The 57,610-nt window shown below is 43.0% G+C and overlaps 2 protein-coding genes across 2 annotated transcripts; one reads left to right on the top strand and one right to left on the bottom strand.

Moving 5' to 3' along the window:
• Positions 1–21,735: 21,735 nt before the first annotated feature.
• wbp1 (WW domain binding protein 1) lies at positions 21,736–38,077 on the top strand. Its single transcript, XM_079734752.1, has 4 exons — positions 21,736–21,990; positions 22,632–22,734; positions 23,969–24,136; positions 33,476–38,077. Exons 1-4 carry the CDS (start codon positions 21,928–21,930, stop codon positions 33,967–33,969), a joined length of 828 nt encoding a protein of 275 aa, XP_079590878.1. The 5' UTR covers positions 21,736–21,927; the 3' UTR covers positions 33,970–38,077.
• A 1,303-nt stretch (positions 38,078–39,380) lies between these two features.
• Positions 39,381–44,797, bottom strand: lman2la (lectin, mannose-binding 2-like a; the record flags this gene model as incomplete). The annotated part of the gene is made up of 9 exons (XM_079734607.1): positions 39,381–40,484; positions 40,922–41,044; positions 42,092–42,206; positions 42,799–42,960; positions 43,103–43,135; positions 43,473–43,555; positions 43,643–43,760; positions 43,853–43,971; positions 44,596–44,797. 9 exons carry the CDS (start codon positions 44,795–44,797, stop codon positions 40,342–40,344), a joined length of 1,098 nt encoding a protein of 365 aa, XP_079590733.1. The 3' UTR covers positions 39,381–40,341.
• Positions 44,798–57,610: the final 12,813 nt, after the last annotated feature.

Below are 57,610 nucleotides of genomic sequence, written 5' to 3'. Positions count from 1 at the left end.
CCGCTTTAAATAATACATTGTAATACATTCATCACCATGATATTTATAACAAAATCTGTGAGAATATATATTTTTGTACATTTGTATTGATGTCATATATATGCAGCCTTTTTTCAATCGTATATACATAATATGTTTAATATTTATAATTTGATCTAAAAAATAACAATGATGAAAAGCCTACAAAGTTCATGAATACTCAAAATTATAATACCTGCATACTTTCTAATTTCTACTCTTGTTCAGGTCCACTACTGATTAACACTGGTTAACCTTTTAGAAAACAGGTAATGAAGTGGCCCAAAGATAACAAGAAATGGAGCGTAACTTCCCCTGCCTTTAATACATCACTTCCTGTATGCAAGCACACTTCCTCCCACTGATCCCACTGAGAACACACGCCTCTATGAATGCAACGCTCTTCAGAAATGCCATTCATTATCAGAATACCCATTTGGATTTTAAGTCACCCAATCATCCATCTGCCAGCACCACTAATCCAGCACACCAGCAAGCCCTCTCATATAGGCAATAACCATAACACCATACAATTACCATAAGCACTACAGTGGCCATCACCATTACTGTAGTCATCACCATTACCATCACTCCCACCACCACCACTTTCATCTCTATCTCCACCCTAATTGCGACCACAGTTTGGGAACCAAATATAGTATGGGTGCGCTCGTATATTCAGACAATATTTGTGCAACAAGAGACAACACCGCAGCTAGTGTGAGTGATTAACATTAGGCCCGAGCGGAGCATTAATTACCACATGTTTGAGTCATCTGTTTGCTTACTATTTGTCCTGTTTGTTGTTTCTGTCGCTACAAAAACCCTTTTGGCTTTGAATGATTTCCACTCATTCTATCCCTCTACCTCCTCCTCTCACCCCCTCTACCCTGCATCCCCACCCCCCATCTAGTGAATGATGGAGTGAAGGCAAACGGAGACACACTGTTTGGCCCACAGTGCACGGCAGTATCAGAGAGAGAGACAGAGTGAGAGAGAAAGAGAGAGAGAGAGAGAGGGAGAGAGAGAGAGAGAGAGAGAGAGACAGAGAGAGAGACAGAGAGACAGAGACAGAGAGTGAGAAACTCAGAGAGAAGAGAGACAGAGAGAGAGAGAAGGTGATATATATATATATATATATATATATATATATATATATATAAAGCGAGAGAGAGGAGGGGGTCTGGGGTAGCAGCAGGGGTGGTGGCTTGGTTGTCTGGGCTGAGTGTGAGAGAGAGAGAGAGAGAGAGAGAGAGAGAGAGAGAGAGAGAGAGAGAGCGGGGGGGGGGGGTTAGGGGTGGAGAGGGGGGAGAAGGGGAGCCAAGGGGGAGAGAGGGAGAGTGTGTGTGTTTGCATGTGTGTGTTGGATTAACAGGAGTAGGCTAAAGGAGGGAAAAGCACAGATAAAAAATGAGGCAGGGAGCAAAAAAAGAGAAGAAATGAGAGAGACATGTGGAGATGGGATGATAGCCATAGAAGAGGTGTGAGTGTGTGTGTGTGAGTGTGTGTGTGTGTGTCTGTGTGTATATGTGTGTGTATGTGTGTGTGTGTGTGTGTTTGTCTGTGTGTTTGTGTATGTGTGTGTGTGTGTGTGTGTGTGTGTGTGTGTGTGTGTGTGTGTGTGTGGCAGAGAGAGAAAGATAGAGGGGGAGAGAGGGAGGGAAAGAGAGACATGGGAGGGAGAGAGGAGAGAGACAAGGGAGGGAGAGAGAGGAGAGCTCAGCTGAAAGCCACAGACTTAATTCTATGCATCATTAAGCAGTCTCACTCAACGCAACATCCCCTATACATCATCCACGCTCTGTAAACACAACGATGACATTACATTAGCAACCGCAAATGAATTTTCTTTTTAGAAGGAAATTGAGAATGCTCTCTTCCTCTCTCCCTCTCCTTTTTTCCCACCCCTTCTCTCTTTCTCCCTCCCACGCACACACACACACACACACACACACACACACACACACACACACACACACACACACATTCAGACGCATTCACCGTGGCTTCCAACCAAACAGGCCATAAAAGACACAAGATACAAAAATACTAAAACAAACAAACAAACAAACAAACAAACAAAGCACTTCCCATACTGTGCTAACCACTGGTGCAATCGCCCACGCACGCACACACACACACACACACACACACACACACACTCACACAAATGCACAGACACAGACACATACACCTACACTCACACACAAACACACACACACACACACACACACACACACGCACACACACCTACACACACACACACACACAAACACACACACACACACACACAAACACACACCTACACTCACACACACACACACACACACACAAACACACACACGCACACACACACACACACCTACACCCACCCACACACACACACACACAAACACACACACACACACACACACACAAACACACACACACACACACACACATACACACGCACACACACGCCTCCCCCCCCACACAGACACCCAAGCCCACAGTTTTTGTAACACTGTTTCCCCTTGCAGTATTTCAGAACCTGAAAGTAAGACTTGCATTGTATTTGTATCTTAGCGTTAAACATTATTGATTATTTTGATTTTTTTTGATTATTTCTATTAATTACATTTAAGAATATATAATGAAACTCACAAGAGAACGATAGTTAATAATATTTGATGTAAACTATAAATGGGTTAGATGTGCCCTCTTTATCAACGGAACACTGCAGCTTTACATTTCTTTAGTAAGACTGTAAATAATTAAATTCTGTCCAAAACGTCATTAGAACAGTGTCGAAAGTCTGTACAAGCATGTTTGTCTGTGTTTGTGTCTATTCGTGTGTGTGTCTAGATGTGTGTGTGTGTGTGTGTATGTGTGTGTGTGTGTGTGTGTGTGAGTGTAGGTGTGTGTGTGTGTGTCTTTATATGTGAGTGTCTGTTAGCGAGTCAGTTTTTGAACGAGTGGGTTAATTGGTGTGTCTACATATGTGTGTGTCTGGGAGTGTGAATATCTTTGTGATTAGTCTCCCCCACACACACACAGACACACACAGAGACGCACACACACACACACACACACACACAACACACGCATGCGAGCACCCACAAGAAAATGAACGAGTACCCTAAATTATCCAGCTAATCAAATGAATAATTATGTTTTTATTACAGACATTAACTCCCCCCCCCCCCCCCCCGCCAGTTGCCCACAAAGTATAGCGGTGCTGCGATGCCTGCTAAATCTATCACGAGGCCCCCTATAGATCACTCCATCTGCAGCCCGTCGCCGGCTCGTTTATGGAATATTGAATCGGTTACAGTGAAGTGAGCTCCTGGATAGCGCCAAATGTAAAAATCCATGCATGTGTGAGCGGAGCAGTCAGCGTGTGCCCGCGATGACGGATGAGGCGAGCCGTTCTGTTTCAGGGAAAAAAAGGTGATGGAAAGTCAAACCATTCCTGATTTTTCTAACGTGCGTGTGTGTGTGTGTGTGTGTGTGTGTGTGTGTGTGTGTGTGTGTGTGTGTGTATGGGGGGGGGGGGGGAGATAGACAAAAGATACCTTCCTCTTCAATTTAGCCTTCAACTAGCACTTTGTAGACTGTTTCAACTTCAAGGCATCTTATTTACATTAGATTCTTTCTTCTTTTTGTTGTGCTGTTATGTGTCTAATTGCTTCAATGAAGGCTATGTCATTAGTTTTGTTGTTGTTGCTCTTTTCAATGCATTTGGTTCAGTGTTTGGCTTTGTATCTTCACGATATTTTAATGTTAGAATGCTGCTATATAAATACACTTTTCTATTATTCTCGTACATATTATCAGATATATTTAGCTTTGTTATGTGTGTGTGTGGGATTCATTATTAAGACCAGACCAATCAATCGGTCCAGGAGCTGATTGATGGAATGTGTTTCTCCGCTCAGGGCCGTATGGTGCATAGGTCCGGTGTCCGGGTGACTGCAGGTTCAAGGGTATATCCGCCATGACCTGCAATCTTTGAGGAGGCAGAGACATCCGTTAGCTGTAGAGACACCATCTCCAGACTTTACCACGATGGATTCATAAAGAGAGGGAAATGTGTTCACAGATGAAAGATTAATTATTGGTATGATTTCTGAATTCCTCTAATGCAGTGAATCGACTTACACCAGATAACATAATCTCCTGGTGAATGTACACACATAAATATTCACTATACAATATACAGTCTATGGTTACAAGGGATCAGCGGATCACACACAGCTTCAGTTATGTGTAACTGTGTAGCCATTGCACACACACACACACGCACGCACGCACGCACGCACGCACGCACGCACGCACGCACGCACGCACGCACGCACCTACGCACACACACACACACACACACACACACACACAGACCACAGTAAGACCTTACAGTCCCAACAGTAGACCAGTAAGACCTTTCAGTCCCAACAGTAGACCAGTAAGACCTTACAGTCCCAACAGTAGACCAGTAAGACCTGACAGTCCTAACAGTAGACCACAGTAGACCTTAGAGCCCAAGCACTAGACCAGTAAAACCTTACAATCCTAACATTAGACCACAGTAAGACCTTACAGTCCCAGTAGTAGACCACAGTAGAACTTAGAGCCCAAGCAGTAGACCAGTAAGACCTTACAATCCTAACAGTAGACCACAGTAGACCTTACAGTCCCAACAGTAAGCAGTCCGTCAACCCCAGTGAGCCAGACGTGAAGCGGATTGTTCACTTAGGACAAAGTGAAGGGCTCCCACTGTCAAACCCAAACAGACAGAGGAGACCGTTTAGTGGCTCCTTGTTGAAACGTCTCCATGTTGCGTGAGAGAGCTGAAGCCCTTTCCCCCAGGTGTGAACATCTGTCCCCGTACTCCATATCGATGGTCCCCCCCCTCCCCCTTCCCTCTCTCTGTCTCTCCTTCTGAGGATTTTATTGACCTGATCTCCAGGGTGTTTATGGCTATGGAGTTTGATTACAGTCACAAGAGCCCCCCCCCCCCGCCACATACAAACACACACACACACACACACACACACACACACACACACACACACACACACACACACACACACACACACACACATCAAAGGGAACTAAGCGAAGTAAGGGGACATTTGTTGTGCGTTTAGCATTCAGTCTCGGACACTTATTTGTTAAACCAAGAAGGTGGGGAAGTGGTAATTAGACCGAGGGCCACACTGTGGTTGACAGGCTGGCTATCAATCAGCACATTAATGGTGTTGGAACAACTTGGAAAAGCAGATATATGGATATTTATTTAAAGAGTCATAGGGGAGGAATAGTCTTTGAGGAAGTAGATTTGCATCCTCTGTAAATAAATGAAGACAACTGTTATGGTATGAAGACTAAAAGAGATACAGACACCCAAGCAGAAAGCTGAAACATCAGAAATATTATATAAATGCTAAGCAAATAAATGAAATAATTATATTGTAAAGTATGGCTTACTAACATGTGTATGTTGATCAATTAGTATCCATGGGCTTCATTGTAAGGCTTCTATTACAATTACAATTGGTACAAAAGTTTCAAGTAGTTAAACTGCGTGTTTTCTAAAGGCTGACAAGGTCAAATACTTTTCCAATAATAACAATAATTATATTGTTATTATTATATTATTATGTAACATCTGATATAATCATACATTTTCTTGTATTATTTTTTATATTCGTTATATTATTTTACGTTTTTTTCCTCTTTATTTTCTTCTCGCTATCCAAACCAATCACAAGCTTTGCTGTTACTCAGCTGAGTAACTCATTGTTCAAAACTCGAATACACACAACACATAATGAAGTAACGGAATCCCTCTCTCTCTCTCTCTGTCTCTTTGGCCCCTGTGAGGCAATCAGTCTCTTTGCTGTCCAGTGTCCCTGTATGGGAGTAGCGTTTCCTGGGGTGAGGAGCTGGGAAAGTCCCATGATTTATGGGTCTTTATTGCAGGCCTGACTACTTCTCACCTCAGCGATCGTGGTGGCGGTAAAGCCGGGCTCACGCACTCCACTCTACTATCTAGGGGGAAAATCCTATTTTATCCTGAATTTATGGGTTCTCACAGTGTATCCAATATCCTCATGATTAACATCCTGTATATTGAGGACAGTGTAGTTGGTTGTATATATATATATATATATATATATATATATATATATATATATATATATATATATATATATATATAATTATTTTTTGATATTTATTCATACATATAAAAATATATGTCGGCCTATATATAAAAAAATATAACTATCTTTACTGACCAACCCCAATTCTTTTTTTTTTAATGATTAAGCTGGCAAAGTGAGCACAAGATTGCATTTTATTTGAACTTGCCTTACATGAGAAAGATTTATTTCCCTAATGCTTCTAAAACTTTATTGTATTTACACGTATCAAACGTTTTTAATGTATCCAATGTCCTTCTCTGTGTATATTTTCACACACTGATACAAAGCCCCCCCCACACACACGATCTGTTTCGACAGATCGTTTTTTTGATTGTTTCGACAGATCAAACAACACTGAAACGTGAACATCAGGGATTATACGTGTGAATGTGCACGCCCACAAACAAACATACACATACACACACCCAGGCACACACATGTTACATTAATGTATGATATGAATGAGGGTCACATGCCCCCACATTCACATACGCACACACACACACACACACACACACACACACACAGTAACTCAAGGCCAGGTGAGAGGGCTACAAAACCAGGGTGTTTGAAAAGGGCTATATAAATGCAAATTGTATTGGAAACAATTAGAATCCGGTTAATATGAAGAGGATGTTTCCATCATTTATTTTTCATACTAAAAAGACCATTTTTCTTTTTCTCTTTTTCTAACATATACTCGCATATAATAACATAACATAACATAACATATAATCGCTCATAAACATCCCATTTGGACCGTCTTTCATCAAAGTATGAATGTTTCTCAATTTTTGAGAAATCAGTAAATGCTTGCATGAATTTTTGTATGCATGCTATGTATTATCGTGGTTGACTTGAGCCTTTTGCTGAATGAGCTCGTGATTAGAAAAAGTAATTTGGCTGCATGCAAAAGACGTGATTTTGACTCGATTTTAAATATAACAAGGCCTAATAGATGAGCAATGCTGCCCTCTAGCGATCACAGTAGGAAAGTACAAACAATTAAAGGCCTACGTGCAGGTTAACCGGAAGTGTTGATTAATGGGTACATAAAGCACTCAAAGTATGAATATAATTTATAAAATGTCTCCAAAATAGTGTTAAAGTCCAGTTTTTGGGCGTTTTGCCAGTAACGGGTGTTTTCTAACGCCATTCGGCGATGACGTCACGTTGGGAGACGTGGTGGATGGTAGCCTCAGCCTAGTACTAGAACTATGGCGTCTAAGAGGTGGCAAGAACCACAAATAACATGTATGATGGCCCACAGCTGTATAATTTCGATCCTGACCATGAGAGGGCGAATGAGGAATTGCCATGAACTGATGGCAGTCTAAGCCAATTAAATGCATGGTCAGAGGAGAATAAGTGGAGATTTGCTATCATTTGGCCACGCAGCAACGAGCGCTGGAGCTAGTCAATGAACAGCAGTGCATACAATAACGACACTTTGATTTATTTTTACTGTCAGTGAATAGCACCAAGTGAAAGTCAACATTTTCTTTATATAGTGACAGCGATTATGTCGTTCAGATAAGTACCGGTAAACTTAGTCAGAAGATCTAGTAATAGAAGGCATAATGCTAGCTATGGGCTACCTTGCCAGTCCCACCTGTGAAATCCCCCCAAGATAATCCCTAATTAAATCTTACCCCCAACGTTGTAATAACATCTTTGCCTAGTGTTTATTTCTAAGCTTTATTTTACCCAGTGTGCGAAATACCCGTCAATATTCGGAGGTCCCCATCTCCCGATTGTTGCGCAATACCAATATACATTTTGCAGTAGGCCTATAACATTACAATATTTCATGGATGCAAGACAATTAGTTTTTAGCCTACATGACAACACACACAACACACTTAAGTTGTTCGGATGCACGTTGATTTATAACAAGGAGAGGCAAAGTTGTGCATTATGTAACCAATTTTAGGAGTGTAAAAGTGAATTACAGTATAATATAAGTTGGACTAACAATAAGACCAGGACCAGAATCAGAAGAGACCAAATTCGAGAGGAGCCACTATACTGAGCAACAACAATGAGGCAGACACAAGGGTAACAATTGAGTAGCCACTCTTATATTTTACAGTGAACAAAGTAATTTGTCTGGTTCGTACAAAATGCAAAATATTATACCAAACAGTAAGAAAAATAAAAAAATAGTGTGCACACTTAAAACAAAAATGTCTGTTGGGGCCCTTAAAATAAAAGGAGTTGTTGAAAGTTCACCTGATTCCAAGGTTCCTTGTAGTGTAATGTGAGTGTATTATTTGTGTGAATGAGTGTGTACGTGAATATCTCCTCGGTGCTAATCTTCAATCAGGGTAGTTGGCTCGCCATCTTTCACAGCAGGAAGTTGTCCTGAACCTCAGACTCTCAGTCCTCTAAAAAACCTGACCGTTGCTCTGTGTATCAAGGTGGAGCATGCCGATGCCGAACCTCGTAGCAGCTCTCCGGAGGACAGGCAAGCAGTTAGCCGACGTAACTCTCCTTCGTTCAGCCACTTGGCTCCAGACCTCCACTGGGTAAGTGCTCCGACTCTTTTTTCCTTTTTCACAGGTTTCACTCTGGGTTTTTTTCTCTAGTTTTCCTCTTCTCCTTAACACACAGCTGCCCTCGCTTCCCGGGCCGAGATCCGAAAAGACCGGAAGAGCAACGCGACTGCACTTCCTCTCCGAGCCGACAGGCTGAGCGTGGCCTGCGTAGCTTCTGATTGGCTGCTGAGAACTAGGTACCCCACGTGGGACCATGCGAGTTGAAATTAACAGTGTTTCTTACACCTGGTTACAATTACAATGCAAACACGACAATAATTGGCACCAATCTGGCGCACTTAGAAGAGCAATCAACTGAATAAATGGCAGGTATAGCCTATCGGACACGCCATCAGTGCACTTGCAAATGAGTGCCTGCAAGTATGACCGATCGTGGTGTGACATTATTTAACCATCTATCTACCGCAAACACGACCAGACAGATGTACATTGAACACATACACAAAGCACATCGTCCAACCCGGCGGATGCTGACAGACAGCCCACAACAAGCCAAACATCACCACGGCGGGTGTGCACTCTCTCACTCTCGCACGCCCGTACACAATCACTCCAACTTATCCAACTCCAAGGCTAGGCTGCTTCACTAAGGCCACAACTAACCACAAGGCCTTCATAACCATGCAGTATGCCGAAGCCGGAAAGGACACACGCACAGTCGCACACACTCATCTTATTCAAAACAATCCGTTTTATCATCAACATTCAGAAAAAAAAAACTTGACTAGGCTATCTATCTATCTCTAGGCTATTAATTAACAATTATTCGCCGAAGGTGAATAATTCACGGAGCCTGAGGGGAATAATTGTTAATTAAATGTTTTAGTATATACTACACGGGAACACTCCAAAAATAAACAAGATAACACTTTTTGCCGGGAAATATTTGTTTTTATTAGCAATTTATTTGTTGTTATTAGCGGACATTTTGCGATGAAAACAATATCGAGTTTGAGATGTCAATCATGGGATATTGCCCAATATCCCGATATAGCGAACCAATCAAATTGCGCCATCTTAGGAGGTTCACGTGTAGCATATACTAACTATATATAATATCTATGTATTTATCTATGTATCTGTATAATCTGCTGAACACTCTCTTACTAGTCTCTACTCTCAAGGGTCTCAATGCGGCTTTGGTCCGTGTCTCCCGAACGTGACGTCATGCAATGCATCCTGGGGGAAATGAGAATCAATAGCAAACCGCTAAAATAGTACATATTTTTTCGTATTACATTCCGTTTTGTGATACCTAACAACATTAAATACAACAGATAACATTTTAAATCTTTATTATATGCAAGCAAATTGCACAAATTCGTTGGAAAATAAACCCTGCAACACAGCCTTTAAGGGTAGATTTGGAAATGGCTTGTAATGGCTCATCAACAGCTGGTACAATGCGTTATGTTACACAGCATGAAAGATTATTATTTTAATTCTAAACACATAAAATAGTGTTATTTTTCTCTTTCTGTAAAGAAAGAGGTCCAGCCGCAGGACATCCCGAGGACGGCGATGATCACTCCGTTTGGCCTGTTTGAGTTCTTACGCATGCCGTTCGTCCTGAAGAACGCGGCCTAGGCCTTTCAGCGACTGATTGACAACGTGCTGTGGGACCTGCCAATCCTGTTTGTTTATTTGGATGACATTCTGATCGCGACCACCTCCACGGCGGAGCACTTGACGCTTCTGCAAACCCTCTTTGAACGGCTCAGCCAGCTTTGCCTAATCGTCAATCCGGCCAAGTGCCAGTTCAGCCGGATCTCCATTGACTTCCTTGGCCACCGCATCACCAAGGATGGGGCTGTTCCTTTGCCGTCAAAGGTGGTCGCATTGGCGGATTTCCAGCGTCCTCTCACGGTTCGATCCCTGCAGGAGTTTTGAGGGAGGGTTTATTTTTACCACCGTTTTGTTCCCCTTGCTGCCTGGCTCATGCAGCAGCAAGGGCACTCAAGGGCAAGGCTGCTAAACACATCGTTGACCGGACCGCAGTTGGTGGACGGCGACTGGCAGCCGCTCACGTTCTTCAGCCGGCAGCTCCGCCCCTGCGAACGGGCATGAAGCACTTTTGATCGAGAGCTCCTCGGCCTCTATCTTGCCATTAGACATTTCCCTTTTCTGTTGGAGGACTGGCCGTTATAAGTATTCGTGGACCTCCATCATTTCGTCGACATCCATCACGGGCAGGTAAGGACAACCACGTGGCTTACCCGCATCTCCCGGGCCATCGCAGAAGCTGTCCACCTGGATATCGACTACGCCCGCATGGCAGGCGATCAGGCCTCCAACCCGGAGGTCCAGGCTCTGAGGACAGCTGTCACGGGACTCTGGTTGGAAGACGTCAAGTTCAACAGTGTCGGTGCCACACTCCTGTGTGACTTTTCCATGGGGCATCCAAGGCCTGTCGTGCCCGGTAGCTGGCAGCGTCAGGTTTTTGATGCATGCATGGCCTTTCCCACCCTGGGCAGAGGCTGTCGCAGCAGCTGGTGGCCGGGAAGTTAATCTGGCATGGCCTCAACTAGGACATTTGGGATTTGGCTCAGAACTGTGTGGTTTGCCAGCGGTCCAAGGTGCATCGGCATGCGACTGCTCCACTGGCGCTTTTTTCGGTGCCAGAGCGGCGGTTTGACCACGTTTATGTGGACATGGTGGGGCCCCTGCCGCCATCTCAAAGCTTCACCTACCTCCTGACGATGGTTGACAGGATCCCCCATGGGCCGGAGGCTGTCCCGCTGGGGTCCACTACGGCCTCCGACGTGGCCCGGGCATTCATAGGCACCTGGGTCACCTGGGTTGGCCCCCCTTTTGACATCTCCTCTGACAGGGGACCTTAGTTCACCTTCGAGCTTTGGAATGCGGTCGCTGGGGGCCTGGGGGTGTGACTCCATCATACTACCGCTTATCACCCACAGGCTAATGGGTTGTGTGAGCGGTTTCATCACTCCTTGAAAGCTGCACTTCGGGCCAGCCTTACAGATGACGGTTGGGTCGATGTCCCCTGGGTCATGTTGGTTCTCCGGACTGCCCCTAAGGAGGACCTGCAGGCTTCATCCAACGAGCTGGTTCACGGGCAGAGGCTCCGGGTTCCTGGGGATTTTGTCCCCACCGCCACAGCTCCCTTGTCGGCAAGGCCCAGGAGCGGGCCTCACTCCATGACAGGGCACAGGGTTTCTTGCCTGTGCCCATCTCGCAGCACGGTCTTTCGAAGTCTTGTGTGCCGCCCAGCCTGTGGACGGCGAAGTATGGCTTCATCCGCCATGATGTCAACCGGGGCCCTTTCCGGCCTCCCTACGACAGTCCGTTTCACGTCCTGGAGGCTGGGGACAAGGCTTTCCTATTGGATATTGGGGGCAGGCCTGACTACATTTTGGTCAATCCACCAGGATCTGGACCAGCCCGTGGGGTTGGCTCAGCCTCCGACAAGGGGTCGTCCTCCGGCTTTCAAGCCACACCACCTCATGGCCTCTGCGGTGCCTCCTGCGGCCCCCACTGCCCACGCTCCAGTTCTATAGAGTCGTTTTGGGTGGGTGCTCAAGGCTCCTCCCCGTCCGCCTTGACTCTCCGGGGGTGTGAATTCGGGGGGGGGGGGGGGAGTCTGTAGCGTGCGTCTAGTTGCAACAAAGTCTCCGTCTTTCTTACACATTTCCCTACAACATATTCAATAAACTAAATCATTCCCAGGAGGGGTTGGAGTTTCTGAGACGTCGGCTAATCTTTGACAACTTCTAGAAGAACCAAGATAAACTCCAGTCAGGGGTCTAGATGTCCACCTTCCCGTCTCTTACAAACGTTTCTGTCTGAGCTGTTAATCACATAAGTCTGTAAACACAAATAAGCATGAAGTGAAACTTACAGATTGAGAAAATAAAATCATATTTAAGAATATCCAGAATATCCAGATCAACAATCTGGATATTCTAATGAGCACCCTAAATAAAGAAAAAAGCTTTTGGTGAAACATGGCAGCACACAGCTTGAGTAAGCTAAGCCAAATGCCAAGAGTTTAGGAACCAGGAAGTATCATAGTTAGTAGCAGACCCATGAGAGGACCTCCCACCGCTCCACATCCTTCTCCAGTAGGGCCCAATATTCCGCTGCCACTGATGTCCCAAACGTTGAGCTTTAAACCAGAGGACAACATGCACTAAAGGGCTTTTTATGGTTCCACGTTCCCCGCAACGCAAGGGGTTTAAGGACCCCTTACGTCCTTGCGTACCCTCCTTGCGTCCACCGCAAGTTCTGGATGTGCGTCTCCCAAAAATCGTAGCCTTCCGTTGAGGCGAAGCAGCAGCAAGGGCTGTGATTGGTCCGCTTACTAAAACCCGATGCAGAACCATAAACGTTCACGACTGCATTGAAGCGTCTGCATGGTCATTGCGTTGTGGGAACGCGGAACCATAAAAAGCCCTTTAGTGTTGAACACTAACCCCAAGGGGACACTAGCCTGGGGAGACCCTCCCCATCTCAGAGTCATATTCTGTTACTCTCTGCAGATCAGTCTAGCCTCAATCCCATAGAAAGCCTTTTCAAAAGAAATGTGCCTAATCAATGCTGAGTGGAGGAGGCACTTTCCGTTCATCACGAATAAGGTCTGCAGAATTTGTCAAAACAATATCATCCGAAATAGTTCTGAGATGCAGTCTTATTCTGAAGGCTTTTCTCAGACTAGAACATGTTTTTGCTCTACTTCAACAGTTCAAAGAGCGAGGAGAGCATGAAAATCCCTCTCATTGGTCAGATTAAAAAAACAAAAACATAAGGCTGTGCCCATATTTGGAATCTGTTTCAGCTCACTGATATTCCTTGCTAAACGCTACGGGAATATCAGGATGGTCTCAAGAGGCAAATATAAGACACAATTCTGGATAAGTAACACATGATCTCAGAGGAGGATGAATTACAGTTTTGAGGAGATGTCAGTGAAATGCTAATCTCTTGTGGTTTGTATGATGGTTAAACCGTAGCGTCTGTGCTCGGGGTATAACATAAGCAGTAGCCCACCTACCACCACATCCAGTTGTATGTGTGTGGGGTAGTGTGTGCAGGGGAGTATATTAGGTTGTGTGTGTGTTTGTGTGTGTGGTTGTGTGTTCACTTGTGTAGGGGTGATAAGGCTTTATGCCCTCAGCATTCAGTGGTCTTCCTTGTACTGTCCAGCCCGAGCAACAGTAATAACGACACCTCCTGTTCAGGAGTATTCTTCTGCCTGCGGAGAATACCTACCAGTCCCTTGCCTATTTCGGGGGGACTGTACCCACAAAAAAAACGCACAAACACATGCGCGCACACACACACACACACACATACACGTACACACATACACACACACACTTACACACATACACACACACACACACACATATATGTACTTGCAACAAACACGTCCACACACACACACACACAGACACACACACATGCACACATTTAGGCACACACATGCATGCTTGCAGACATATACACAGACAAAGGTTTTTTGGACACACACACACACACACACACACACACACACCCATACACACACACACACATATACAAACACACACACAAACACACTTATTCACACACACAGAGTTAGAAAGAAACGCCCTGAAGGCAGCCAGTTGTGGTTAAAAAGCAGAACCGCACACAAACACACACACACACACATACACACACACACACACACACACACACACACACAGAGTTAGAAAGAAACGCAGTAGAAGGAAAAGCAGGTTGATACGTGACACAACAAGCATACTTAATGTCGCCCACCAAATGTGGGCCAGACTAGCGTCCAGAATGGATCTCTGAGGTCAGCACACCGACACATGTCGTTACAGCAACGTACCAGAGCTCCAGACACAAGCCCTATCATTTTAGCCTTAAACTAACCCATCAATCTGCTGGGCCTTGATGTCAGCAGATTGATCTGGAGAAGGAGTGTTCATTGGAGTAGTTAGGACATAACTGCACACCCATCAGAGCACAGATTTAGCAGCCAGGCATGCTGCCATGGCCTACATATATAGAGCCAATGGTGGACTTGGGTCATCCCAGCTTAGCCTCGTGCTGGGCTAATGCTACAGTGGTGTGAGAGGGAAGCTTTGGTTAATGCCACGCAGCATTACACAAGGACCAGAGAACCATTGTTGCTAGGCCTTAATGCAGAGCAATTCCATAACATTACATTGTGTTTCATGCATTTAGAGAATGGTCAACAATATACTTGGATTATTACATTTGTCACAACTTCAGCAAGGTTTTAGTTTTTCATTTGTCTGTTTCCTGTTATGCCAGACTAACTCATGTCATTTAAGACTCTGCCACTCCCTCCTGCTCTGCATTACCTGCTGTTTTCATTCACCTGACCTGCCCCACCCCCATACTCGCCTGCTCCTCATCAGCTAATCAGCCCCTCAGTATATGTACCGGTCCATTTCCCTCAGTTCTTTGCCAGATTGTCTAGTGTGTTTACCTAGCTCTCCTGCGTCTTCTCATTCTGATCCTGAATCTGCCTGCTCGTGTATTGACCTGCCTTTTTGGACTTTGGAACTTCCTTTTTGCCTGTTCCTACTGGATTGACCTGCCTGTTTGGACTTTGGACCTTCCCTGTTGCCTGCTCCTACTGGATTTGTTTGCTACACGGATTGACTACCTGGTTTGACCTCTGCTTGGAATAAACACTGTTTCTTCACCTGAACTGTTTCTCATGTCGTGCTATTGGGTTATCGTCTGCCATTTGGTGAAACCTGAAAGTACAATCTGGCCAAAAATGAACCCAGCCGACATGGAGAAAATGAATCAAGAAATGGCATGACCATTATGAGAAGCAATTCACTGCTATGCAGGTGGCTTTCCGGGAGGCTTCTGCACGCCACAACCAACATTTGGAGACTCTGAGCGGTCAGCTCCAGCAGCTCATGCAGGCCAGTCGACCGCCAGCGGTTTCACCTCTCACTGCCCTGGGTCCAGAACCCCCGCTTAAATGCTCTGGAGCACTTTTCCGGAGCTCCAGATACCTGCCGCTCTTTTCTGACTTTGTGCAAGTTGACTTTTGAACTTCAGCCTCTCACATATCCCACTGAGAGGTCAAGAGTGGCTTTCATGATCACCCAGCTTACAGGGCAGGCTCGGGACTGGGGCACCGCTGAGTGGGAGAAGCAGTCGGCTTTCTGTTCTTCTGTGACGGCCTTCTCTGAGGGTATTCGGAAGGTGTTTGACCATGCTACCCCTGGTCGTGAGGCTACTCGTGGACTGTTAAACCTGGTTCAGGTGAGCTGGAGAGTGACTGATAATTCCATTGAGTTCCGGACACTTGCTGCGGAGAGTGACTGGAACGCTTCCTCCCTGACTGACGCTATCTACAACGGCCTTTCTGATGATATCAAGGATGAACTGGCGGCTCGGGACCCTCCGACAGATTTAGAAGCGCTTGTTGCCACGGCCATCCGCATCGATGGACGTCTCCAGGAAAGGAGACGAGAGAGAGTTCTTTCCACGTCCTCCAGCATCAACTCCGACTTCATTGTTTTCTCCTCCCGTCGGTGCCCCTAGAGACCCGGTTGAGCCCATGCAACTTGGCCGGATCAGGCTGTCAGCTGCTGAACGACAGCGGCGCCAAAGGGAGAACTGCTGCATGTACTGCGGGCAGGGAGGTCATTACGTGTCTTCCTGTCCAGTAAAAGACAGGGCTCACCTGGAATCCAGAGGGCGCTAGTGAGCCGTATCATGAACTCTGAAATGCTCTCGTGCACTACTTCACGCCTAGCTCAACTGTAATGGACAATCACACTGTCTCTGTCCTCATTGACTCCGGGTCAATGAGGACAGACTCCGGCTGGCACCAACCTTTTGGATCGTGGTCTTGCCATGCAGCTGGGTATTAACCAGGAACCCTTGGTCAAGCCTATCGAGGCTACTGCTCTGGATTTGCGCCTCCTCTGCACAGTTACCCACCGCACTGTTCCTCTTCATCTGGGCATATCAGGTAACCACACTGAATCACTTACCTTTCACCTGATAAATGCTCCTCAGCAGCCAGTCATCCTGGGGTTTCCTTGGTTAGTAAAACATAATCCACATATTGACTGGAGGACTGGTTCCATTCTACAATGGAGTGAACATTGCCATGCGGTCTGTCTGAAATCTGTTTGTTACCTGCCTTCAACACCTCTTCATCTAATGAGCTCTCAGATCTCTCAGGTGTTCCAGCTGAGTACTTTGACTTAAAGGAGGTGTTTAACAAGTACAGGCCACCTCGCTTCCCCCACACCGCCCATATGATTGTGCCATTGACCTCCTCCCTGGCTCATCACCACCAAGGGGGAGACTCGTCTCTGTCAGCCCCTGAAACCAAGGCCATGGAGGAATACACTAACAACTCACTGGCAGCAGGCATCATCCATCCCTCTTCATCTCCTGCTGGAGCTGGATTTTTTTTTTTTTTGTGGATAAGGACAAATCCCTCCGACCCTGCATCGATTACCGCGGTCTGAATGATGTCACCATTAAAAACAGGTACCCCCTCCCACTCATCTCTTCTGCATTTGAACTGTGGCAAGGGGCTTCTGTGTTTACCAAGCTTGATCTCAGGAATGCCTATCACCTTGTTCGCATTAGGGAGGGGGATGAGTAGAAACGGCGTTCAACACCCCTAGAGGCCACTATGAGTACCTGGTTATGCCTTTCGGACTTACTAATGCTCCAGCAATATTCCAAGCCTTAGTGAATGATGTGCTCCGGGATTTTCTCAATGTGTTTGTGTTTGTATATCTTAATGATATCCTAATCTTCTCAAAGTCTGAACAGGAACATGTGCAGCATGTCCGCAGTGTTCTCCAGAGACTCCTTGAGAACCAACTGTTTGTGAAGGCGGAGAAGTCTGAGTTCCATGCCACTGAGGTGTCGTTCCTGGGATACATCATTTCAGTTCACATGTATCCCACCAAAGTTAAAGCAGTGGTGGATTGGCCGGTTCCCACCACTCTGAAGAAGCTTCAACAGTTCCTGGGGTTTGCCAATTTCTATCGTAGGTTTATCCGCAACTATAGTTCTGTGGCAGCTCCCCTGACAGCCCTCACCTCCCAGAAGGTAGCCTTCCAATGGTCCCCTGCTGCAGAAGAAAGGTTCAGTGAGTTAAAATCACGGTTCTCTTCTGCTCCCATTCTCATCCTTCCAGATCTAGACTGCCAGTTTGTTGTGGAAGTGGATGTGTCAGACTCCGGGGTGGGGGCAGTCCTGTCTCAGCGGTCAGCAGAGGACCAAAAGTTACATCCGTGTGCTTTTTTTCTCCCGCAAATTGTCCCCAGCGGAAAGAAATTATGACGTCGGAAACCAGGAGTTATTGTGGCTGTCAAGCTGGCTCTCGAGGAGTGGAGGCACTGGTTGGAGGGGGCAAAACATCCATTTGTTGTATGGACAGACCACAAAAACCTTGTGTACATCCGGTCAGCCAAACGGTTGAGCTCCTGTCAGGCCAGATGGGCATTGTTCTTTAATTGCTTTGACTTTACCCTGTCTTATCGCTCAGGTACAAGGATCGCCGTCAGTTCCAGTCCGACAACTGTCCCACACAACATGAAAGTATCCTCCCCACTAAGGTGGTCATCGGCGCAGTTACCTGGGATATTGTGGACAAGGTAGAATGGTCTCAGGCCGACCAACCGAGTCCCAGTGCTTGCCCTGATAATCGTCTGTATGTGCCTGTGAATCTCAGGTTCTCCAGTGGGGACATTCTTCTCGCCTTGCCTGTCACCCGGGGGTAAGGCGCTAGCCTAACCCTAGCTCTGCTGAAGCAACGTTTCTGGTGGGCTTCCATTGAAGAGTACGCCAAGGAGTTTATCGCTGCTTGCCAGATTTGCTCTCAGCACAAGACTGCTCGCCATGCCCCTTCTGGTCTTCTTCAGCCACTGCCTATTCCTCATCGCCCATGGTCCCACATCTCACTCGACTTTGTCATCGGACTGCCTCCCTCAGGGTAACGCCACCATTCTAACCATTGTGGACAGATTTTCTAAATCTGCTCAGTTTGTTCCATTGCCCAAATTACCATCTGCCAAAGAAACCGCTGAACTTATGTTGCATCATGTTTTCCATCTGCACGGCCTCCTCTGTGACATTGTCTTAGATCGGGGGCCACAGTTCACTTCTCGTTTTTAGACAGACTTTTGCCATCTGTTGGGGGCCACGGTCAGCCTTTTCTCTGGTTTCCATCCTCAATCCAACAGACAGACTGAACGGATGAACCAGGAAATGGAGACTGCATTGCGTTGCATCGCGTCCCAGACACCATCCTCCTGGTCCAAACAGCTTTTGTGGGTGGAATATGCTCACAATACGCTTCCAAGCACAGCAACAGGGCTTTCTCCTTTCCAGTGCTCTCGGGGATATCAACCTCCACTGTTCCCTGAGCAGGAGCAAGAGGCCAGTGTCCCGTCTGTCCAGGCGTCCATCCAGCGCTGTCGGCGCACCTGGTTGCGGGCCTGTTCTGCTCTCCTGCGTTCGTCCAACCGGTACCAGAGAAATGCCAACCGCCGTCGGATCCCTGCGCCAAGCTACACTCCTGGTCAGAATGTTTGGCTGTCCACACATGACCTCCCACTCCGGGTAGAGTCTAGGAAGTTGGCCCCAAGGTTTGTGGGCCCGTCCTCCAACACTAAGGTCATCAACCCTGCTGCAGTCCGTCTCCGCCTTCCTCGCTCTATGAGGATTCATCCCACCTTCCATGTCTCCAAGGTCAAACCCGTTAAGGAAAGCCAGCTCCAGACCCCCGCCACCCCCTCCCCCCCGGCTCATTGATGGGGGTCCTGCTTACTCTGTCCATTGCCTCATCAAGTCGCAACGGCGGGGAAGGGGTTTTCAATACCTTGTCGATTGGGAGGGTTATGGCCCTGAGGAGCGCTCATGGGTTCCGGCTCGTAACATCTTGGACCCTGACCTCATCTCAGCTTTCCATAGGGACCATCCTGACCAGCCTTTTGGGACGTCAGGAGCTGTCCCTAGAGGGGGGGGTCTGTCACAACTTCAGCAAGGCTTTAGTTTTTCATTTGTCTGTTTCCTGTTTTGCCACACTATCTCATGTCATTTCAGACTCTGCCACTCCCTCCTGCTCTGCATTACCTGCTGTTTTCATTCACCTGGCCTGCCCCACCCCCATACTTGCCTGCTCATCAGCTAATCAGCCCCTCAGTATATGTACCGGTCCATTTCCCTCAGTTCTTTGCCAGATTGTCTAGTGTGTTTACCTAGCTCTCCCGCGTCTTCTCATTCTGAACCTGCCTGCTCATGTATTGACCTGCCTTTTTGGACTTTGGACCTTCCTTTTTGCCTGTTCCTACTGGATTGACCTGCCTGTTTGGACTTTGGACCTTCCCTGTTGCCTGCTCCTACTGGATATGTTTGCTACACGGATTGACCTCTGCTTGGAATAAACACTGTTTCTTCACCTGAACTGTTTCTCTTGTCGTGCTATTGGGTTCTCGTCTGCCATTTGGTGATACCTGACAACATGGCTCTTCTTAATACCGTGGAACGCCCCATTCACTTGCATGGGCCCTTTACAACTTCTGGCGGTGAATTATATTTGATAATTAATTCACCGTTGCTAAGCATATAATGACTGCTGTCAAGGAAAGTCACTTATTCAAGGTACTTAATTGTGTAGCATCTACAGTAGCTGCTATCGTTGCTTTACACGGGGAATGGGTTAGCCTAGCGATTGTAATACTTGGTTCTATGAACATCTTTACTGTACCGACAGCGATATATTGTTTCACTTATGACAAATGTACTTATTGTAACAAATGCACTTATTTTAAGTCGCTTTGGATAAAAGCGTCTGCTAAATGCCCTAAATGTAAATGTAAGGAAAGTCAAGTTTATTTGCTGTCTTTCGTATCACTCCGCAAGTAGTCCGGTAATTTATCAATCCCAGCGTAGGCTACTCGGTTGCTAAGCGATGTCAACGTCTTTGGCATACTATTTCTCTGCTGACACTACGATTGCTGGTAACAAATAAATTGCAAAAAGACATACCGTGTGAAGTTCTTTTTTTGTTTTGGCAAGTGGCCGTGTATTAAGCGGGATAATGAACGTCGCCGGTCATTATCGAAAATAAGGCCAAAACTTATTTTCCCGATAATGACCACCGTTCATACTTTATCCCTTACATAACTAGTTATTCAAATTACCTTAATCACTGGAGGTAATCAAAGAAAAATAATAAGAAGTTGGCTCCCAATGTTAAAGGCACCAAAGTCAAAATTCACAGTAGGCCCATAAAGGATAGGTTACATCATCAAAACAATTGATTACCAACCATTGAATTCCCCATGTCGCTGATAACAATCATAATCACAGTGTCGGAGCCCCGATCCCTTCCGTCGTTCTCCAAGGAACGGCTGTGAGCGTTACCATGGCAACCTTGACGTCACCGTCAACACCTCAACCCAGATTCGACTCCGAAGTACACTTTTCATGTCGACGGAATTATGGGACTTTTTTTTGTCGTTGTACACACAATCACAAAATCAATGACAGCGAATGTAACCAAGGCATATAAATATATCCGGGCACACAATATATTTTTTATTTTTGTCGATAAAAAATTCGATACCAGAGTGATTACATGACAAAGTCGTCATTCATTCATGAACTGAGGTAACCCAGTTGATCGTAGGTTGTGGAGGTTGTTCTGTCACCTACACTGGGACCATTCAAATATGTTGGGTATTTATGTATGGTATTAAATAAATAAATGAAAATAGGCCAAGCCATAGCCTATTTCTTGTTGATAATTAATTTGATCACTAATATTTTATACACGCCTCTAGGCCTGTATCGTTTGGTTAGCAACACTCACTTGTGCGAATGCATTCTTTATTGTGATTGTGAATGACTAACTTTAATCTGCATTAAGCTCATTGTTTCAGAGGCCAGTTGAGTACTCCAAAGCGCCCTCTAGTGGGCTCGGCTACCGTTACCGACTATGCTCATCTCAGGCAGCACAAAACAATCTCTCAAAGACTTTGAGCAAAACATGTCTTGTACGTAACGGTTCGGGATCTAAAGGCAGCTTCTCGCTTCCAGCGCGGCAAGAAGCGTTGTCTTTGTTTTTCTTCACAAGTTGCCTTCCACTGCTGTATGATTCCCGTCGTGTCAGCGGCAGAAGAGCCAGAGAGATGCCTCAGAAAGCACTGGGATCCCTTGTAGCTCTTCTGTTTGCCGGGGCCTGTCTGGTTCAGGTAAGCCGGAGCTCGCGCTCAATGGGCGGTAGGAGCTTTCACTGTGGGCCGTGGTTCGCAGCTGGAAACAGGCCTTCTATTGTGCGTTTTGTCTCCACCTCAAAGGGAAGCAGGTTCGCTTTCTGAACTTATTGGGACGTAAGACCCGACAGTGGCGTCCGTAAAAATGTCAGATATATATTTTGTAAGACGAAATGCAATACATTGTCACACAATGTTAACTTTTGATTCACCGTGTCAGTACCAGAGATGCTGTTCCTACTGATAACCGGCAATGTGTCGTTCTGACATGTTGGTTATTTAGCCGAACTAGGCCAACCTTATGATGGAAACATCACTTTTTTTGGATGATTTTGAACTCAATTGGATTTGTATTTACCGTGTAATCTTTCAGTTATAACACAATTTTCACATTTTGGCCTCGTGCATAGTCAAGCAATAAACTCCACCATACATGTTCCTGTCCTATCGTTTGGAATCTGTTGTGTTCTATTGTAATGTATGCAATGTGTAAGCAAAAAACGAAGATGTGACCAGCTAGTCATTTATTTGTTTGTATTCTGATGAATTAACTATTACAACTGTGTGTGTGTGTGTGTGTGTGTGTGTGTGTGTGTGTGTGTGTGTGTGTGTGTGTGTAGGGAAAGGAGTTCTGTTTTGGTGTAAACAATGAGCAATACCGCTGCGAGATGGGCTACTGTTGCGGTGAAACCAAGTGTTGCACCTACTACTACGAGCTGTGGTGTAAGTCATGTAAACGTTATATTAAGTTTCACAGACAGCAGACACGCTCTGTTCTTTGAGGCACGTCTGAACTGAGGTCACCATTCACTGGAAAAGGAATTCCCATTTGGAAAGAGAACGTCAGGGATGAATTATAACTGGATAATGAGACAATTTAATTGTAACGTGATAGAAGCAGAGGGATGTGCACAACTCAAATAATCTAGAGAACCTTTGTGTTCGAGCTTTCTTTTATTTGACTATGGAAAATAAACATTTGCACAACCCATATATCTTTATTCTATTCAAATCTATTTATGTATATCATATTACCTGCAATGTATGACTTGAATTGGTAATTGATGGTCTCAAGATCAATTTCTATCGTGTCATGGATTAAAGATCACATTTATACTGACTTTGGGCCAAAAGTTCTGATAAGGGTCTGATAGAAGTTCTGAAAAATGTTTATGCTTTCATCTAAAACAATTTTCAAAAAACGTATATGCAGGATAGGGCAGATTGTAGAAGCTAAAAACTAAACAAAACCAAAAACACCCTCTTGCCAACATGTTTTACAAAGGAGAGAAAACAAACATGGCAATTTAGGGCAAGATGATTGTCTAGTGGCATTCCTGGCAGTGTCCCTGCACATAGCTCAGCATAGCATAGTAAAGGTATGTTTTGGACGCTATTTTCAGTTAACTAAACTAACTCACAATCTTATGTAATCTGAAATCAGAGAAGGCCAAAGTTATTCCCCAAAGGGATATTTGAGTATTACAGCTACGTAAGAGACAGAGGGTCAACAGAACATAGATGGTAACCAAGATAACAATATGAAATAATTAATACAAACTATTTAGGTAGCTACTCTTGCCACGTTTTTACTTAAGCCACGTTTTTACGTGGTACTTAAGCCAAACTAGATAATCAGTTCTATGGCAAAGTTAGCTTTCAGATTGAAGGAATTTGTTGTGTTGTATTGTTACAGAAACAGGAAAAATAGTTGTCAACCATGAGTCCAAACCTTATTTACACTTGGTTATTTTTTCCACTGCACATTATGCATGTGCACATGTATACATGCAACAAGTAATCCACAATCTAAACCTGTCTCTTTAAACCTGTCTCTCCCTCTCTCCCCCTCCCTCCCCTTCTCCCTCTCCCCCCTCTACCTCCCTCCTTCCCTCCCTCCCTCTCCCCCCCTCTCCCCCCTGTCCCTCCTCTCCCTCCCTCCCCTCCCTCCCTGCAGGGTTCTGGTTGGTGTGGACTCTGATCATCATGCTGAGCTGCTGCTGTGCGTACCGCCACCGCAGGGTGAAGATGCGTCTGCAGCAGGAGCAGCGCCAGAGAGAGATCAGCCTCATGGCATATCAGGGGGCGTCCAGCTCCTTCATCTCCCCGCCGCCCCCCAGCCTTAGTGAGTCAGAGAGAACTACATATATAGAACTATATATATAGAACTATATATATATATAAGTCAATATATATATGTATATATATAGAACTATATATATATAACTACATTTAGAACCATAAGAACTGTATATATGGAACTATATTTATAAAACTAAATGGAACAATATATAGAACTATATATATATATATATATATATATATATATAACTATATGTAGAACTGTATATATAGAACTATACATAGGACTATATATATTGAACTCTATATAGAACTCTATAGAACTATATATATATAAATAGAAAATACATTTCACGCAGAAAATGCAGTGCTGTAGTGAAAAGTGAGGTTGAAAATATCTTTTAGTAACGCCAGTTTAAGACGTAAAGAAATGTTAAATGGCTTAAATCAAGTGAAGGGATTTGAACAGTCTAAATGGAGTAAATGCGCACCATTTAAACAAATACAGTGAAGAGTTAAATAAATAGCTAAAGTGATAAAGTATGAATACATTTTAGATAAAATATAGTATAGCTGAGCTGTTCTGATAGTGTGTGTGTGTGCGTGGTAGTAACTTGGAAAGTAAGTTATTGACCTTATTCTTTCAGATCTAGTTGATCGAAATAAGTTCACAAAATGATGAGGCTTATATCTTTGGACTCCTTGGAGCTTTTCATTCTTTCAGCTTTCATCTGACACATCGTTTGTGTAGATAGCAGGACATTAAAAATATTGTTTTCAAGCATTGTTTTTAGCATTTAGTTTCTACCAGGAGTAAACCTAGATATGTAGCAATCCCCTACCATCTTGTTAAGCCATATAAACGGGGGTCCCGGCACACGAACGGCCGATATATAACAATCATATTTCCAATTGCTTAAAGGGATACTTCACCGGTGGAGATTTGAAGGTTATATGAAGTAAATGATCATATGTATTATAAATGTGCAAAGAAAATTGAAATCGGTTCATCATAGCCTGAGAAAAGGCAGAAAGTGTCTCTCTGGCTCAAAAGTAAGAAATCCTCCAACTACCACAGTGCATTGCACTCGCTGCACCGCCCGCCTGTTTCCATTTGGAGAGGGAAGGACCCATGGTCCTAGCGCGAGTGTTAGCGTGAGCAAACTTTGTGTAAACATATCCCTGTGATACGTTGACTAGCTTAGACTTCTGCCCTCGTTTTTTCAAACGCATCATTTGTATATTACTGTACATCATAAAAACATTTGCTAATTACAGTAGCTCAGCATATCAAGTATTTGTACTCAACCTTTTCTCCCCAGTTTAAATAAGTTTTTATCTATACAGTAGGCCTACTTTAGTATAACAGCACTTGGGTCAGTAAACAAAACTACTATTTACAAAAATAAAACGTGTAGTGTGCGTTTGCTAGAGTCAAAATAGTCACAGCTCATCTTGAGCATCTACTGTCTCCTGGTAGCCACGGTACTGCCCATCTTGTGCTGCGTATTTAGCTCTGATTGCCTAGGAAGCCGATACTGTCTAAGAAAGAAAGAGAACAACATTAGCAAAGCAAGATAAATTATGCCTTGAGTAGCCTATACAGCGTTACACGGACTTCAAACTAACGTAACGTAGCCTATGATCTGCCAATAAGATCGGCTACTTTCGGATAACTACATTGTCACGTTCCCCGGGACTCAAAACTATTGTAGCCAATGTGTTAGTAAAAAAAAAAAAACACTAACTCAATGCTCAGACGTCTGTTTCTCCCGGCGGGCTTTAGCTGGAGTTTCCAGTACACTTTCTGGGTCCAGAAATATGTATCCAATACCCAACTGTTCAGATGAGGCGTAAAGCCTGGGGTGCGAAACTCGGGTGACACACAGACTCGACAACACACACGTCCGTGTCATCCTCCGATTCCGTGATTTTGTCCAGAACAAATTGGCACCGCTGGAATTCTCGGCAGCAGACAGACTCTTGTTCTGTGTCCATTGGCGCACAGTGAGAGCACAGTCACCACCAATCCGCCCCAGCTCGAGCCATTGCGGGTAGGGTTGGGCATCGAGCATCGATTGGAACCGGGACTTACATTCCAGTTCTCCCGGAATCGTTCAAATTTTAAAATTTCGATTCCTAGTTTTGATGCCCAGTCCGCCGACCAGAAGAAGAAGCCGCCGAAAACGAACGAAGAAGAAGCTTCCGGAGAAGCCGCGAAACATGGAAACTGTGCGGCGGCGCTCGAAAGTGTGGCTTAACTTAAAATAAATGACAAGTCGGCTTGGTGCAACACTTGCAAAACGATTATGTCGTGCAAAGGAGGGTGTACAACCAACATGATTAAACATCCGGGGTCATGGTGTAGAGATAACAGCTTTAAAGGGTAATTCCGGTGTAAAATGGATTTGGGATATGTTTTGTATGATAACGAGTTGAAACGTTCGTTTAGGAGCACAAAAAACGTATATAGACGTTTACTTCAGTTGGCTGTTTATAGCCGATTCTATCAAAACACTATAAACTTAGAACGATGGGGGCACTGGTTAAGGTAAAAACTAAATCGCTATTTTAAACCACTTAAAAGGCTTAAAGTAGCCTCGACAGGTAGATTGACGAACACAGAGATTGTGACATCCGTCAGCAACACGCAAGCTCTGTGTTCGCCTATCTACTTATCGAGTCTTAAAAACAAAATGGCGTCGACGGGTGCTCTACTAACGGTATTTCGTGTATAAAATGTCATTTTTAATAAACAATCTGTACACTTACAAAGTTCTCAATGCCTCGTTTTATATGTTAAGACCCTTATTATACTACCAAAGAAGTGTCGGGCTACTTTTAGCCTTTTAAGTGGTTTAAAATAGCGATTAAGTTTTTACCATAACAAATGCCCCCATCGTTCCAAGTTTATAGCGTTTTGATAGAATCGGCTAAAAACAGCCAACTGAAGAAAGCGTCTATATACAGTTTTTGTGCTTCAAAACGAACGTTTCAACTCATTATCATACAAAACATATCCAAAATCCATTTTACACCGGAATTACCCTTTAAGTTTAAGTACCTGCAGGATGTCTAAATGTGAAGTTTTCAAAAATGAATTAAACTATCTTGTGAAAAGTATACCTCTGTGAAAAGAAAATTCATAACATTTATATTCATTTCATAGATTTGATATTTATATACTAGTTGAAAACAGCCCTGTGAGAAATTCAAAATGATGTTCATAAAAAGTACAAATTTCATAGAATTAAAATTCATGGAGAAGTTCAGACTATTTCATCCAGAAAGACCTCTGGTTAGCTAGCTCATTTAAAACATGTAAACTTTTTTGACCCTGCCTCTTAAGAGAATCGGAATCGAGAATTGTTAGGAACCGGAATCGAAACAAGGAATCGGAATCGGAACCGGAATCATTCAAATTCAAACGATGCCCAACCCTAATTGTGGGCTCCTCGTCTGCGGCAGGCAGGCAGGTCGTTTGCCTCGGCTGTAGCGGCGGCAGCTTCAGCCGCCTCCTGTTCCTCCATAGCCCTCAGCTGCTCGTCGCTATATTGTGGCTCATAAAGGTAGCCACGAACATCTGTTTCTACCATAACTTCTTCAAAATCCCAATCCTCCATATTGTGTCCGTCTGCGTATTCAGTACCTTCGGCCATGTTTTCTGCAGGTGAAGTCTAACGCACTGGCACTGATCTGTGATAGGTCTGTTAGCGCATTGGGTCCCACCCCCTATGGGCAGGTTTGAAAGGGTGGGAACTAGTGCTTGTAGTCTCAATAGAAATCCCCCATCTTGTATTTCCTTCTGGCAATGACGCAAAACGACGATTTTTGCTTTATTGCCAGAAGGAAGTGTAAGAGGTAAATACGGATTTCTCCCGTTTCACTTTTTTTTTCAAAAGTATGACTGGGTTTCTAACAATGCAAAGCTTAATGCAAATGGGTGGAGTGTTCCTTTAATAATTTTAGCGCCAATTAAACAAGAACAAGTGTCACTAGGTTCAATATTGCCATTGTTGTGCTCCGCGTCGTCCGCAATGGTTGGCTTTGTGATAGCCATGCTTTGGGCGATCACGTGATCCGCTCTAGCCCAAGCTAGAGCATGTGACTTCACACGCTCTAGCCTCAATGGAAGACAGCTGAAAATATACAAATCGGGTATGAAATTAAACTGATTCTGAAAAATGCATAAATTATATCGAAATTCTGTTTTGATTTAATTGAAGATACATGTGTGTTGATTTGTTAAATGTTTGAAAGAAGGTTAATGGTTAAAATGGACCAAGTTACGAAGCCTGAAGCAGTTGAAGTGGCGGATGGCTTGGCCTCCTCCTCCTTTTCCACCCCATCTTTCATTGTAAAAAAATACTATTAAAATTGTAGAATATCTTAAAAAATTTAAAATATTGAAAAAATTTGAATGGAATCGTGCGATTCCAAGCTAATCTGAACATTGTAAAATTGGAATGGGCTCCAATTGTGGTAGAAGGAGTAGGGTCTAAAAGTTTGTAAAGAATAAGAAAGAAAGAACGAATGGATAAAACCTAAGAAGAACAATAGTTGAGCGCTGCATGCAGCACTCTATATATATATGCATATATATTAGCGGTGTAACGATACACGTATTTGTACTGGACCATCGCGGTGCAGGCACTTCGGTGCGGTTACAGAGGTGGACCGCGGTGCGTAAATGTGGCGTACATAGCGTTAATATGGCGAATGTAAAGGCTCGTTTTGCGATGCAGAATTTAAAATCTTGAAGTCGGAGTTCCCCCTGGACCGTTTAGCCAAAGTATACTGCTCCGACTCCGTAACTACAGAGACCCCTCAGCAGCTCTCCGTCGGGATGTCGGATACGCAATGCAATTCGCCGCCCAATCGATCTTATATGTTGACTACAAACCATGTAAGCAGTTTTGTAAATGAACTTCCAAAGCTTTTCAAATCTTATTTGGTGTTTTATTGGTCCTTAAGGTGCAGTAAACAATGTACAAAGTAATTAAGGTGCAAAGTCAAACCGGAGAAATGATTCTGGAAATTATTTTGTTAGAGGACCAATCACAGCCCTTGCCGTCTCTGTTGCGTCTACCAATAGGTCCATGGCGTCGACGGATAGTTAAAAAATATTGGATGGTGTTTTCATTGCTGCTGATCTACTGCCATTCTCCGTTTTTGACAAGCAGTTTTTTTAAATTTTACCCTTAACTACCGTCCTGTACCGTACCGTGACTTCAAAACCGAGGTACGTACCGAACCGTGACTTTTGTATACCGTTACACCCCTAATATATAAATATATATATCTATATATAGATATATATATTAGTGCTGTCAAGCGATTAAAATATTTAATCACGATTAATCGCATTAATGTCATAGTTAACTTGCGATTAATCACACATATTTTTCTAGTCTAAATATCCCTTGATTTCGTGCTGCTAGCCTTTTAGTGAGATCAGAGCGTGTTGAAAAGGACAGTAAGAAGAGAGAACCGCAGTGGAAGGCCTATCGTGAAACGTTAATAGCCCAGGCTTTTATTCGTTTCAATCACTGAACTTTCGAACAAAACTCTTGCTCAGCAAAGATGGGAAATAGTTTAACATTTATTATTTAAACCAGTATGAATATTCCTACCGTACGTAGGCCTATACACATTACCAGGCTATCGAATAACACCTGCACACACACCACACACATACACACACACACACACACACAAACACACACACACACGTTAAACTGACAGCACTAATATATATACATATACACATACATACATACATACATACATAAATACATACATACATACATACATACATACATATATTATAGCGGGCCAGTGGGTGTGGGGTTTCCACACCACCAAGTTGAACGATAAAACCACACAACACAGAGAGCAGGTAAACAGGTTATCGCGTAAACCAAACCACCAGGGTGGGAAAATGCTCATCCACCTCCGTCAGGGTCCAATCCGTATCCCTAAAAACTCCAGGTCTACTTCCACCTCTTTCTCTCTCGTCGGCAGTGATAGAGTACTCCCAAAAGGTCCCACAGTTGCTGTCTGTCGTTGGCTACCCCTGGCTCTTTCTCCGGCTCTGTCATGTGGTTGCCTGCTCTCCCCTTTAACCCCAAGCACTCCTGGATAACGATCCTCAGGCTTGCCTCTTTACAGGGAGGAAGTCCATGTAAGGCTTGGGGGTGGAGCCAGCAGGTTGTCAGATACATCACTCCCCTTACTCCTCCCTGCCGTCTGCCACACACCCTCATCCTCAGCTCCAACCAGGAGGGAGGGGCGGTCCAGCTCCCCAGAGCATCCCTCCTGGAACAGGCATCTGTGTTCCCATGGGCTGCGTCTTCTCTGGCTGCGTCGTCTCCCACTGCCCCTTCTCCCACGGCCTTGTCTCCCCGTCTCTTGCCGCCTCTCTGGCGGCGTTGTCTCCGTCTGTGCTGAGACAAACCTGCTGGGGGCCAGGACGGGAAACTGCAGCACCTGTAACCCTGCCGACATGGCTGGCTGTCAGCGCTCCCACCAGCTCCCGATACATGGCCTGCTGTGCGTTGTTTGTCTCCACCAGTTGTCGCACCAACGCTTCCATGCTCTCTCTCTCTCTCTCTCTCTCTCTCTCTCTCTCTCTCTCGTCGGCAGTGATAGAGTACTCCAAGAAGGTACCACAGTTGCCATCTTTCATTGGCTATCCTTAGCTCTTTCTCCGGCTCTGTCATGTGGTAGCCTGCACTCCCCTTTAACCTCAAGCACTCATGGGTAACGATCCTCAGGCTTGCCTCGTTAGAGGGAGGAAGTCCATGTAAGGCTTGTTGGTCAGATTAGAGCTTAGATCGGGTCAAGAAAGCCCGACCAGACCCGAGCCCGTGCATGCTCTGTCCGAGCCCGGCCCGGCCCAGCCTGACACATTAACTGTAATTATAAGCCCGAGCCCGATTACAACCCAACATTTTTTTTAATACATGGGGTGTTATATCTGACGTTCTCAAATATAATTTGGCTAAATATATATAGGCCTATTATATTTCTGTTTATGTCATAGATTTCTCCTCAGATTAGGCCAATAAAGCAATGATTTAAAAAAACAAAAACAAAACACAAACGCTTGATCAAAGGCCCGGCCCGACCCAGCCCGAAGATAGTGGTGGGAAATATCGGCCCGACCCGGGCCGATATTTTCTGCTGTGGTGGTATTTCAGAAAACACACATCTCATCTCATGCAATTGTTTATGTTGAAATATATTGGGTATTCAACAGATATTGGTGCTCCGAATTACAGCTATCTGACGCGGGGTACTAGGACTAAAACTTAATCAGCGGTAGGAGTCCATTGTGTTAAGCGATGTTTATCTGCCAAGGAGACGGTCGGGCAGTGGCACACCTCCCTATAGAGCATTCGTTTGTTCAATATTTCTAAATAAGGGGAATTACAAAGTAGAGGTGGGAATCACAGGGTACCTCATAATTCGATACGATGTGCAATACATGGCCCACGATACCGATTATATCGCGATACAGCGATCTGCGATAAACAATATATTGTTAGACGATCGTTAACAATACATCATCTAACTATGAATACAAAATGACTGTGAAAAAGTGAAGTGCTGGATTTCTGTCTTTATTCATGGTCCGGAATTTTTTCTCGGTTCCATTCCTCGTCTTTGGTTAGTTAACTTCAAGTTTCCCTCGTTCAGGTGTTGAGCGCTGCTTCTAGGAGCAAGGAAATCTGTTGAGAGTGCCTTTTTTTATTAATTAAACTATCGTTATTAGGGCCGCCCCAGTGGCTAACCGGGTACAGTGCGTATTATTAATGCTCGGTCCTTACCGCAGCGACCCGGGTTTGATTCCTGCCCGGGATCCTTTGCCTCTCTCTCTCTCCAATACATTTCTGTCCAACTCTTAATGAATAAAGTATATAAATGCTTAAAAAAAAAAAAAATTAACACGAAGAAATGCATACATTGCCAAGTGTAAAAATCGCTTCTAGGCAGATGTTTCAATTTCACTGTCTTGCCTGTGTAAAATGGAGGGGGTATCTTCCCCCTTCGTCAAGGAGCCGGCTACCTTGGTTCATGGGAGCAGGCGGAGCTACGCATGGAGACCTCTAGAAAAATGTGAACTCAGAGTGTTATTTTTTTTTATTCAAGCCACTCACATGCAATAATGAATAGACTACATCTGAGTGTAGGCAACAAACGCGAACATATTCTTTATTTTTCTGGACACTTTTTATCCCGACAAAAGCCTCATAAGGAAAGTTCCTTACGAGGCTAAATACAGGCAAAATATAGCTTGGCCAGTGGCACTCTGTGTGGGTGTAACGCACTCAGACAGTATCAATCAAGATTAAACCTACTATCGCTGATGTAAAAATAAAAAATAGTGCACAAGTAGGTCCTTCTCGTTGAGATTTTCACTGAATCTATGGAAGAATGGTGCTTATGTCCTCGCTATTCATTATTCTAGGCTGTAAGTATTAAAACCAAGCAAGACTTGTCGATTTTAGAACCACAGCACCGTATGCTTGACAATGTCATACTTTCTACATCACCAGCAGCTCAGCTGTAGTTTTTTTAATTTGTGTGGTTTTAAAGCAAGCCACACTATTGTAATCATGTGTCTTATTATTATTATTCCACCTCATTTTTGATAATTATCACCTTCTACAATGTTGCAGGTATAAAAACCAAGCCCAGTGCAAAGAATTGCACAGTTCGCCATTCCTATGATTTAAATACTTCCGAAAGGGAAAAGGGCAGAAAAACTCAAATCAAACAAACCTGAACACCTGGGAGATCCTAAACAGGCTTATGTACACCGGAAGTAATGAGGTCTCCAAAAAGCTTAGTACCGCTCTGACCATAAAGACCGACCCATAAGCCCAAGTGACCCACAATTGGGTCCAAATACTCCTACTACTCCTGATACTAATGCCCCACCTTATGGTATTTTTTGATATTGATTATGTTAAAAAAATAAAAATTGACCACAATCTATGTTTGTGATTTTGTGTGCTTATCAAGGACATCCCTCTTAGGTTATGTGGAAAGTTTTGTTTTGATAGCTAACAAAATTACATTGCTTTGTCAACTTTCATTTTCTCACTGCTAGACAAGCTATATTTTATAATGGAGGTTAATGGGGAAAAACGCTGACTTCAAACATTCTGAAGGCGAACAACTCAGGGTTGGTACATGAATAGAAACTGTGTTTAAGCAGGTCTCCAATAATTATAGTACCACTTTGATGACAGGGTCGCCATTTGGTGGACACTTTAATCCAGAGTGTTTTAGATTAAAATATCCTAAATTCAACTCAGGATATTATCATTGACACGCTGGTCCAGTTCTGATTTGGTCCTATGTGCTCTGACAGGGTTTTGGAACGACTGTAAGCTCCCCGACTATGAGGAGGTTGTGGGCCATCCCCCGACTCCTCCTCCACCCTACTCCGAGGCCCCGCCCACCCTCCCCCTGCCAGCCAGTCAGCCTACGGCAGCCGCCACCGCCCTGGTGCTGCCCCTCCCCCAGGCCGCTGGGTCCGCCTCACCACCACCACCAGCACCAGCAGCCTCCAGCCCGTCACATCCGCCGTCGGGGCAGGCGGAGGAAGAGGAGGAAGAGCTGATCACCCGCCGGCGCCACGTCACGGGCGACTCTGGGATCGAGGTGTGTGTGTGCCAGCTGGATGAGGAAGAGGAGGAGGAGGAGGAGCCACAGGGGGCCGCTGAGATGCGGCTGTGCCGGAGCGCAGGCGGGGACTGCTGCTCCGGGCCTCTGCACCACCAGAAGCGAGCCCTGAGACACCAGGATCCCAGCCGGCCGGGGCCTCAGACCGCAGGTGCCGGCCCAGGGGACCATATGGTCTAGGATTAGGCCACCGACTGCCCTGGGCCACTGCCGCTGCCGAGTCTTGTTTCAAATAATGTCTTTGCCTGTCTTCTTGCTTCACAGAGGCTCCAACAACAAGAGCTAACGTTGGCAGTCGTCATGGCAACCGTCGGTCAGGGTGGTGAAGAGGGGAATTTAAAGAAAGATGATTGGGAAAAAACCTAAATGTACGGATGGCTGTACGGATGAAGTATTTCCAGAGGAGGAGTGATGCCTCCTTTTTAGAAGAAAAGGAAAATCTGTGCCCAGATTTTCTGTGCCCAGATAAAACATGGGGGTTGTAGTGTTGGGCTTAAACTCCTCTCCCTTCTCTCCTGTCTGGTTTTCCTCTCCCTCTGGTCTTGGCTGATTCATTGCATCGGTCCCAAGGTTTTGGTTCCTACAGGCCGCGGTGATGCCCGGCAGGGGTTCAGGAGAACTTCTGATAACATTCTCCCCCCAGACCAAAGAGTGGACCCTGTGATAACATCAGCTGTCTGCTGATGTCTGAGGTCAAAGCATTAGAGCATTCCCGCCATCTTGGATCTTTACATGAATTTCTTTGCTGGACCTGTTGGATATGTGGGTCTAGAGAGGATTGACAGACGAGAGCAAAAGGAGAGAGCTTGGAGAGGAGTTTGGACTTTGACTTTTCTGCTTGTGCTTCTAGTTTCTATATCATATTGTCTTTCATGGGAACCCTTTTGGTTCCTTTTACCCGTCATCTCTTCACACCCGTTTCAGTCATGTGGTTGGCGCTTCACCTCACAGCGATTGGATTTTAACAATTGGTTTTAATGGGACTTGTTATCTTGGGGTGTGTGTGGTCTTTTTGGTGGTTGTTACTGCTGTTGCTTTAAACCACAGCGGGATCAACTACAGGCACAGCCCTCACCCAATGAGAGGGGTTCCTGAGCTGGGCTGGGCTGCAAAGTTCACCTATAAGGATCCTGCTTGCGGTTGTGTGTGCGATATAAAGTGATGTGTCTGCAGCGGGAGATGGACTTCAACCCTCCGACAGCGCTCTGATTCAACAGGAACAGCGTTATGGTGTCTGTTTGGTTCTCTAGAGTTGGGAAACTGATGTCAGGTTTGAATACACGTGACCGTGATCAAACGCTTTTCACTCAATGTTACACACAAACACACACACAAACACTTGAATTCCGACTAAGGTTTAAGATCCATACGTCCTATATTTCCATATTTTTGATTGTGTGAGATCTCTGATCTTTGCTTAACACAAAATGTGTGTACTTATGCAGTGAGCACCTAGTGAGCTAGAGTTAGCTATCCCTGCGGGGTAGCGGTCACCAGCAGTGGATGACTGCTGCTGCGTAGATGAGGACGCGCCATAGGGTTTCTGTGGTATTCTCTGTTCAGTAGTGGTCGGGCTGACAGAGGAAATGACCATGCTACATGGTAGCGGCAGCAAGTGTTAGTAAAGCTGCACATAGTAACTGCATGCTGCTCGCATCGTCAATAGAAGCATAGTGGTGGAATTTGGTGATTTCACAGAAGAATTGTAAAGAAGCACCCCACCTCCCAAAAAACACCTTTAACTCTTTCTCTGGATGTCTGGGTTGCATCAAACAAGATGACGGTGGACCCATTTCCTGTTTTTATAACCCACGACGAGGTCAGACAGTAGGCGACTTCTATTGGGCTGAAACCGACACAAATACTCACAGAAAGGAACTACATCTATGTCTAGCTTTTGAATTGAGTAAGCACTGCAGCCCCCAGCACGATGTCCTCCCAAATACAGAGTAGTCTTCTTCTGTCTGACATCCACACTTGATTAAGTGATACGCTTGTATTTAAGTGTGGATTACATTTAATCGGTGGCCGCATAAACTTGTAATAACCTCTTTTTTTTATCCGCTTTTTTTCATACATTTTCTATGTATACACCTTAAGCTGCCTTGCTATGTAATTAGGCAACCGTTTTCTTGTCATAAGGTTGCACAGTAGATTAGGTTTTTATTTTGGACTGGAAAAGAATACTTGTGCTACCTATGTCGGAATGCCTTATTAATTTGTCGATTTAAATTATGGTTTTGATCAGTTCTGTGATGAGTAATTGGTGGCTTGGTGTTTGTTGTTGTATTTCGGGCAAGAAACAAGTCATGTTTGTTTGTTTGTGTGGCATGCAGAGCATGTTTAATGTAGAGCACTTCCTGTCTCCCTGTTGGATACAGGAAGTGGCTTCTAGGCTGTTCTCAACCCACTATAACTGAACCACTAGATATGGAAATTCATGTATGAGGTGGTGGGCTTTAGTTTGGTCAAATAAAGTGTACAAAACACAATGCTTTGGATGAGATGGGGCGACCTAGCGATGTTTTGATATTTTATAACGACTGTATTGAGATCGGCCTGAGATCCAAAACCGATGATTTAAATTTTGTTTTGGAAACTTTTTTCATACATTTAGGTTTGGTTTGTATGATTGCTTAAACGTGTTCCGGGGGTAGTAAATGGGGGGGCTATACTTTTAAAATTGCCAAAAAAACGCTCCCTGCTTCTCACCGTTTACCTAGATGAAGGGCTTTATGGTAAGTTATTCACACACCTCCTCATCCCTTAAGAAGGGTTGGATGCAGCCGCATGGTTCCTGTGTTCAGGTTGTGGGGGATAATGAGTTCCTCCCAGCTCGGTGATGGTTTATATTCAACAATAAGTGATTGTATACAACAATGTATATTCAATTAACAAGCTACATCTGCCTTCTGCGTTGAGAGTTATTGAGTTTTGTCTTTCATCAATGTTCACAGAGGTGTGTGATGTGTCCACCTGGGCTCCAGAGACCCCCCCCCCCCACCCCTCTCTCTCTCACATACATGTATACATACATACATACATACATACACACACACACACACACACACACACACACACACACACACACACACACACATACATATGACTTGAGCCCCGATCATCTCTATTTTACACCAGTTTAGCGCCCCCCCAGTCACTGGTCTAATATCCATTAATGAACTTTATCATGAGGTTAACGGTTTTGTATGTCCGACTCTCAGGGTTTGATTCCTAGACGAGCTTTCAGATTATTCCAAACCCCATTATGATCGCATTGTTAGTCTTGGCACAAACATTCCCCCCAACCACTGTAATCCTTTCATCTTCACCCGTGCATCACATACCTCTGTACTGTACTGTACTTAAAAAAAAAGGCTATGCAAAAATACATAAACCCCTTCTATTTGTTGTTGCAATCTCTTTCCCCCATCGTATGTCATGTATTTACAATACATAGAAATATACAAGCAATATGTCCGGCAATCCCCTGTCTCCCCTACTGTACTATACTTCAATATTAACTTTTTTCAAGAAAAATATGCAAAAGAATGAAGAAATTAAAAAAAAAAAAAACTGGCTTCTGAGTGTGATGGTGTTGGAGGAATCACGGGTGAGAACATCAGAAGCTATCGAGTTTAATTTGGTTTCTCCGGATCCAATAAAAAGAGGGTATGCTGTTTGGAAAAGTGCGTTTGCAGCTTAGCAGGCGAGAGAGTGTGTTTGCCTCTTAAACAACAAAGCACCATTCATTAACAAGTTGAAATATATAAACAATAACAGACAGGTAATATAGGAATTGGTTGTCTTTATTTTTTTGGTTAGGAATGTTACTACTTTGGGCTGTTCTGTTTTCTTATGTCACTCATAAGTATATAGTGGTGGCTAAACCTTGCTCCTGGTCTTTTGTAGGCATTGAACAACGTCCCCTTCCGCAATAGAAAATGTAAACTATACTTTCTCTTTACCGAAACACAGCAAATGTTGTAAAACTGATGTCGGTGCCATTTTGGTGTGTTTATTTGTGTGAGATTTTTTCTTATGCCAAAACAAAAAAAAGTATCCAATGTAGATGCAGACTATTCATATTTGGATTTTTTTTTTCGCACACCAAAATCAAGCAAAAATATAAAAAGAATAGAAATAGAATAATTAAATGTTAGGCAACAATTATAAGCAGTCAAAGTGTATGGTATATAGATTGCTTTGTTTTAGTCAAAGGCTTATATACTCCTGGGTCATCATTTGTATTTTATTTTTTTAATAAAACATAAATATTGGCGCTCAACTCACAGCCTCTGGATTTTTATTTATTTATTTGACGTTCATTTTTGGGAAGAAAGAATCATCATCAAAACAGTCTGAGTGTTAATAACCAATCCTAACCCTTTAGAAATTATTACAGTTTTTGCCAATTGCTTAGACACTATAGACACATGCTTAGACCAAAGTAACACAACTTGAAATTTGTGTTACTACACCTTAAACAAATGTAACCATACCTTAAAAAAAGCGATGCTTTGCACTTTAGCTGCAATTGTGCAACACACTTGCTCCTGCACACTACACACAATTTCATACATAAAACACTTAGTTCATCTCAGCGTATCATTGGGAAAACACATCTATTCACAACACAAAACAGATTGGGTAATTAATTAATTAAATTATTTAGATATAATTAAAATACTTAGATACACACCTGAAAACACTTACTTACAAAACTGAACAACAGCTAACAACAATCAGTCAGCTACAAAAAGGCCAAAGCGCAATTGTGCACGTCCCGGGTCAGCGCGGTGGAAATTTATTGTGTGCCTCCTTAAGCCTTCGAGGTTAACTGCACCATCATGCAAAAATAGGTCCCTACAATACCCGACATATCATCACATTTCTAGATGCACTTCATGAGGCAGCTGTACAGGACAGATCAGAGCAGCCCAGGTTCATTGTTGTCTCGTATAATGTTAGTTTCCATCGGGTTGTTCTTGTCCGGAACTGGTTCACCAACCATAAACAATTTGAAGCCCTTACTCGCCATTTCTAAAACCTATAGAATAATCTTTTTCGGCTTGGAGATGGCGCGTATATGACCGCCAACCACATGCCCGCATGCCTCTTCTGCAGGTAATGGAACGGCCTGCGGAGACATTGAGGTAGCGTCAATCCATGGATGGATTCGGCACACAATGCGAGGATCCATAAGCCCACCCACGCACAATTGCCTTGTTTTCCTGTGTTTACAGTACAGTAGTGTATTTTTGTTTTATTTTTGCTTAAACTGAATTTACTGAACTGTAAAGTAGGCTACCGTACCGCAATGTACAGTATTGTGGCAACTCCTCCAGGGTCGCGCAGGGGATCCTGGGAATTGGGGTTGTCAGTTGACAAAAGGGGCTTTTGTCAACTTGTTTGGTTGTTCGGTTGAGTGTTGACCGTTATATTGGGTCAACAATACCCAATTTGGCTGTTCAGCCAAAACCTTTGACTGACAGCTCATGCCTAGTTTTGACAAGTCCATTCGCAAAGATTAAATTCCATGAACCCAAGCTTTTCTGTATTTATTGCATAATAGCATAAATAACCAGGAATCCATTGAATCACACAATGCATCGAAGGCAGAATCCAGTGTACTCAACCACAGTAGATAAGATGCATGGAAAAATATAGAAAAGTGTAGTGTAGAACTGTGTAATAAAGTAATTGTCATGAAGTTAGTTTGGATATTGAATGTGTTAACAAGATAAGGACCCTACCCTGCATTGGGCTTCAGTCCGAACCAGACCAATTACCGAATCTCAGACATCCTCAAAATGAACAGGTTACCTCTCAGGGCTTGGGGTTCATCAGAAGTTATAGTGGTTCTGGTATTTGAAGTTTTACTTCAGTGCTTGTGATCACTTGTGGTTGAATAAATAAATAATACAATAAATAAAATGAAAACTCCAGCAACTTAGCATAAAACACAATTCTGTTTCCGTGTTGTCTGCAACAAGGCGACCACTGATCACACTCAATACATGAAACATCTCTAAGTACATATGTTCAAGAATTTATAACTCAATACTCCCTTATTCCACTATTCCTCTCTCTATGCATTTGCTCAAACAAATATCAGTGAAATAAAATAAAAAAACAGCTGTTAACATATGGAAATAAATACTGGTTCTTATAAACTTGCATAAATAAATATTCTATAAATTTTATGGCCAGTATTAGAAATTGTAAGGCCTAAATGGTGCATACATGAAACAACGGAGGGTATTCAGGCCTCTTACACAATTCTGTAACTAACACATAACTAACACATGATGCCTGAAGGGGGATTATTGAACGTTGTGCTGCAACCATTTAATCTCATCTGTCATCCAGAGTGTGTCCTTGGGATAGCAAACATATTAAAATATTTCAACCGGGGCAAAAAATAAACATCTTAGTCTCATCAAGTTTGCAATGTCCAGGTTATCGCTTGGGTGAACAGTAGCAAACAGAAGCGCCTGTCATCATGTGGAGCCTCCTCTCAGTAGAAGCCCCTGTCGTCTGACCCTCATCTCAGTAGAAGCGCTTGCGCCGGTTCTCGTTCCAGTGGCTGTAGACCACCAGGCCCACCACGACCAGCATGAAGAAGCCCAGCATACAGAACAACACCGTGAAGAAGATGGCCACCCCGCTCATCCCTTCCTCCATCTCCCCCCCTGAGGACAGGAGGGAGACCAGGGGAGAGAGGGAGACGGAGAGGGAAGGAAAGGCCAGAGCGTTAGGGGACATTGGTGTAGGGCAGTCTGATGAACACAAGCCCAAAAGCTTGGGGTTTGAACCACCAATGCCTAAAATCTACCTGGAGGCCTCCTTGAGAAAGATGTCCGAACACCTTCTACCTGCTGATTGATGAGGCATTTAAAATCAAATCTAAATATCCCAGATCTTCGCTTTGGATCAATGCATCAATGCACAAAATAGTAAAGAGAAAAAAGAAAAAGCGTAAAGAGCAAAGAAGACAGCAGACGTCAGAAGCACCAGAGTGACTCAACGACCAAAGGGAAGATGACATTATTATAAGGAGGCCAATGCTGCAAATGCTGTTTGCATTTAGTTGATTTCTCCAAGTAGTTCTTAAGTCGGGTTTTCTTACTCAGGATCTGCTCCAGGTTGTCCACGCTGGGTATGGTGATCTCCTCCGCCTCTTCTTCCTCCTCCTTTTTACTCCGCAACACCGTCAGTTGGTAGAGTTTCAGTGACAACACGTCGTGATTGTCTGACGAGACACCACATTGATACACTGGGTGTCATAAGGGCCTTGAACCAGTAATGGTTTTATTAATGCAACTGTTTATCCTACTGGTTTTAGTACATGCTGTTGTGTTTAGTGCCTGTTGTTTAATATGTTGTGTGAAGCCAAGTAACACAATCAAATGTCTGTCCGTCTGTCTGTCTAACTACCTACCTATAATGGCATTTGGTAGGTGATCAATAGCATAATGACAAAGTCCCCATGTTGACACCACAGGTCTGCCGAAACAGGATGTATCAAAACAAATGGGTGACTTGAATTGATGTGCAAGCCAAGCATGGGAAATCATTAAAGACTTCGGCCATCCCCAAATGGACTGTTCACTAGAGAATTCAGCCACCCCCTATGGACTGTTCACTAGAGACTTCAGCAACCCCCTATGGACTGTTCGCTAGAGACTTCAGCCACCCGGCTATGGACTATTTACTAGAGACTTCAGCCACCCGGCTTTGGACTGTTCACTAGAGACTTCAGCCACCCGGCTATGGACTGTTCAATAGAGACTTCAGCCAGCTGGCTATTGACTGTTCACTAGAGACTTCAGCCACCCGGCTATGGACTGTTCACTAAAGACTTCAGCCACCCGGCTACGGGCTGTTCACTAGAGACGTCAGCCACCCGGCTATGGACTGTTCATTAGTGACTGCAGCCATCCGGCTATGGAATGTTCACTAGAAACTTCAGACACACGGCTATGGACTGTTCACTAGAGACGTTATTGGAGCATTCGAGCAAGGCCTACCAGACTCACTAACTGTTTTAACCCCTGAGCCACCAGGCTTCTCAACCAGCAACCCTATATGCTTCGTATTAATCACATGAATATTTCTGCACAAGCAGCAGGGCTTCTGGGCCGGGCTTCAAGAAAAGGTGTTAGGGCAGAATACATATTTTGAAGAGGTTTTCCCCTCTACATGTTAAAAAACTGCCTATGGACATTTGAAGGAAACAAAAATGAGTTTCAAGGTTCCTTCCCCTATCCTTTGAGGGTCTGGGGGTCTTTATTTTTACCTGAGAGGTCTCCGGTGATAGATGAGGCTCCGAAGTAGTAGCCTTTAGGAAGTTTGACCCCCGGGACATCCAGGCAGTCCCTCCACTCATGCTGCCCATCAATGTCTATCATGACCTGGGGATCAGAGGAGCGTTACACACCTCTATGGATCATTTCAACCAGTTCCACCACGAGTACTCCAGCTGTTTATGTTGTTCAATTGTCCAGTTTGAGAACTTCCTAGTTGTTATTTCTGTTGTTGGTTGAGTTTAATTTTGGTTATGGTTGTGAGCAGATATTTCGGTTAGTTTTATCAAATAAAACCAAATCAAACCATAAAAGTCATCAGTTACCATTTCAAACTTCTTATGAAGGTGTTACATTTAAAAAGGGAGCCGATTTTAACCCCAGGGTGTCTCAAAAACCTTTTTGACTTCACAAGTGGGAGCTCACCTCCAGTCCCCCTACTATACCTCCTTCCAGTCAGTGGACACTCACACCTGGGACGCCACAACAGGAACATCACATTATGAAATGGCTACTCAACGAGCTTGAGTGATCACATTTGTGATCACATTTTACAACTGGCCTCTGACACGTGACCTCTTAGCGTGATCTCTTAGTGTGACCTTTTACCGTGACCTCTTACCGTGATCTCTTACCGTGACCTCTTACCGTGATACCTTACTGTGACCTCTTACTGCAATCTCTTACTGCAATCTCTTACCGTGAGTCTGCGGCGGATGTAGCGGATGAAGAGGAAGGTGTCATGTTTGAGGTTCCGCACCATGGCGTTGCAGCCCCCCAGCTCAGTGGGCCGACCGTCCCTCTCATGGTCGTAGCCCACACTGCCGTTCCCGACCATGGCCAGCACGAAGGGAAAGATCCTCTTAGGGTCAGAGTTCAAGGGTCATACATTTGAAAGAAGTTTGGAGGGTTATATATATATATATATATATATATATATATATATATCGGGCTTTGATATGAATACAGTAAACATGTTATATATATATTGGAAAATAAATCACCTGTGTGCGAGGACTGTATCTCTTCTTCTGTGCCTGTCTCCATGGAGGTGAGGGGCACAAAGGAAATCACAAAGAGAGGACCCTTTACATCTCACTGAGAGAACATTGATGCCTTTTCACAATATCTCCTTGGGATCAAATATCTGAACTAGGCAGATATTTATTTAATAATCCAGCATCAAGAAAAGAGCAGAACGTTAATAAGAATGTTAATTGAACGCACGGAAATGGTATATTATCTAATTGAGTCCGCTCTGACTCAAACTCCATGCCAATAGAAAGAGATGAAACCCCATTCTTAAGTAGCCGTAAGTAATATCTCACCAGGCTGTTTTATAAATCCAATGTTCATCATCCTATTGCTATGTACCTCCAGCTGCTTCTCTTCGTTTGGATAAGTATCCACAAACACACCCAGGCCAGTGAAGTTATCTTTATTTCCAAAGACAGGACCTAGAGAAGGAGCAGTATGTATTTGCTTTGCAATACATTTGGTACTGTATAAGTCACAGCAGCAGCTCAAACAACACAAAGGTCTACCTTTCTGCATCCGTTCTTTGGTGTACCAAATAGCCATCCCATCTCCATTCAGGTTCTTCTTGCCTTGGCCATGGATTTTAAAATGCACCTGCATTTCCCAGTCTTTCAGATGGCAAGGCTAAATAAGACAGTTTATGGGGTGAATAGGAGACTCCAATTCTAAGTAAGTACAGAAATGAGGTGTCTTGGACACTCCCCAGGTGTACTTACGATTCGGCTCCACACTGCCCCCTGTCTGCTTTGCATGTCTGGGGTGAGGCGCACCTGCTCTGTGGTAACCATGGAATCACCCATCAACTCCCAGTGGGAGGAGCCTGAGGAGCCAACACCTGGGCACATGGAAAGCAGAAACATGGGCCCAAGATATCCGCAGAACGGACTGTCACACAGGCCCTGGAGTACTTTGTTATTCAGTCAGTCACAGGCTATGCATAAAGGACATTAGATAGAATTAGATAGATGTGTAACCGCTTTAAAGTATAGAGCTGGATTGATATATAGATAGTGGATAGATCTAGACAAGGGCATAGGAACCGGGGGGACGGAGGGGACGTGTCCCCTCCAATATCGGAGACAGGCGCATTTGTCCCACCTAAAAATTATACCGGATCTGTCAGGTTTCCGATATGTGTCCCCCCCAATGTTAAACTCATTCCTACGCCCCTGGATCTAGATATAAACGTGTCAATGTACAGATAGATCAACAGTCAAATCGTTTTAAAGTAAATAGCTAGACAGCTAGACAGATGGATAGATAGGTCTAAACGTTTTAATGTATTATTTACAAGAAACTGGAATACGTTGTATTTGATCAATGAAGGTAGATATATAATAGTTTAATTTATATATATTAATAATATTCTGTCATTATCGGTATGCCCGAGCATTTGTAACAATCTCGAAGGTCCAGCCTCATTGCCTTCACACATTGAGACCCGATGTTGTTAAAATACCTTGATAAGGCTTCGATAGCGAATATTCCCTCTTCAGGAACTCTTCCATTTCATGATGATCGTCGTCGTTGGCAAATGATTGGCTTAAAGCAACGATAATGAACATAAACGTCCAGTATGATTTGAAATCCATATTAAATCGTGTGTACAAAACCCAAGATAGTTTCCTTCCCAAGAAATTCTGGTTGCTGGTAGCAGCCATGGTGCGGCGGGCTCCTCCCACTGGGCCAGCTCTCCTTCCTATTGGCTTGCTGGTATCAGCCATTGTGCGGCGGAATCCTTTCCCTAGGAGGGATCTCCTTCCTATTGGCTTGTGGCGATACATGGCCGACTATCATTGGCTCGTTTCTCCCAGAGTTGCAGTTTCATTATATTCATGAAAAACCTGTGTGTGTGTGTGTGTGTGTGTGTGTGTGTGTGTGTGTGTGTGCGTTTGTGAGTGTCCTGTTATTATAAATTTTGTTGGAAGCACATTACTTAATTATGGTGGCTATGTCTGATTCCCATTTTGAGCCATAATGCTTATTCATCTCTTCTTTCATACAATGGAATCAAATCAGCTTGAAGGTCTATTTGTAATGGACTCCACCAAAAGGGGGTACTGTCATTAATGCCTTTATTTGTATAAGGACCAACTGATCATAAAGGTTAAAGGGTAATTCCGGTGTAAAATGGATTTTGGATATGTTTTGTATGATAACGAGTTGAAACGTTCGTTTTGAAGCACAAAAACTGTATGTAGACGCTTTCTTCAGTTGGCTGTTTTTAGCCGATTCTATCAAAACGCTATAAACTTGGAACGATGGGGGCATTTGTTATGGTAAAAACTTAATCGCTATTTTAAACCACTTAAAAGGCTAAAAGTAGCCCGACACTTCTTTGGTAGTATAATAAGGGTCTTAACATATAAAACGAGGCATTGAGAACTTTGTAAGTGTACAGATTGTTTATTAAAAATGACATTTTATACACGCAATACCGTTAGTAGAGCACCCGTCGACGCCATTTTGTTTTTAAGACTCGATAAGTAGATTGGCGAACACAGAGCTTGCGTGTTGCTGACGGATGTCACAATCTCTGTGTTCGTCAATCTACCTATCGAGTCTTAAAAACAAAATGGCGTCGACGGGTGATCTACTGATGGTATTGTGTGTATAAAATGTATTTGTTAATAAACAATCTGTACACTTACAAAGTTCTCAATGCCTCGTTTTATATGTTAAGACCCTTATTATACTACCAAAGACGTGTCGGGCTACTTTTAGCCTTTTAAGTGGTTTAAAATAGCGATTTAGTTTTTACCTTAACCAGTGCCCCCATCGTTCTAAGTTTATAGTGTTTTGATAGAATCGGCTATAAACAGCCAACTGAAGTAAGCGTCTATATACGTTTTTTGTGCTCCAAAACGAACGTTTCAACTCGTTATCATACAAAACATATCCCAAATCCATTTTACACCGGAATTACCCTTTAAGTAAAACAAGGGTGACATCTGTGTTGGAGCGGTGGCTTCACGTTCTCTGAAGGTACTGGGCCCAGTGGTTCTAGGATGGTTGGTCTGTCATAGGAGACATAAGGAGGCAATGTGGCCACTGGCATAATCTGAGGCAAATTATAATGGACATTACATTTGCAGAGCTTTGATGATATGCTTTCAAAAAGGTACATTTTGTCACGCATGTCATCTCAAGCTATTTAAATAAGCAAAATAATGTACAAGGTAGAAGAATGCACAATTTAACCTGTGCAGAATCACAAACAACTCACAACTGAGTGGACATCTTTCAAAATGTCCGATACTCAGCAGCCCTGCGAAAAACCTTCTGCCCAGCAAAGCATTCAAAGAGAAAGATGCTGTTGACATCGCATTTGGAGTAGAAGGGTTAGTAGTGTGGTACTGCAGTTCGGTCAGAAACCACTCACAGATTGAACCATTGCATTACATATTATTTTACTATAGATTGGCAGTATGGTTCCACTCTCTAACGGTGCTCCCTGCTGTAGCAATTAAAGCATGGTTTCTCAGCGGGGGCGGTACCGCGCCCTGGGGGGCGTTCGCACAACCTAGGGGGGCGCTGGGAACGTGATTCTTTTTTTCATTTTTTTGGGGTTGATTTTTACGGAACCCGTAAAGGGACATGGGATTTTTTTTTTTTTTTAACGTTTCTCGTGAGCACGAGAAAGTATCTGGTGCTCACGAGAAAATATCTTGTGCGCACGAGAAAATATGTCGTGCGCACGAGAAAGTATCTCGTGCACACGAGAAAGTAACTCGTGCGCACGAGAAAGTATGTCGTGCGCACGAGAAAGTATCGTAGCCCAGTCGCATGGTAAATCCATCTGGTAGGTCAGATGGCAGCAGCAGCGGATTTATATTCTTTCATGAAATCAAGAGATATACCTGACCGGGTAATCAACAGGCTAAGGGATGATAAGGTGAAGATACATGTTGACTCTCTCACATAAAGTAAGCAAAAGTAATAGGCTATGTAGGCGATAGAGTAGGTATATTGCTAGTTTTCTGGTGCTAGCACAAATTCTGACCCTGAAAAACAATAGGCTAACATACTTTTGACTCGTTTTAACATCATTCATCCAAAATGTATAAATATACAAATTCTTCTTGTTAGTGTAGGCTTCAGTGAATGACGCACAACTATGGATGCGGTCTAGCAACATTGCGTGTGCGTCTTTCACCGATAATTTTTTACATTTGAATGAATGGATTAATAAACACGAAACATATTTCGTGTTTAGAGTTTTGTTACGTGTCGGAAATCAACCGTCTCTTCTGGGCTACCTGTTCATGGTTTTATACGTTTCCCTTTCAGATTGACATTGAAGTCATATGTGTTATGACCGATGAGGAGCTAAGAGAGTAAATAAAACAATATGGGGACCGACTTGCAATCCGTGCAATGTGTCGCCAAAAAACTGTGAAGTCAGGTGGAGTGGAGAAAGGGACAGTTAGGGCTTCACTCATGCAGAAGTAAGAGAGAGGCTAGGGGAACAACATGGGAAAACTCCTGCCAACCGAGAAGAAGGCCCTATTGGAAATCAAAATGCCGTCAAAGGCAACCGGCGGGTTGAGATAGGATGGCTCCACTCTGAGGACGGCACTTTTCACCAAGTAAAAACAAAAAAGGGAGGTGGAACACGGTACCTTTCGGTCCAGAAATCGATTACTATGGGAGAACTGCTGGAGACGGGCAAAGGCTTGTTTTTTTTCCAAATGGACAGTCATCCAAAGGGCCGATGGCAAACTTCAATTTTGATATTCGTGATTATAGTCACAAAGCAGTACCCCCTGAAGTCACAGTGGGCCAGCTGTACGAACAGACCAAACTACGGATGTTGCGCGTCTACACAACCACAAAGGCTAAAGAGGTAACACCTGTCTCTGATGCATTATCGGACTTCGAGCCCCAGGAGGAGAGTCCAATGAAGGTAATGTTCTGCCACGTATCAATATATATATATATATATATATATATATATATATATATATATATATTTAATGGTGAAATCTGGGTTGGGTGGTTATCAAGATAGGCTACCTTATTGTGGACAAACATGTATTTCAGATTCTAAATTAAAAATAACGGAGTAATTAACTGATAATATGAATATACTGTAGGCCTATATGTCTTCTTAAAAGTGCACTCTACATTCACTTTTAGCCTCAGTGATTTTTTAGGATAAATAGCATATATTGTTGTTATTAAATGTCACATCTATAGGAACAAGAAGTCAGCAAAAAAAAAAGTAATAATTGAAAAGTTAGAAAAATATGTGTCTTATAATTTGCTGATCGTCTGACTTCTTTATAGACTAGGAAAATGGCAAGGCAGAGACGATCCTTGAGGAACAAAAGCAGGAGAAGTCATCACTGGAGGACTGGAACTGATCACCAAGTGGATCATCCAGAGAGCTCTGCCGATGAAGGTGCTGCACCCAGTGGTTCAATGATGGAAAACCATGAAAACGTAAGGCCCATATTGTGGACCCAGTCTGTGATTTACCGTATAGAACTTGTGTTGTAAGAAGATTAATTTGGGCCATAATGTTCAAACTATAAATGGAGACGGAAAGATGATGATATCTTGATTTCGTTGCAAACAATAAAAGGAACTCCATATTTGGACGAAGCTAATACGATGGAAATAGGCCAATGGTTTTGAGTTTAATTAATGTATAGGAATGAATGAAATTCACTTTGACGGTATGAAGCTATATCCCTATTTTCACCCACCCATCTTGAATTGAATAGACCATTTTCGTTGCTTCGTGGAGTCTGGTGGTCTCCGTATATAATAAATAAATGAATAAATAAATAAATATATATATATAATATGAACGAAATAAACGAGTCACACAACTGTGTGCTCAACGTGTGAAATTGTATCTTTCATTCAATGCAATTTCCACATATATATATATATATATACATATATACATACATACAATAATAAATATGTATATGCATATATAGCCTATATATATACACATACATACCTATTTATAAATACATATATTTATTTAATTTATTTATTATATACGGAGACCACCAGACCTCCTCGAAGCAACGAAAATGGTCTATTCAATTCAAGATGAGGTGAGAATAGGGATATAGCGCCATACCGTCAATATGAATTTCATTTATATATATATATATAGGCCTACATTAATTTGCATTGGAGCAAAATCCATGGCCATATAACCGATATTTAAGTGATTCCATGAAGCCACCATGGATTTTGAGTTAAGCGCCCGTGGTAATTTCACGGATTTCTGTGAGACCAGGTTGAAAAAAAGTTATGGTAAAGGTACAACAATGTTATTGTACACATGACCACTTGGATCAGATGATGCAAAAAACATGGTAATAATTCCATGTTTGTATGTTTTTTTAATTGAAATATCAACAGACAGGAGCCATCAGCCAATCAACTCCTGTGATGAGTAAAATAGAGATTCTGCATCCAGCATATGCCGATACTTGCCAATCAACAAGCAGCCAAGGATCTGAAGAAGACTGTTTATTGTTTGAGTCACATCAAGATGCAAACCAGTCGTTAAATGAAGAGGCAGATCTTGCCTGTGCCATCGAAGCATCTCTTGAGGAATTTGAAGTACAGTTTGGACCCGTTGTTGGAGATGATGATAATCAAGACTCTACCCTTCCCTGGAATCCACATGACTTCAACAGTATGCAGGTATACAGTTTTTCCTAGCAATTACATTGTCTTTAAAATGTACAAATACAGTGACAAATTGCCAATGTCTTCAGATTGCTTTTTCATCCAAATATTCCAAATTAAAAGCTATTCCATTTATTGTGATATAAAAAAATCAAAGCAATACATCTATATAATTAATATCTACTATACCTAATCGCACCTGTTCATGCTAATTAATATATTGATTGTCAAAGTTGTTTATTCATTTTATATTTACTATTTGAGTAATCAATCAATAATCACACCTAATTACCTTTTTTAAAAATCTTGCAGCACTCACTGAATGACGGACCTGAATCATCAAGCAGTCTTCAAGCTTCACCAGATCCATTCGAAAAAGAATTTCTCCTTGTGAAAGTAAGGAGAGTAAACATAGTTGATGATGTCCTTGATGTCTTCATGGAACCAAAAATACTGAAAGCTGATCTAAAAATGGAGTTTACAAATGAGAAATCTTTGGACGGTGATGGTGTATCAAGAGAGGTATACTCCACGTTCTGGGAACATTTCTTGGAACAGTGTGAGGGGGAAGATGAACGAGTACCCAGACTACAACCAGGCTATTCTGAGAAGAAATGGCAAGCTCTTGGAAGAGTGTGGTTGAAAGGATACCTAGACCACAAAATTATGCCAATCAGACTGTCACCAGCTTTTGTTCTTGCCTGTTGTCAAGGAATTAATTCGGTGGATGAAGAACTTTTGATTATGTCATTTGCCAGATTTCTTTCAGGGAATGAACGTGCATCGCTTGAAAAAGCACTACAGGGTAACATTGATGAAACTGTTGAGGAGGACTTACTTGAGATCTTCTCAAGAATGGGCTCACACTTCCTGCCATCTAAAGACAAATTACGAGCTGCCATCTTAAGATTGGCACACAAAGCTCTGATTCAAGAGCCAAAGTTCATAATTGACTGTTTCCACTCCAGTATTCACAATGCTGTGCCAACACTAATAACCAAAGATAGCATAATGGAGCTTTACGAATCTAAGAGGCCAACTAACAAGAAAGTGGCCCAGATGATAAAGCCATCAACCGAAAGTCTAAATGCACAAGAGCAGACCACTCTTAACCACCTGCTGAGGTATGTTAGAAGCATTGATCAAAAAAAATTGGAGATCTTCTTACGCTTCTGCACAGGATCCACTGTGCTATGCAAAGACACAATCGAAGTAACCTTTAATAGATTGTGTGGTTTAAGTCGCAGGCCTGTAGCACACACATGTGGAGCAATTCTTGAGTTGCCATGCACCTACAGCTCATACCCTGAGTTTCGTAAAGAGTTTGACAATGTTCTGTCTGGTGACTGCTTTACAATGGATATTCTGTAGTGAATGTAAGGGAATTTTTGTCCCTCTTCTAGTGACATTGTTATGACATTTGTCAGTAACATTTTATTTTATGGGGTCCCCAATATAATGTATCTACAACATGAAGTTAATTGTAACAAACTGTGTAACAGTAATATCATGTATGTAACCACTTACCCTTAAGTAAATACATGGTATTAGTACAGTTTGTTACAATGTACTTAATGATGTACTGTAGATACATTGTAAAAAAAATAATAATCTAAACACTTATTTTGTTCCTTTGTGTATTACAACCAACAAAACATTGTATGGAGAAGAGATGTAAGGAGATGCAATGAATCTGATTAATGCTCAGACTGCTGTATACACTTAAAACCAACAAATTTCATTTTTCACAGTTTTTGGTTTTATTTTCTTATTGTAAATGTTCTTGCTGTTATAAAAATGTTATGTCAATAAAGATAATTTGTTCTTCAGAGAGCAGATCTTATCTCATTCTTCAAATGCAGGTACAAGTCCACTGCTTGATAAGCATCAGCTGGAAGATGCAGCTGTGACTCCACCATCAGAAAGTTGCAGATGTTGTAGATGCACTCAAAAAACTGATTCAAGCCCTTCTTTGATGTGACACATTTAATTGTTGTTTGATTTACTCAAATACATCTATTAAAAACTTATACATGTACATTTAATTGAGATAACATAATAATTTCACCTTGACATTCGCTAACTCAAAAAAAATGAGTTTCACTTGAATTGGGACCACCCACTGCGCATGTGCGAGGCAACACGCTCCAACCGTCTCTTTCTCACATTCTCCCGCTCTTCCTCGCTTCATTCTTCTCGGAGTCGGACATCTTCCTTGACACTGCTGCGAGATATAGCTGTTTTCCACTCAATGGTGAGTATTTTATTTTGTTGCATTTATAAAGCTGTTGCTGTTAACGGACCGTAAAGCCGTACGAGTTTTACCATCAGTGAAGTGAAGTCGCTAGCTAAGATAGCTACAGGAGGGAAAATACAGTTGAGTAGGCTAAGTGTCTGTGGTTAGGCGGGCCCTACTCTGACTAATGTTCTGCCCATAGGCTGTATAGAGGTTATAACCGTATGTTTTCTGGAAAAAATGGGGGCAGCTAGGATCCAAGACGGGATTTTGGGGATGGAAACAGTCTCTAAAATATAAAATGCAAAATTATCGAACAAAGCTTGGGAGACTCGGTCATCCTGAAATCCGTGTGAACTCCTTGAAACATAAGCGAGAAGGCCAAGGCAAAGCTGCAGCTAATATCAAGAAGCCTAGAAAGGCTGAAGTTAACTACATTCCTCTACACCCAAAAGGTGAAACTGCAGAGAGCTTAGAGAACGAGAGAATTGCTTTATTGTCAGAACTGAAAAAGCGTGACAATGAAGTAGTGATAAAAGCAAAAATGGAGAAAACCTTCTCCCACAGACGCCTTGAAGTTGTGGAGCAGAGGCCTATGATAGGAGACTTCAAAAACAGATGGCCTGCTCTGTTTGAGCCAAATCAAGTAAGTAAATGTTTGTGTGCTGTCAATTTATATTATTGTTCATGGTGATTAATGGCTGCAGTTTGTATTTTTCAATAATCCTGCATCCCTTTAAGGCAGTATTTATAAAAAACAAAATAAAAAAAGTAAAATTTTTCAGGTGAATGCAGAGTTCTTACGCATCACCACCAAGCCACTGGAATCAAAGTTCCTGTCACAGTTTGACCACTTTTCGGACAAGCTAACAGAGATCTTCGCATGCAAAGGAGGAGTTAAGGGGCAAAAGATCAAATGCATCCTGTAAATTAACGACCTGGTTAGTAAATACTTCAAATAAACTTTCACTGTCAGGTGGTAGTTTAGTTTTTTTCTATAGCTGCTCAAGTACTTAACAACTGAAAATATGGTGTTTTGATAACACTAGGAAATTGATGCTACATGATTAGAGAAAAGGGGCTGTGGCTTTTGCCCAAACAAAAACTGTAACTACAGGAATGCACTGCAGTGCATCATACACAAAAAAACAGTCCTAGAACCAACACAAAATGGCATGCGTTCTGTCCTTGTACATGCACCTCTCCATGTAATGATAATCTGGTTTAAATTTGGCAAAGTATTCTTTTAATATCAGTAACATAAAGATGAACTGCACACAAATTACAACACATTGCCACACATTTTTACACTCTGGCCAGGTTTGAAAGCATTCCATGCTCTTACTAATCTCAAACCTACATGTACCTATTGCAGATATAATTTTAAGATAAGATGATGAGTCTTTGTCTCCCTTGGGAGAAATTCATTTTGGACAGACAGTCAAATCCTGCACCACAATCACAACCAGATGTCTTTGTCTCCCATGTTTTAGTGCGATGACATCAGCCTAAGGAGGGAGTGCATCCTAAGAAGCCTTGTGGTCTACGTCAATGAAGACCCGGATGTGTTCTTTAAAGAGTATTTGGTAAGTTACATGTCTTTCTCATGTAGTATAATTGTTACCCATACGTATCACTAATGTAATCATGCAACATAAAGGATATTGTAACGCACATTTTTTCTACATTTCTTGCATTTATTTCACTGTATAGACTGTGAATTACATAGATACACATGACACACGCAGACACACCCACCTTTATAAGAAGGGATGGATTTGGGTTCTCAGTGAGTTTTGCTAAATATTTTCCATGTTAGACTCAAAGGGGATCACTGCATAGCTTTACAACTGAAGAGTGTTAGCCATAAAGCTGTTACTAACATACCACTCCGCTCTCTTGCACTGCTACAGCCTTGGCTTTGACAGCTGCAGCATTTTTCAAAAATATCCAGCAGGTGAAGCTAGGTTCTGATAAGTACTATTAAGCCACGTTTCCACTGCATGGTACCGGCTCGACTTGACTCAGCCTTTTTGCGTTTCCATTACATGAAAGTACCTGGAATCTGGTACCCGGTACTATATATTGTTTTTTCCTGCCCGGCTGCGGTTCCAAAACGGCTGAAGCGCTACTAAAATGTGACGTGTAACATTGCGGACAGCTGATTGGTCAGAGAGTTGTCACCAGCGGCTGCAGGTCATCACATATCACCACATTTCAATAAATAAATGTTTTAAGATGAACAAACTATGCAAGCCTGGTCGCTTTTCCGCTGTCGCCCCTTCCCCTCCCCATCTGGCCATGTGGGTTTCAGTTCAGGAGACTCTTAAGTTCTGAGTTGCGCTCGTGACGGAATGGAACGGAAAACCCAGAGTTTCCCTCATATCAGGGTTCACTTACTATGAGTTGTCACAAAACCCGCTCCCTGGAATACCCCCCTGGAAACAACACTGATGTGTGCAACCGGCGATTCTATTAAATCTGACACACCACCATCACTACCAATGGCCAGATATCTTAGGTCAATTGTTATAGGCTACAGCCGTCTTAGAATTGGCACCTGCTTTTTGATCAAGACAACTGATAAACTGTTGCATTTATATTTTGTATATGGTTTTCTGTTTGTTATTTAGCATTTTAATTAAATTTGTTTTCTGTGTTTGTGTTGTTCAGCCCACTGATGTTGAGGATGCAGAGAGGGACATCACCTCCACAGTCATGGGCATTTACACAATCCGAAGAGACGGACACGAGGAGCCTGACGACGTGGGAGTTGTGATTGAGGGTATTAAAGTCCTCAACAACCTTGGAAGTGTCACTACAGGCTTCATCATGCTATTTGGGCTCATTTATGCCCTTGATCTAGCCTTTCCCGAAAATCTGAAGTACACCTTCGAGTTCTTCCAGAAAATCATAATGAACCTGGATGGACACAAGCTGAATTCAAAAATACAGCAGCTGAAAATAAAACTCTTTTCATAAGGGACTCAGACTTTCCACTTGGTGGCCTTAGCCATTGTACAATTTGAAACTGTATTGTTGTGTTCCAAGTCCTGGTAACTAGTTTTAAAGTCAGCAGAGTGATTTATTTTCTTTTCTACAATGTGATAGGCAATGCAGTGTGTTCATTACAGCGAAAAAAACTTATGAGAAGAGAATAAATCCAAGTTCAAAGTCATTTTATTTATCAGTTTAGTCTGAGCTTGGTGGAAATATTTGTACTGTTCCTATGTGTGAATGTGTTATATGTATTTTATACCAGTTTTAGGCATTACATATTGCAGTTAATGGTAAAAAATGTTCATGGTTGATCCCAACTTGTCACAACTTGCCCTAGCTTTGCTACCTGAAACAGATATCTGTGCTTGTAAAGACAGTTTTTCTGTGTATTGACACAAAGTCATGATGTTGTTGAGTAGATGTCACCAATCCGTTGATGAGTTTCATGTGGAAGTTCAACATATCTATGTAGGCTATATTTGGATGTGTTTTTGTCAGTTTTAAATAAAAACACATCAACCAGATTTGGTGTTATGTGTGTCTGTGTGGGGGTCACATGAAAAAAAGGAAGCATTTTGCCTCATTTTATTTTAGACTAATTATATTAATTTGAGTTGAAGAAATGTAAATCAGTTTAGGTCAACTAATGTAATTACTTTATTTTGACTGTATTTGATAAAATTGGGTTTGACCAACTCAATTTTATAATGTTACATGGAGACACTTAAATGGAGTTGGGGCTACATTAATTTAATGGGTGGAAAACCTGCCCACAATTTATTTGTGTTCATCCAATGAGTTATTTTTTTGAGTGTGTCTGTGTCACATGACACTGCTGGTCGAAATGTGCAGTTATTCTGACATAACTGTACATCAGTTCTGTCCACTGGGGAAAGGCAGTCTTCCCTTCGGTAAAGTTCTGGGAACATGTACATGATTTTGGGTCGACCACTGGGTACCCAGGCATTCTTCGATGGTCTGATGACATGTGAATCCCACACAGTTATGAAATGACTTGGAACAAATCATGTTAAATGTTAAATATGTTGATATGTTGAAGTTAATTAGGCCTAGGCCAGAGTCCTGCAACGGGTCGGGTAGCCGCATAAAAGTTGCTAAAACGTGTGGATTGTGACGTCCCTAAAATTCACGGGCGGGTAAAGAACTCCTTGCGGGCAGATAGCGGAGAACCAAAACAGTATTTTAGTTTGTTCAAATAAGACATAATTGAAAAATATGTGAAATATTTGTATGTCTAAATTACCATTACCACATCGCAAATATGGGGGGACATTAAATAACATAATGTTACGAGAGTAGCGTATGTGTGTGCGCAAGAATGGCTGTGTGTGTGTGTGTGTGCGCGCGTGTGTGCGTGCGTGTGTTGCACACTTGAAAATAAACTCAAGCGTGACTTGAAGAGTAGTTTCTTTAATGAGTTCTGTAAACATACACAGGCAAAGTACACATTTGGTTACGACACGTTTTGTCAGCCATGTTTCAATACTGCTCTACAGAATGTGTAGCTTTCGGTCTGTTTACATCCTGATCTAAGTATTACACCATTCGCAAAAATACATATTAATAGACTTAGTAATCGGCAATGGAAATACACAAAATAAAAGCACATTGTGGCTCCTGATATTATTCCCAGTTCTTAACCTTGGCATACAAAGTAAACAAACACCATCGGCTGTTGTCTGTTTGGAGATACTTTCTCGTGCGCACGAGATACTTTCTCGTGCTCACGAGTTACTTTCTCGTGCGCACGACATACTTTCTCGTGCGCACGAGATACTTTCTCGTGCTCATGAGTTACTTTCTCGTGCGCACGAGATACTTTCTCGTGCGCACGACATACTTTCTCGTGCTCACGAGTTACATTCTCGTGCGCACGACATACTTTCTCGTGCGCACCAGATACTTTCTCGTGCTAACGAGAAACGTTTATTTATTTATTTTTTTCCCCATGTCCCTTTACGGGTTCCGTACAAAACACATTCACACACCCGTGTTTCATAATCTGAGAACATGCACAAAATTTGTGCAGTCGTAAACCCAAATGTGAACTAATGCATCAGAAGTTGCACATCTGTGAAATATTTCCTCACAAATGAAATGTGCTTGGACAAATTTGCTTGGATGGTCCCAGTGTAGTTTGAAAAATGCCCCCCTTGCCTGCGACTTGCATTGGTTAATGCTGCAAGTTAGTTCACATTTGGGTTTACGACTGCACAAATTTTGTGCATGTTCACAGATTATGAAAAACGGGTGTGTGAATGTGTTTTGCACCAACTGCGCTGCAATGATTGTAGCAAAGTGTCAAGTGCATGACTCTTTGAAGTTGTGATGCACAGAATAGGATTTGTGCATTTGTAACAAAGGACTTGTGAAGTCGTAGCCCCTATTTTGTGTTTACACTGGTTAAAAAAGTATTTACAAATTTACTGTTACACATTTGTGACTTTAGTGTACGCATGCAAAATAAATGTTTACGACTTCAAATTTGCTGTTACCCATTTATGACTTTAGTTTACGCATGCTAAAGACTTTTGCTACAATAATACCTTCATAAAAC

The sequence above is a fragment of the Pollachius pollachius genome (assembly GCF_949987615.1).
Source record: "Pollachius pollachius genome assembly, chromosome: 4".
In the NCBI taxonomy this organism is placed as follows: domain Eukaryota; kingdom Metazoa; phylum Chordata; class Actinopteri; order Gadiformes; family Gadidae; genus Pollachius; species Pollachius pollachius.
Note: the sequence above shows the minus strand (reverse complement) of the source record. Positions and strands in the feature narration are given on the sequence as shown.

Coding starts and splice junctions, on each gene's coding strand:
- wbp1 (XM_079734752.1), top strand. CDS start 21,928: ATGCCTCAGAAAGCACTGGGATCCCTTGTAGCTCTTCTGTTTGCCGGG. Junction 21,991..22,631: donor CCGGGGCCTGTCTGGTTCAG/GTAAGCCGGAGC, acceptor GTGTGTGTGTAG/GGAAAGGAGTTCTGTTTTGG. Junction 24,137..33,475: donor CCCGCCGCCCCCCAGCCTTA/GTGAGTCAGAGA, acceptor GTGCTCTGACAG/GGTTTTGGAACGACTGTAAG.